The sequence below is a fragment of the Lolium perenne genome, chromosome 2, assembly GCF_019359855.2.
Source record: "Lolium perenne isolate Kyuss_39 chromosome 2, Kyuss_2.0, whole genome shotgun sequence".
Taxonomy (NCBI): Eukaryota; Viridiplantae; Streptophyta; class Magnoliopsida; order Poales; family Poaceae; genus Lolium; species Lolium perenne.
This window is the reverse complement of record NC_067245.2, coordinates 90,622,551-90,694,639: the sequence shown is the minus strand read 5'-3', so window position 1 is coordinate 90,694,639 and position 72,089 is coordinate 90,622,551. Positions and strand designations below refer to the sequence as shown.

General features: G+C 44.4%; 2 protein-coding genes and 2 long non-coding RNA genes across 6 annotated transcripts; 1 reads left to right on the top strand and 3 right to left on the bottom strand.

The window, feature by feature from the left end:
• Positions 1-33,018: 33,018 nt before the first annotated feature.
• On the bottom strand, positions 33,019-35,742 carry LOC127330119 (uncharacterized). The gene is made up of 3 exons (XR_007869130.1): positions 35,602-35,742; positions 34,512-34,847; positions 33,019-33,347 (listed from the first exon to the last, which is right to left on the bottom strand). It is a non-coding gene; the product is annotated as an uncharacterized lncRNA (long non-coding RNA).
• Positions 35,743-47,543: 11,801 nt separating this feature from the next.
• LOC127333227 (cysteine-rich receptor-like protein kinase 6) lies at positions 47,544-51,172 on the bottom strand. Its single transcript, XM_051359568.2, has 7 exons — positions 50,211-51,172; positions 49,352-49,489; positions 49,124-49,263; positions 48,831-49,041; positions 48,481-48,718; positions 48,240-48,390; positions 47,544-48,139 (listed from the first exon to the last, which is right to left on the bottom strand). The coding sequence occupies exons 1-7, from the start codon at positions 51,052-51,054 to the stop codon at positions 47,870-47,872; spliced, it is 1,992 nt and encodes a 663-aa protein (XP_051215528.2). The 5' UTR covers positions 51,055-51,172; the 3' UTR covers positions 47,544-47,869.
• A 185-nt stretch (positions 51,173-51,357) lies between these two features.
• Positions 51,358-54,294, top strand: LOC127333228 (cysteine-rich receptor-like protein kinase 10). 3 transcript variants are annotated; one of them, XM_071826127.1, is made up of 7 exons: positions 51,358-52,301; positions 52,406-52,519; positions 52,600-52,721; positions 52,798-53,008; positions 53,335-53,572; positions 53,657-53,810; positions 53,891-54,294. In XM_071826127.1, the coding sequence occupies exons 1-7, from the start codon at positions 51,461-51,463 to the stop codon at positions 54,227-54,229; spliced, it is 2,019 nt and encodes a 672-aa protein (XP_071682228.1). In that variant the 5' UTR covers positions 51,358-51,460; the 3' UTR covers positions 54,230-54,294. The 3 variants fall into 3 exon arrangements, with proteins under 3 accessions (XP_071682228.1, XP_051215530.1, XP_051215529.1); XM_051359570.2 differs by having other exon boundaries at positions 52,397-52,519; XM_051359569.2 differs by having other exon boundaries at positions 51,359-52,301; positions 52,397-52,519; positions 53,332-53,572.
• On the bottom strand, positions 53,331-55,127 carry LOC127333229 (uncharacterized). The gene is made up of 2 exons (XR_007871021.2): positions 54,879-55,127; positions 53,331-54,672 (listed from the first exon to the last, which is right to left on the bottom strand). It is a non-coding gene; the product is annotated as an uncharacterized lncRNA (long non-coding RNA).
• Between the last annotated feature and the right edge of the window lie 16,962 nt (positions 55,128-72,089).

Here is a 72,089-nt window from a genome sequence, read left to right as displayed (position 1 = left end):
CCTAGCCTCACCTCATTGCCCTGTACCTGCGTGACATGATCCCTGGCCCAGGAGAGGACGATGACGCCCGAAACGCGACGTGGTCACCACGCTCTGGCTCGCCAGCGCGTGCACCAGACATGGCCACGGGCGCCTCAGTACGTCGCCTCGCCCCGTCGCCTCACACCACCACTCGACCTCTCCTTGTACCTGCAGCCTTCCCTCGACATCAGCAACGCAGTGGACACGCCCATTGGCCCTCGCAAGCCCTGTGGACGACGCCATCATCGCCGACCGTTCGCCCCCGTACCGCCAGTACATGACGTTGCTCCAACGCCTCAGACCATCCCCGTCCTCGCCACAACGCGCGCTAGCACCCCAGTGACATCGCCAACCAGACGCACCCCGTACCTTGCCCTTTCGCGACCCCTAGCGCCGTCGCCACCATCACCTGCCCCGCTCCACCACGGCCACCACGCGCCGCTATAAAAGGAGACCCTCCCACTTCGATTTCTTCACACCGCCAGCCTCCTCTCCCTCTTCTCACTCGCCTCACTCACTTCCCTTGCTCGATTAGCCGCCGACGCCATCCAATTGCAGCGTCGGAGCCGCGGAGGTGCTGCGAAGCTTGCCGCCGATTGCGTCCTCCTCAAACTCTCCCTCGACCACCGTTCGGCTCGCCGTCCTCGACAACGTCGAACGCCGCCAACGCCCAGCCTCGCCGGAGCTCAGGTGAGCCGCCCACCCCCGACTAGCGCCGCCAGTAACCCTGCCCCTCGCCGTCGACGACGACGACTGTGGACCGTCGATCCCAACTCTAATCCTACGACTCACCTCGCTGCGTACCGGTTCGGCGTTTTAAACGCGCTGACCGGTGGGGTAGCCCTGTCAGCTGGCCCGCTGAGCGCCAGGCCACAGCTGGGCCGGCCCATTTCTCTTACCGCCCCCTTTTTGAATTCAAATTTCGTTTTAATGTTTTTCAGTTATTTTGCTTACAGATGCTTGTTTCAAAACCAAATATTTCCAAATCTACTGGGCCAAATTTTATGAATTGGGTATTGTTGGAAAGCTTAGAGTTTCCTCTACACAATGGCACTAGTTTGAACCCTAGATGTGTTGTAGAATTAAAGTAGCAAAATAAACAAAGCAGGGACTTTTCTGCCTTAGATTAATTGTTAAAAATCAACCAAAAATGATTTTGAGTTGATTCCAACTCCTATAAATCACATTTCACTTACATTAATTGTTTCTGCAAAAATATGACATGGTTACCTTGGGTGATCATGGCCTAGTTTAATTAGAGGAGTATTTGGCTATTTCTAGTCAAAGATATTGTCCAAAACTATTTATAATTAGTATGAGAGTTTGTCTCTCACTTAAATCTTGTCACAAACATTTCATTATGAGATAGGGAGTATGGTCATTTAGTTCTCATAAGATTTGTTTGATGATATTAAATCATTACTATGTTAGGATTAAATTGTATGAGGTGCTCCACCTCATTTAAATCATTTTCTTAAATGATAAGTATGAAGAGGTTGACTTTGGTCAACCTAGGTCATATCCTTTTTCATGAGAGAAATTAAATCTTAATAATTTAATGAGAGGAATCTATTTCTCTAAAGAAGGAGAAGAAACACCTAAATTTAGTATGAGAGGAAATTATTGTTTCTTAATTAAGAAAAACAAATCCACCAACTTAATAGTAATATGTGAGGCTAGCCTAGCTTGTGTGACTTATGTTGTGCTTATTTTAGTATTTAAGATTAGTGTGGTGATTGTATATCTCGTATTCGATTATAGACGCTAGTACCGGAGACTATCAGGAGGAGGAGGTATTCTACCAAGAAGAAGGAGAAGAAGATCACTTTGATCATTTCCCCAACCAAGGCAAGCTAATACACTTGCAAAGTGCAAAGCTCTCAAGAGCAATGCATCACCCTCTTTTACCTTATGCTTAGTGGTCCTATCCCAAGTTTTACTATGCAAGTTTTACTACTTTTACTTTCAAAGTACTTTTTGATTCATGATTCACTTGGTCTAGAGTAGCATATGAGCACCAAGCTTAAATCTAGAACAAGCAATGCTGAGTTAGCACCCCTCATGATTAGTGCTATTGCTAACAAATAAAACTTGACTACTCTAGATGGGAACTTGGTGAAGTGAACTTGTTTTTGAATGATTTTTGAAAGGTGATATGACTAAGAGAAGATGGTGATTTTTGATTTAAAACTGATATTGGTTTGGATGCGATACCTTTCCAATTTACAAGTACCCCCACAATACCTAATTATGGGTAGGGCTTAACTGGAAGTTTGTGTGTCTTAGTATGGGTTCCCTCTGAACAAGCATCATAGGGGTTATGCCGAGGCTGCCTCCGTTGTTGAGAAATGATGTGAACTGAGGTGAATTGTCCGGCCAAGCCCTGTGCAGTTCCCAGGCTGACTGTCTGTCTTCACTGGGAGGCCAAGCTCATGGGGAGAGGTGCCTATACTAGGATATATAAGTGAAAGGTTAAGGTTGATGATCCGCGTACTGAGTTACGATGATTCGGGGTTATTCCCGACGGATGTAATCAAATGTTGTGGCACAAGTGTGCAACCTCTGCAGAGTGTAAACCTATTCGAATAGCCATGTCCACGGTTACGGACGGTTGGAAAGGCCATACAGTTTCCGGTGTCAGAATTTCTTGAAAAGGGTTGAATGGTGAAGGGTGACTTGACTTGAATCACAACAAGTTGTGGGAATGACACTAATGTTCCCACTTGAGTAAGTTAGGAAAATGAAGAGGTTTTGTTTACTAAAGTGTCGAGGTTTTGACCACGGCAGATGCTACGGGGTAGCACATGAGAGGTGTAGAGCAAGGCGGCGTTGGAGATTCCGGGAACGAGATTGGCACACGATGTACCCAGGTTCACGTCCCCTCGGTGGAGGATCGCTACGTCCTGCTATAAATCACTATGATTATAGTGTCGCCAGCGTTAGGCGACTTGCTTTGTGGTAGCCGCCGGAGGCGGGGGAGGGAGATTGTATCTAATCTGAGATTACATGTATGATGAGATGCCCCTGGTGGCTTTATATAGGCAGCCACCTAGGGTTTACATGTATAAGGCTATTTGGGCCGCTACGCTTCATGGGCCTTCTGCCGATCCAGTCGCTCCGGGCTTCAGTCGCTAGAGCGCATGGCCCAGTCGCCGGCCGACTGGAACCGCCTTCGGCTCTCTTCATCTGGCGAGTGAGCTTGGTGACGGGCCCCCTAGGGCGTATCCCCATCAGTAGTCCCCGAGCGCGTCGTGGATTTGGCGCGGGCTTGAGGCAGGGCGCGAAGAGGCTTGGCGATGGGTCGAGGTGAATCGGCGACGGGCTCCTGAAACAGAGGAAACAATCGTGAAACAAGAGCCAGTCGAAACGAGCCAGTCGGTGTAAACCAGTCGACGTGAACCAGTCGGCGAGAGCCAGTCGGTGAGAGAGCCAGTCGGCGAGAGCCAGTCGGCGAGGGTCAGTCGGCGAGAGTCGGTCGGCGAGTGGCGCTGTCGGAAGCGCGTCGAGTCCCCGAGCATGGCGAATGGCGAGGCCGGGCGACTGGCGCTGTCTGAAGCGTGCTGAGTCCCGAGCGTGGCGAGTGGCGAGGTCAGGCAACTGGCGCTGTCTGAAGTGTGCCGAGTCACTCAATAAGAGCAACGACAGGCGAGCCACCAAATGTGGTGAGTTGGAGTAGAAGCTCTCAGGTTGTTGGAGAAGAAGCCGCCATGTAGCGAACTCAGCGGCTGCCAAGTCGAAGTAGAGGCTGCCGAGCCGCGAATGTGTAGACCAGCGAGTCGCGGGCGCGCAGGTCAGCAAGTGGCGGTCGAAGAGGCTGCGAGTACATGTCATGGCGGTCGCCTGGGTGCCGATCAACTAGACGCCGCGACACAGCCACGAACGAGAGCAAAGTTGTTGTCGAGCCCCCGATCGTCAGTGTCGTACCATTGTCATGGTCGAGGCGGCAGCCCAGCTGAGCCATGTTGACGAAGAGGCACCAGCTGAGGAAAACGTATTTGGTGAAGATGCACCAATCGGGGCACACGACGGCATTCGTGGATGTACGCTGGACTCGGCAAGAGCAGCAGTCAGCGACACAAGCCAACTCCAGTAAGGTTTATAGCTGGAAGAAATAATAGAGCGCTAGCTTCACGTAAGGAGCTTTCTCATTGGGACTTGATCAATATGCAGTTAGCCCTTGTGCTGAACTTCTACCGACCGACATGTTTGATTCGGCTGTTGTACGCGAATGTATTGATGTAGCCGTTGACGCATCTGAGAGCTTCAGAATAAAGTGTTGATCACTTCAATCTGTACTGATGAATATGATATGGCGCCAGAATATGCCTAGTAGCAGTCCCCGAGGCTCGAGTCGTCTTGTAGAGGCGGCTTGAGGCTCCATAGCCGCATGTTCGAATGGTGCGCCATGAAATCGGCAAACATGGAGGTCGAATGGCTGAAGCGGGGGCTGCCGCCACAACTGACAGCCAACGCTGTTTGGAGAGCGCCGAGCCTGATGCGTGCCAGTGGCGAGTCGCGGAGAATGGCGATGGAGAGTTCATAAGCGTCACGAGCGGCGAGCCGCGGAACCTGGCGACCGGAGAGTCTTTGGGCGTCGCGAGTGGCGCTGTCTGGAGCGCGTCGAGTCCCCGAGCGCGGCGAGGGGCGAGGTCAAGCGACCGGCAAGAGGCGCTGTCTGGAGCGCGCCGAGTCCCCGAGCGCGGCGAGGACGAATCCCGGAGACCGGCGTCCGGCCAGTCCCCGAGCGTGGCGAAGATGAATCCTGGAGACCAGCGTCTGGCCAGTCCCCGAGCGTGGCGAAGGTGCAGGCGATGCTGATGGCAAGGATGGCGAGTAGGTCGCCACTGCTGGTGCTGTTCCTGCGGCAGGAAAATAAAATAATTGTTTTGTATGGGCCAGTGTTGGGGCCTTCAATTTGTAAAAATTGTAATGAGCAATGTCGCTGTGGCGACTAAGTAATTTTATGCATGTCGATGTGTTTCCCAGTCGCTTAGGCGATCCCGATGAAGGCTACCGCTTGACTGTTTTCCTTGCTGAGCTGGGCGTCCCCAGTCGTAGTACGTAGTCATATAGCGCGAGTAGCAGCCTCATGGGTGGCGTTTATTTGACGCTGTTTTTTATAGCGTGCCTCTCGTCGTGGCCCGTGGGGCCAGTCGCGTGGCGACTCCAAAGGGGTTCTTGATTTGGCGTGTTTTCCTTGGCGAGCCGCGGGTCCGTTTTGCGGGGTCCCTAGTCGAAGTACTTAGCCGTTCAAGTCACCTGCCTAAGGTAGAGGAGGGCGATTTGTTTGCCTGATGATTGCGGAGGCGAGTCGCATCTCATGGCCCGGGAGGCCAGTCGCTTAGCGACCCCAAGGAGGGCTCCGTACTCGGCGTTTTTCCTGGACGCGTTGGGACGCTGTGGCGACCTCGCTAGCGCAGTACTTAGCTTTTCAGGTCGCTCTGTCCAAGGTAGAGAAGGACATGGGTGCCCGGAGGCAGAGCCGAGCCGGTCATCTTGGCCCGTAAGGCCAGTCGAGCGTGCGACTCCAATGGAGGCCCTTCCCCTGGCGTCGCAGTGGTCGAGCCGGAGCTCGCACTACTTAGCCAGTTCGGGCTTCTCTGCCAAAGGTTGATGACGGCAATTGAAATTTCATCCCGAAGGAAGAGGACACCCAGTGGTGAGGTGCGCAGCATGACGCAGAGCTCTCTTTGGCGACTCGGAGTTGGCGAGGTCGACGCGGCGGACATGGTCTACGCGGCGGACTGGGGCGCGCTGTGGCGCGGTCGGCATAGCGGACACGGGGTCGACGCTGTGGAAGCGGTCGCTCTGGGCGAAGTCGGCGCGGCGGAGTCATGCTCAACGCGGCGGACTGAGGCGCGCTGTGGCGCAGTCGACGCAGCGGACACAGGGTCGACGCTGTGGACAAAGTTGTGTTGTGGCGAGCGGCGAGGTCGGGCGACTGGCGAGTAGCGCTATCTGTAGCGCGCCGAGTCCCCGAGCGTGGCAAGGGGCGAGCTTGGGCGATCAGCGACTGGCGCTGTTTGGAGCGCGTCGAGTCCCCGAGCGCGGCGGATGGCGAGCTCGGGCGATCAGCGACTGGCGCTGTCTGGAGCGCGACGAGTCCCCGAGCGTGGCGGATGGCGAGCTCGGGCGACCGGCGAGCGGCGCTGTCTGGAGCGCGCCGAGTCCCCGAGCGTTGCGGATGGCGAGCTCGGGCGTCCGGCGAGCGGCGCTGTCTAGAGCGCGCCGAGTCCCCGAGCGTGGTGGATGGCGAGCTCGGGCGACCGGCGAGCGGCGCTGTCTAGAGCGCGCCGAGTCCCCGAGCGTGGTGGATGGCGAGCTCGGGCGATCGGCGAGTGGCGCTGTCTGGAGCGCGCCGAGTCCCCGAGCATGGTGGATGGCGAGCTCGGGCGATCGGCGAGTGGCGCTATCTGGAGCGCGCCGAGTCCCCGAGCATGGTGGATGGCGAGCTCGGGCGATCGGCGAGTGGCGCTATCTGGAGCGCGCCGAGTCCCCGAGCATGGTGGATGGCGAGCTCGGGCGATCGGCGAGTGCCGCTATCTGGAGCGCGCCGAGTCCCCGAGCGTTGCAGATGGCGAGCTCGGGCGTCCGGCGAGCGGCGCTGTCTGGAGCGCGCCGAGTCCCCGAGCATGGTGGATGGCGAGCTCGGGCGATCGGCGAGTGGCGCTATCTGGAGCGCGCCGAGTCCCCGAGCGTGGAGAGTGGCGAGGAAGACACCAGACCGTTTAGCTGAGAAGGAGGAACAAGTACAACTGCAATAAGGTGTATTTATGAAATATAATAAACACTTGTAAAGACATGCGATATGTAGATAAAACGTGCATTGTTAAATGGATCAGTTAGCAGCATGAAAGGTTTATGCGTATCTTTTTATGAGTAGGCAGACCTCCAGCATCAAACGCTTGCCGGGTAACAGGGACGCGATGCCAGCCGTTGAACCCGGAGACAAGGTCGGCCTTTTGGTACCCAGCCTCACTACTTCGACGGACGCGAATAAACATCAGACAAAACCGAAACTGATCCCAATTATGGTTATGTCCCCGTGAGGGTTTTATGCGACTGCGTGGTCGGCTTTGGAGATTGAACCGTCAGGCGGATATGTTTTAAACTTGTACATCATATACGAATATGTAAATGAACTTAGCTGTGGAACGCTGGTAGAGTCGGCGTGGCGGGCGAGTCGGCGACAGGCGTGTCAAGTCCGCGATGGACGAGTTGGTGACAGGAGAGTCGGCGTCGGAGGGCGCTAGGCGAGTCGGTGGCAGACGAGTGTGCGACAGCAGGTCCGCGCCGACGAGTCTGCGCTGGCCAGTCGTCGACGAGCCGCCCTGCGTCACGGCATGTATACGAACGGCCGAGTTGTATCTTCACGACGCGAGTGGATGATAGATCGATCGACCTGGCTCCAGCGCCACGCATGTGACTCGTGTATCCTCCATGTACATGCGTGAAACATCAACCATGATTTAGGCACAAGATGGTTAGCAGGTTAAATAAAATAATCGGAAATAGGCCATAGTGGAAAAAGATCTCGGGTATGGTGCTCCGATTCATGCGCGCGGTTAGCACTCCGGCCAGAGAAACCACACGCGTTGGCGCTTCTTCGCATCATGGAGAATTCTCCTAGCTGGAGCCGATCTAATCTCATCTTCTTTCTTCTTCGGCCGATGGATGTGGTCAGGCTTGCCGTGATGCACGTGTGTGCGGCGCGCCGATCGGTTTAGCCTTCCGGCGCTCCAAACAATGGATCACGATCGATCATGCATTAATTGCAGCAAGGATTAGTATCAATGGTACAGTATTCAATCGATGGGAACAAATACAGAGACGAGTGCCTCTTTTATAGCTGAATAAAATAATGAGAGGCTCATTACCGATCTGGCTTCTGATTCGTAAATGTAATTGATAACTTACGTACGAAGCTAATGTCCACGCATGGTGTCAGGACACCGCGCGCGCGATCATGACGTGCTGGCCGATGGCCCAGGGCGTGGAGGTTCCATCCGTGGGACTCCAGTATCTTGGCATCCCAGCGGGCCAGGTACGACGGCGGTCGCTGCTCGATGGAGATCGGGATACAGCGGATGGTTCTCCAGATGCAATCTGGCGATTGAAGACGATGGGTCTCGCCCGGATCACCACTCCAAGCGCCGCATGCCCCACGGTGGGCGCCACTGTCGAGGTTTTGACCACGGCAGATGCTACGGGGTAGCACATGAGAGGTGTAGAGCAAGGCGGCGTTGGAGATTCCGGGAACGAGATTGGCACACGATGTACCCAGGTTCACGTCCCCTCGGTGGAGGATCGCTACGTCCTGCTATAAATCACTATGATTATAGTGTCGCCAGCGTTAGGCGACTTGCTTTGTGGTAGCCGCCGGAGGCGGGGGAGGGAGATTGTATCTAATCTGAGATTACATGTATGATGAGATGCCCCTGGTGGCTTTATATAGGCAGCCACCTAGGGTTTACATGTATAAGGCTATTTGGGCCGCTACGCTTCATGGGCCTTCTGCCGATCCAGTCGCTCCGGGCTTCAGTCGCTAGAGCGCATGGCCCAGTCGCCGGCCGACTGGAACCGCCTTCGGCTCTCTTCATCTGGCGAGTGAGCTTGGTGACGGGCCCCCTAGGGCGTATCCCCATCATAAAGTGCTTATGAAATAAAACTGGCTTTATGCAAATGAAACTAGAGCTTAGAACCCCTTATTATAGTTGATACTACTTACATTAGTATTAGTTTGCGAGTACTTTAAAGTACTCACGGCTGTGTCCCTGGCTATTCAAATGGCCAGACTATGAAGAAGAGTACCGGAACCCGGAAGAAGGACAGCAGGACATCTACGACAACTAGGATCACTCCTGACGTCAACAGTTGCCTGTGGAATAGATGGACTACTACTACGCTACTTCGCTTCCGCTATGTGTTTTGTAATTGATCAATAGATCAACTAGTATTGTAATGAGACTGGATCATGTGATCCCTTGTTGTAAGACAATTATGCGTTGTAATGAATGATGTGTTGTGATATTAATCTATTATGTCTCGCAAAAACAATATTCCTGGGATTGCGATGAATGGCATAATAGGCATCTGGACTGAAAAATCCGGGTGTTGACAAGAATTCTCTTAAGGAGAAAGGTATTAAATCTGAAGATGTGAAGAACTTACCTCCCATAGAAGATTTATGCAAGATAAATCCCCCTTCATCCATGATTGAGGTAAATTCTCTTCAACGCTTTACTAAGGAAGATATTCCGTATTCAAAACCTCCTACTCAATGCTTAGATGAGTTAGATAATTATATTGTTAAGCAAGAAAATTTTAATATGAGAGTAGAGAATCATTTAATGGAAAATTCTCAAGCTATTAGTAATTTGCATGATATTGTGGAGAGAACCTCCAATGATGTTAAGATGCTTGTTAAACATTTTCATATGATTCAAACTCAAATTGATCAACACACTAAAGTGCAAAATGACTTGTTAAAAAATAGTTCTAAAGAAAAACATGCTTATGAAGTAAAAACTAGAGGCGGTGTTTCCACTCAGGATCCTCTATATCCTGAGGGGCATCCCAAAAGAGTTGAACAAGATTCTCAACGAATTGAACCTAGTGCTCCTTCTAAGAAAAAGAAGAAGAAACATAAAAATGTTGTAGAATCCTCTGAGCCTGTTAATGATCCTAATAGTATTTCTATTTCTGATGCTGAAACTGAAAGTGGTAATGAACATGATAAGGATAATGATAAGAATGATGCTTCTGATAAAGAAGAGGTTGAAGATGAACCTGAAAAGCATGCTAAAAATAAAAAGTATACTAAAGAAGATTTTATTGCTAAGAAACATGGTAATGAAAGAGAACCGTGGGTTCAAAAGCAAATGCCTTTTCCTGCTAAGAAACTAAAATCAAAGGAAGAAGAACACTATAATAAATTTTGCGATTGGATGAAACCTTTATTCTTGCAAATCCCTTTGACTGATGCTATTAAATTGCCTCCTTATTCAAAGTATATGAAAGATATTGTCTCTAACAAAAGGAAAATTCCTAATGAGGAGATTTCTACTATGCTTGCTAATTACTCTTTCAATGGCAAAGTTCCAAAGAAGCTGGGCGACCCAGGTATACCGACTATTCCTTGTTCTATCAAGAATAATTATGTTAGAACTGCTCTATGTGATTTGGGAGCAGGTGTTAGTGTTATGCCTTTTTCTCTTTATAAGAGACTTTATTTAGATAAGTTGATACCGACTGATATATCTTTGCAAATGGCTGATAAATCTACTGCTATTCCTGTTGGTATATGTGAGGATGTTCCTGTTCAAGTTACTAATAACTGCTTGATATTAACTGATTTTGTTGTGTTGGAAATGCCTGAAGATGATAATATGTCTATTATTCTTGGGAGACCTTTTCTTAACACCGCAGGGGCTGTTATTGATTGCAATAAAGGAAAAGTTACTTTCAATGTTGATGACAAGGAGCATACCATTTATTTCCCCAAGAGGATTGATAAAGTGTGTGGAGTTAACACAATTTCTAATGTGAGAACTATCAAAGTGGGAGTTATTGATTGTCCTATATATGAGCCTAAAGAAGGTTATCAAAGTATTATGATTGGATCCATATCAATACAATTCAAGGTAACATGATTGATTTGAGGTTTATTTCATCTTATGCCATGTAAAATTTATTTGGTGGCAAGACTTGATCAACCTTGTTAACAAATACATTTTATATGCATAGAGGAGCTAAACAACATTTCTTTCTTCCTCCACTTGTTCTACTTGCTGTAGCACTACTTGATTTGCAAGGTTCTTTAGTTGTTTAGAAATTTCAAAATCTTTTTCTGCCCAGTAATAATAAATTTAATACCCAGAAATGTGCATTTTTCAAAGTTTTCAAAAATTTACAAAAATTATACCGTTGGTCTTATTTTTCGAAGAGGCATCTGGGAGCACCTGGGGATGATCAGTGGGGCACCCCAGGGTGGCACCCCACCAGCCGGCGCGGCCAAGGAGGGGGGCGCGCCACCCTGTTGTGTGGGCCCCTCCTTGCCCCACTACTTCATCTCTTCCTCCCATCTCACTCTCTCTCCCGAAAAAACTTGTACTAGCTTTCTCTCAATCGCGTTTCTGCTCAAGAGCTCGGGATTTCTCAATCTCTTTGCTCGGCCCAGATTTCTGTCTGAAATTTGGCACACTTGCTCTCCGGTATGTGACTTCTTCGATTATCCAAGTAGAATTTTGTTTGGTTGAGTATATCTTGAATATTTTGTTGCTGTAGGTAACATGTTTAGTGAGCTTGCATGCTTGTTCTAAGTTGTAAGAATTAGTTTTGATGCATTTTTAGTACTCTAGCAAGTTCCTATAGTAGTTTCCCCCAATTATATGTCACCAAATCAAATTTTATAATGTTTGTTGAAAAATTTCAGAAAAGGAAGATGGATAATTATAACTTTGGAGAAGTGTTTGAAAGAGAGATGACAAGCACGGGGAGGCCCTCAAGGACCGCCACTCGATTCAGACGATCCTATAATGAGGATGTCCTCGCACCGAGCTTCGAAGCCGAAGAAGATAATGGAGTCCCTAACGCTTCATCTTTTCCATGTTATAACTTTTTGAGTAATGCAGGGCTGTTGGATGATTTCTTGGTCCTCGTCGGTAATGTGGGCTTAACCACCTATATGGAAGATGAGAGGGATCAATACTACATGCTAACTAAAATCTTTGTTGAGAGCTTTCAGTTCAACAACAAGCACTATCAACCATCAGTTGCATTCAGGATTTATGGTAATCCTATTACTATGAAGTTGAAGGATTTTTGTACTGCATTGGATATTGCCCCTGTAGGTACAGCAAAGAAGATCGAGAATAATCCCAAGGCTTTGCTGGAGCTCTATCGAGATATTACCAATGATGATAGCCGCACCATTCAGCGCGGCAAGATAAGAAACATTCAACTCCCTGCCATTAGATATTTCGCTTACTATCTTGCTACTAGCATTCTTGGTAGGGAGAACACTAGCAATATTTCTAGTTATCATCTTGCTTTCTTAGTTGCTGCACTTACTGGAGAGACACCTTATCATCTTGGTGCTCTTGTTGCTCGCCGTTTGTCTAACAAGAGGCCTATTTTTGGAGGAATTGTTGCATCACGCATTTTGGCATATCTAAATCTTCCTCTTGACCCTACTGATGTGAAATTAACTCCTATAAGGCTTGATATTGCTGCTATGAAGAGTCACCAATTTGTTACAACTGACTCTAGTTTAGATAATATTGTCTATAGAATGTTTTTTACTGACGGGGATGAGAGGGAAATCCCTTTGCCGTAGCCAGATTTGTTCAGTATTCACAGGAAACCGTGGTCACGCTCTAAGGAGGAGGTGGATGAGCAGCTGAAGATACATGGCTTCCACCAGCAGCATGACTCCGAGGACGCCGAGCCCTCCCACGGCTACACCGTTGATGTCTACGCCCCCTCCTTTTCCTGTAGACAGTGTTGGGCCTCCAAGAGCAGAGGTTTGTAGAATAGCAGCAAGTTTTCCCTTAAGTGGATCACCCAAGGTTTATCGAACTCAGGGAGGAAGAGGTCAAAGATATCCCTCTCATGCAACCCTGCAACCACAAAGCAAGAAGTCTCTTGTGTCCCCAACACACCTAATAGGTGCACTAGTTCGGCAAAGAGATAGTGAAATACAGGTGGTATGAATAAGCAGCAACGGCACCAGAAAAGTGCTTTGCCCAGGACAGTAAACAAGCTGTAGTAACGCAGTAAAACAGTAAACAAGCAGCGATAGCAGTATTTAGGAACAAGGCCTAGGGATCATACTTTCACTAGTGGACACTCTCAACATTGATCACATAACAGAATAGATAAATGCATACTCTACACCCTTTTGTTGGATGATGAACACCATTGCGTAGGATTACACGAACCCTCAATGCCGGAGTTAACAAGCTCCACAATTCAATGTTCATATTTAAATAACCTTAGAGTGCATGAAAGATCAACACGACTAAACCAAGTACTAACATAGCATGCACACTGTCACCTTCACACTATGTAGGAGGCATAGATCACATCAATTCTTATCATAGCAATAGTTAACTTCATAATCTACAAGAGATCATAATCATAGCCTACGCCAAGTACTAACACGGATGCACACACTGTCACCATTACACCGTGCAGGAGGAATAAAACTACTTTAATAACATCACTAGAGTAGCACATAGAATAGTAGTGATACAAAACTCATATGAATCTCAATCATGTAAAGCAGCTCATGAGATTATTGTATTGAGGTACATGGGAGAGAGATGAACCACATAGCTACAGCGGAGCCCTCAGCCTCGATGGAGAACTACTCCCTCCTCATGGGAGACAGCAGCGTTGATGGAGATGGCGGTGGTGTCGATGGAGGAGCCTTCCGGGGGCACTTCCCCGTCCCGGCGGCGTGCAGGAACAGAGACTCCTGTCCCCCAGATCTTGGCTTCGCGATGGCGGCGGCTCTGGATGGTTTCTCGTACCGTGGCTTTTCCGTATCGAGGTTTTAGGTCGAGGACCCTTAAATAGGCAAAGAGGCGGCGTCAGAAGGTCGAAGGGGCGACGACACCATAAGGCGGCGCGGCCAGGGCCTGGGCCGCGCCGGCCTATGGTCTGGTGGGCCTGTGCCCCCCCTCTGGTGACTCTCGGGTGTTCTGGATGCTTCCGGGGATTCTAAGATCTTCGGCGTTGATTTCGTCCGATTCCGAGAATATTTCTTTACTAGGATTTCTGAAACCAAAAACAGCAGAAAACAGGAACTGGCACTTCGGCATCTCGTCAATAGGTTAGTTCTGGAAAACACATAAAATCATCATAAAGTGTGCATAAAACATGTAGATATCATCAATAATGTGGCATGGAACATAAGAAATTATCGATACGTCGGAGACATATCAGCATCCCCAAGCTTAGTTTCTGCTCGTCCCGAGCAGGTAAACGATAAACAAAGATAATTTCTGGAGTGACATGCCATCATAACCTTGATTATACTATTGTAACCATATGAGATGAATGCAGCGATCAAAACAATGGTAATGACATGAGTAAACAACTGAATCATAAAGCAAAGACTTTTCATGAATAGTACTTCAAGACAAGCATCAATAAGTCTTGCATAAGAGTTAACTCATAAAGCAATAAATCAAAGTAAAGGTATTGAAGCAACACAAAGGAAGATTAAGTTTCAGCGGTTGCTTTCAACTTATAACATGTATATCTCATGGATATTGTCAATGTAAAGTAATATAACAAGTGCAATATGCAAATATGTAGGAATCAATGCACAGTTCACACAAGTGTTTGCTTCTAAGATGGAAAGAAGTAGGTAAACTGACTCAACAATAAAAGGTAAAAGAATGGCCCTTCGCAGAGGGAAGCATTGATTGCTATATTTGTGCTAGAGCTTTGGTTTTGAAAACATAAAGAGAGCATAAAAGTAAAATTTTGAGAGGTGTTTGTTGTTGTCAACGAATGGTAGTGGGCACTCTAACCCCCTTGCCAGACAAACCTTCAAAGAGCGGCTCCCATGAATTATTTTTATTTTTGGGTGGCACTCATTCCAACCTTTCTTTCACAAACCATGGCTAACCGAATCCTCGGGTGCCTGCCAACAATCTCATACCATGAAGGAGTGCCTTTTATTTTAGTTTTATTATGATGACACTCCTCCCCACCTTTGCTTTCTCAAGCCATGGCCAACCGAATCCTTCGGGTGCCGTCCAACAATCACATACCATGGAGGAGTGTCTATTTAGTTTGATTAATTTGGGACTGGGAATCCCATTGCCAGCTCTTTTTGCAAAGTTATTGGATAAGCGGATGAAGCCACTAGTCCATTGGTGAAAGTTTCCCAACAAGATTGAAAGATAAACACCACATACTTCCTCATGAGCTATAAAACATTGACACAAATCAGAGGTGATAAATTCTGAATTGTTTAAAGGTAGCACTCAAGCAATTTACTTTGGAATGGCGAAGAAATACCATGTAGTAGGTAGGTATGGTGGACACAAATGGCATAGTGGTTGGCTCAAGTATTTTGGATGCATGAGAAGTATTCCCTCTCGATACAAGGTTTAGGCTAGCAAGGCTATTTGAAACAAACACAAGGATGAACCGGTGCAGCAAAACTTACATAAAAGACACATTGTAAACATTATAAGACTCTACACCGTATTCCTTGTTGTTCAAACTCAATACTAGAAATTATCTAGACCTTAGAGAGACCAATTATGCAAACCAAATTTTAGCATGCTCTATGTATTTCTTCATTAATAGGTGCAAAGCATATGATGCAAGAGCTTAAACATGAGCACAACAATTGCCAAGTATCACATTATTCAAGACATTCTACCAATTACTACATGTAGCATTTTCCAATTCCAACCATATAACAATTTAACAAAGAAGAAACTTCGCCATGAATACTATGAGTAGAGCCTAAGGACATACTTGTCCATATGCTACAGCGGAGCGTGTCTCTCTCCCACACAGTGAATGCTAGGATCCATTTTATTCAAACAAAACAAAAACAAAAACAAACCGACGCTCCAAGCAAAATACATAAGCTGTGATGGAATAAAAATATAGTTTCAGGGGAGGAACCTGATAATGTTGTCGATGAAGAAGGGGATGCCTTGGGCATCCCCAAGCTTAGACGCTTGAGTCTTCTTGATATATGCAGGGGTGAACCACCGGGGCATCCCCAAGCTTAGAGCTTTCACTCTCCTTGATCATGTTGTATCATCTCCCTCTCTTGATCCTTGAAAACTTCCTCCACACCAAACTTAGAACAACTCATTAGAGGGTTAGTGCACAATCAAAATATACATGTTCAGAGGTGACATAATCTTTCTTAACACTTCTGGACATTGCACAAAGCTACTGAAAGTCAATGGAATCGAAATATCCATCGAACATAACAAAACTGGCAATACGAAATAAAAGGCAGAATCTGTCAAAAACAGAACAGTTTGTATTGACGAATTTTATCGAGGCAGCAGACTTGCTCAAATGAAAATGCTCAAATTGAATGAAAGTTGCATACATATCTGAGGATCACTCACGTAAATTGGCATAATTTTCTGAGTTACCTACAGAGAATTTAGCCCAGATTCGTGACAGCAAAGAAATTTGTTTCTGCGCAGTAATCCAAATCTAGTATGAACTTTACTATCAACGACTTTACTTGGCACAACAAAACACAAAACTAAGATAAGGAGAGGTTTCTACAGTAGTAAAAAACTTCCAAGACACAAATATAAAACAAAGTACTGTAGCAAAATAACACATGGGTTATCTCCCAAGAAGTTCTTTCTTTTTAGCCATTAAGATGGGCTCAGCAGTTTTAATGATGCACTCGCAAGAAATAGTATTTGAAGCAAAAGAGAGCATCAAGAGGCAAATTCAAAACACATTTAAGCCTAACATGCTTCCTATGAAAAGGAATCTTGTAAATAAACAAGTTCATGAAGAGCAAAGTAACAAGCATAGGAAGATAGAACAAGTGTAGTTTCAAAAATTTCAGCATATAGAGAGGCATTTTAGTAACATGAAAATTTCTACAACCATATTTTCCTCTCTCATAATAACTTTCAGTAGTATCATGAGCAAACTCAACAATATAACTATCACATAAAGCATTCTTATCATGAGTCTCATGCATAAAATTATTACTCTCCACATAAGCATAGTCAATTTTATTAGTTGTAGTGGGAGCAAATTCAACAAAGTGGCTATCATTATTATTCTCATCATCAAATATAGGAGGTATGTTGTAATCATAATCAAATTTATCCTCCATAACAGGCGGCAACAAAAGACTACTATCATTATAATCATCATAAATAGGAGGCAAAGTATCATCAAAGTAAATTTTCTCCTCAATGCTTGGGGGACTAAAAAGATCATGCTCATCAAAACCAGGTTCCCCAAGCTTAGAATTTTCCATAGCATTAGCAACAATAGTGTTCAAAGTGTTCATATTAATAACATTCCCATTAGCATGCATATAAAGTTCCATGGGTTTTTTAATTCTCTCTTCAAACACATCATGTCCTAATTCAAGATAAAGTTCATAAAGATCTCTCATATTTTTGTTGTTTTCCATTATGCCTAACTAGTGTAAACAAGAAACAAAAAGATGCAATTGCAGGATCTAAAGGAAATAGCTTCGAGTACTTACAATGCGCCGGAAAATAGCTTAGTAGCCGAGATCCGGAGTGTGAGTACCTTTTACCATTCCTCCCCGGCAACGGCGCCAGAAAATAGCTTGATGTCTACGCCCCCTCCTTTTCCTGTAGACAGTGTTGGGCCTCCAAGAGCAGAGGTTTGTAGAACAGCAGCAAGTTTTCCCTTAAGTGGATCACCCAAGGTTTATTGAACTCAGGGAGGAAGAGGTCAAAGATATCCCTCTCATGCAACCCTGCAACCACAAAGCAAGAAGTCTCTTGTGTCCCCAACACACCTAATAGGTGCACTAGTTCGGCGAAGAGATAGTGAAATACAGGTGGTATGAATAAGCAGCAACGGCACCAGAAAAGTGCTTTGCCCAGGATAGTAAACAAGCAGTAGTAACGCAGCAGTAGTAACGCAGTAAAACAGTAAACAAGCAGCGATAGCAGTATTTAGGAACAAGGCCTAGGGATCATACTTTCACTAGTGGACACTCTCAACATTGATCACATAACGGAATAGATAAATGCATACTCTACACCCTTTTGTTGGATGATGAACACCATTGCGTAGGATTACACGAACCCTCAATGCCGGAGTTAACAAGCTCCACAATTCAATGTTCATATTTAAATAACCTTAGAGTGCATGAAAGATCAACACGACTAAACCAAGTACTAACATAGCATGCACACTATCACCTTCACACTATGTAGGAGGCATAGATCACATCAATTCTTATCATAGCAATAGTTAACTTCATAATCTACAAGAGATCATAATCATAGCCTACGCCAAGTACTAACACGGATGCACACACTGTCACCATTACACCGTGCAGGAGGAATAAAACTACTTTAATAACATCACTAGAGTAGCACATAGAATAGTAGTGATACAAAACTCATATGAATCTCAATCATGTAAAGCAGCTCATGAGATTATTGTATTGAGGTACATGGGAGAGAGATGAACCACATAGCTACAGCGGAGCCCTCAGCCTCGATGGAGAACTACTCCCTCCTCATGGGAGACAGCAGTGTTGATGGAGATGGCGGTGGTGTCGATGGAGGAGCCTTCCGGGGGCACTTCCCCGTCCCGGCGGCGTGCAGGAACAGAGACTCCTGTCCCCCAGATCTTGGCTTCGCGATGGCGGCGGCTCTGGATGGTTTCTCGTACCGTGGCTTTTCCGTATCGAGGTTTTAGGTCGAGGACCCTTAAATAGGCGAAGAGGCGGCGTCAGAAGGTCGAAGGGGCGACGACACCATAAGGCGGCGCGGCCAGGGCCTGGGCCGCGCCGGCCTATGGTCTGGTGGGCCTGTGCCCCCCCTCTGGCGACTCTCGGGTGTTCTGGATGCTTCCGGGGATTCTAAGATCTTCGGCGTTGATTTCGTCCGATTCCGAGAATATTTCTTTACTAGGATTTCTGAAACCAAAAACAGCAGAAAATAGGAACTGGCACTTCGGCATCTCGTCAATAGGTTAGTTCCGGAAAACACATAAAATCATCATAAAGTGTGCATAAAACATGTAGATATCATCAATAATGTGGCATGGAACATAAGAAATTATCGATACGTCGGAGACGTATCAACCGTCACGTATCCTGGTGCTTCTTCCAGCACATACCCGGAACAGGACCCATCTTCGTCATACTACGGAGGTGCTACTTCATGGGCACCATGGGATTGAACTCCACTTAGGCCAAAAGCCTAAGCTTGGGGGGGAGGTATACCGGCATCACTCATTCATTGCATATTATAGTTGCTGGATACTTGTACATACTTGTTTAGCTTCTTAAAGTGGATTTCTAATAAGAGGGAGATGATATTTGGGGAAGTGCTGATTGAAAACAGATTCTGGACTGACACCAAAAAAATTCTCAAAAACATTCAGAACTTTATTTTGCGAAGCCAATTTTTGTGAATGTTCTCCAGGTTGTTATCTAACTTTCATTAGTTGAACACTTTTCGAGCTGAGCAGCGGAAGAATTTCTTAAAAATCGATTACTGTACTGCTGTCAAGTTTGACGAATTCCTGCTGCTTTGTGTTTATGTGACTCTTCTAGTTTTCATTTTCTTGTTTTTGCTTTGTTTCTTTCCTAAAACACAAAAATACCACAAATATTTCTATTGTTTCTCTTCACCATTTGCTTATTTTGGTTTCTTGCTTTTATTTTGCTTTGTTTGCTATCGTTGGTTTGCTATAAGAAAATCCAAAAAGATTTTGCTTTGTTTGCTTGTTTTCTTTTGTTCTTGTTTCAATTCGAAAACACCAAAAATATTTGTTGTTCTTCTTTGGTTTTGTAAAGTTCATTATGGAGTTCAATGGTCTTCGGTGGCTGGAGTGTGGTTTTCATTCCATATTATTCAAGCTACACAAGTGAAAGGCAATAATGACGATCTACGACAATTCGACTGTGGTGAGGGGCTAGTATGAACTCTATTTGTTTTCATTTTTGTACATATACTCATCCATGTGAGCATGCTTAGTTGGTTCATGTGAGGTATATGTCATTTAAGAAAGTCTAGTAGTTCATGATCTCTCATGTTTAGCTCCAGTTTATTAATATGAGTAGCATGTCATAGATGTTTGCTTGCATTGTTTTATTCATAAATAGGTATGACATTGTGGTATCCTCCTCTGAATAATTCACTTGAATCGAGTTGGCACATGCTCACGCATGCATATGACTGAACAAAAGTCAATTAAGCCTCGATGATTTACTTTGCCTCAGAGTTCTTGTATCACTTTTATGCCTCCGTTAATTTATTTTTCCGCAAGCATGATTATGACAGTTACTGCTCTCTTGATTGTCGCTCCCCAGTCTATTGCTAGCCTTCACTTGTACTGAGCGGGAACGCTGCTCGTGCTTCCAAACCCCTAAAAACCAAGTTATTCCAAAGTGTCCACCATAAATACCTATGCATGGCATTTCAAACCATTCCAAGTAAATTCTCATGCGCTACCTTTAAACCTTCAAAATGCTTCTCAATTTGTGTCAATGTTTTATAGCTCATGAGGAAGTATGTGGTGTTTATCTTTCAACCTTATCATTTACTTTTGACAGACTTTCATAATGGACTAGTGGCACATCCGCTTATCCAATAATTTTGCAAAAAGAGCAGGCAACGGGGTTCCCAGCCCCAATTAATCAAACTTCATTAATAATTCTCTTCACATGTTTTGCCTTGATTCATCAGTAAGCAACTTAATTTTGCAAATAGACACTCCTACATGGTATGAGAATGCTGGGAGGCACCCGAGGATTCGGTTAGCCATGGCTTGTGTAAGCAAAGGTTGGGGGGAGTGTCATCCATCATAAAACTAAAATACGTGTGTAAACAAAAGAGAAGAAGGATGATCTACCTTGCTGGTAGAGATAACGTCCTTCATGGGAGCCGCTCTTGAAAGTCTAGTTGACGAGGTAGTTGTAGTACCCATTACCATTCGTTGATAACAACAAACACCTCTCAAAATAATTTTACTCCTGATTTAAAAATGAAAAGCTCTAGCGCATGTTAATCCTTGCTTCCCTCTGTGAAGGGTCAATCTTTTACTTTTATGTTGAGTCACCATCCTTTCTTTGAGCAATTTCTTGAGAGCACAACTGTCATTCTTAGTATAATATGCTTGTCCCAAAATGTGATTAACTGTGGTATAACTTTGATGCTTTTATCTTTGACAATCTCTACTTCTAGTCTTTCCATGAACTTCAAAGGTGCCCGAGCATTTATGTTTTGCTGTACAAATACGGGCAAGCAAGATACCTTATCATATCCTTTTATGAACATTGCAATCCTGCTGATAGACATGATTCATGATGCTTATTATTAATTTGTTGGTACCTTTTCCATGATTGACATAGCTACTAGATGACTTTATTTGCATGTATCTTATTATGAATTGCCTAAGTACTTGTCCATATCATGAAAATATTTACATCATATGAACAAATGTGTTCGTGAAATTTCTTTTATCGCACTCAGTTGTTAACTGAATTGCTTGAGGACAAGCAATAAGCTAAGCTTGGGGGGAGTTGATACGTCCAAAACGTATCTACTTTCCCGAAGACTTTTGCTATTGTTTTGCCTCAAATTTGTGTATTTTGGATACAACTAACACGGACTAACGCTGTTTTCAGCAGAATTGCCCTGGTGTCTCGTTTTTGTGCAGAAATTCAACTTTCAGGAAAATCCCCGGAATTAATGTCAAAGGGCCTATTTTCCCAGAAGATTCACGGAGCCAGAAGGGCAGGCTAGGGGGAGGCCCACGGCCTCCACACCATGGGCCGGCGTGGCCTAGGAGGGGGGTGCGCCGCCCTGTGGTGTGGCCGCCTCGGCCAGCCTCTGACGCCCCCCTCTGGACTACTTAAGGTCTTCGACCTAAAAACGCGATACGAGAAGTTGAAATCGCCAGAAGCCATTGATACGTCTCCGACGTATCGATAATTTCTTATGTTCCATGCCACATTATTGATGATATCTACATGTTTTATGCATACTTTATGTCATATTTATGCATTTTCTGGAACTAACCTATTAACAAGATGCCGAAGAGCCAGTTGTTGTTTTCTGCTATTTTTGGTTTCAGAAATCCTAGTAAGGAAATATTCTCGGAATTGGATGAACTCAACGCCCAGGGGCCTATTTTCACACGAAGCTTCCAGAAGACCGAAGAGTCAACGAAGTGGGGCCACGAGGTGGCCAGGAGGTAGGGCGGCGCGGCCCAGGTCTTGGCCGCGCCGGCCTGTCTCCTGGGCCCCTCGTGACGCCCCCTGACCTGCCCTTCCGCCTACAAATAGCCTTCGTCGCGAAACCCCCAGTACCGAGAGCCACGATACGGAAAACCTTCCAGAGACGCCGCCGCCGCCAATCCCATCTCGGGGGATTCAGGAGATCGCCTCCGGCACCCTGCCGGAGAGGGGAATCATCTTCCGGAGGACTCTACGCCGCCATGGTCGCCTCCGGAGTGATGAGTGAGTAGTCTACCCCTGGACTATGGGTCCATAGCAGTAGCTAGATGGTTGTCTTCTCCCCATTGTGCTTAATTGTCGGATCTTGTGAGCTGCCTAACATGATCAAGATCATCTATCTATAATTCTATATGTTGTGTTTGTTGGGATCCGATGAATAGAGAATACCATGTTATGTTGATTATCAATTTATATCTATGTGTTGTTTATGATCTTGCATGCTCTCCGTTACTAGTAGATGCTCTGGCCAAGTTGATGATTGTAACTCCAAGAGGGGGTATTTATGCTCGATAGTGGGTTCATGTCTCCGTGAATCTGGAGGAGTGACAAGAACCTCTAAGGTTATGGATGTGTTGTTGCCACTAGGGATAAAACATTGATGCTATGTCAGAGGATGTAGTTATTGATTACATTACGTGCAATACTTAATGCAATTGTCTGTTGTTAGCAACTTAATACTGGAAGGGGTTCGGATGATAACCTGAAGGTGGACTTTTTAGGCATAGATGCATGCTGGATAGCGGTCTATGTACTTTGTCGTAATGCCCAATTAAATCTCACTATACTCATCATAATATGTATGTGCATGGTCATGCCCTCTCTATTTGTCAATTGCCCAACTGTGATTTGTTCACCCAACATGCTGTTTATCTTATGGGAGAGACACCTCTAGTGAACTGTGGACCCCGGTCCAATTCTCTATACTGAAATACAATCTATTGCAATTGTTCTACTGTTTTCTGCAAACAATCATCTTCCACACTATACATCTAATCCTTTGTTACAGCAAGCCGGTGAGATTGACAACCTCGCTGTTTCGTTGGGGCAAAGTACTTGGTTTGTGTTGTGCAGGTTCCACGTTGGCGCCGGAATCCCTGGTGTTGCGCCGCACTACATCTCGCCGCCATCAACCTTCAACGTGCTTCTTGGCTCCTACTGGTTCGATAAATCTTGGTTTCATACTGAGGGAAAACTTGCCGCTGTACGCATCACACCTTCCTCTTGGGGTTCCCAACGGACGCGTGCTGTACGCGTATCAGCCATCCAGAACACCGCCGCCATCGCGAAACTCCATCTCGGGACCAGAAACTCCGTTCTGGCACTCCGCCGGGACGGGGAATTGGAGGAGATCATCGCCATCATCACCACCGACGCCTCTCCATCGACCAGCCATGTTTCCCCCATCCATGTGTGAGTAATTCCCCCGCTGTAGGCTGAAGGGGATGGTAGGGATTGGATGAGATTGGTCATGTAATAGCATAAGATTGTTATGGCATAGTGCCTAGTGTCCGTAATTGGTACTTTGATGATATTGTTGCAACTTGTTATGCTTAATGCTTGTCACTAGGGCCCGAGTGCCATGATCTCAGATCTGAACATGTTATTGTTTCATGATGATATTCATTGTTTTATGATCTTACCTGCAAGTTGTGTACACATGTCGCTGTCCGGAACCCGAGGCCCCAAAGTGACAGAAGTTGGGACAACCGGAGGGGAAGGCGGTGATGTGAGGATCACATGTGTTCACAGAGTGTTAATGCTTTGCTCCGGTGCTCTATTAAAAGGAGTACCTTAATTTCCAGTAGATTCCCTAGAGGCCCGGCTGCCACCGGCTGGTAGGACAAAAGATGTTGTGCAAGTTTCTCATTGCGAGCACGTACGACTAAATATGGAACACATGCCTATGGATTGTTTAGTACTTGGATACTGTTTTATTACTATCTGCAAATGCCCTACTTTGATTGTTACATGAGTTTCTCTCATCCATGCAACGCCCGTTCATCCATCCCTGTGCCTACAGTATTTTAATCCTGCTGTTTACTATAATCACTACTGCTGTCTTTGTTACACTGCTGCTGATATTCCACTACTGCTACTGCTATAAAACTGTTACTACTGATAAACTCTTGCGAGCAAGTCTGTTTCCAAGTGCAGCTGAATTGACAAATCCGCTGTTAAGGCTTTCAAGTATTCTTTGGCTCCCCTTGTGTCGAATCAATAAATTTGGTTTTACTTCCCGCGAAGACTATTGCGATCCCCTATACTTGTGGGTCATCAAGACATCAGGCTCCAGAAGAGGATGACTATGACAGTGATGGTGTAGATGCTTTTCTGTCCGAAGCTTGCACTATTGTTGTGTCACAGTGTGCTCTTAATGTGCAGCCAAGTGCATCTACTCAGCGCTGCAATTTGTTCCAAACAAAGGCACTAGTTGGGCCTGATAAAGCTTGCAAGGTCATTATTGATAGCGGGAGTTGTCGCAATCTGGCAAGCAAGGAGTTATGTGCCAAGCTGAAGTTGAAGTATCTACTGCACCCGCATCCATATTATATTCAGTGGTTGAGTGACAATGGTGAGATGAAGGTAAACCACATGGTGTGTGTTGATTTTAAGATTGGACCGTATAAGGATTTCATTGATTTTGATGTGGTTCCTATGACGGTGTGTCACCTACTATTGGGTCGGCCATGGCTCTATGACCATTCTGTGCAACACAATGGCCGTGCCAATACATATCACTTGGAATTCAAGGGAAAGAAAATTAACTTGCAGCCTATGTCACCACAACAAATTGTCAATGAATCTCATCAGAAGACTGAAGTACACTTGGAGGATGCACCTATAGATAGGCGAGAGAATTGTAATACCGTGAGTGATATAACGAAAAGTGAGAGAGTGAATTCCTTAGTTATATCAGCCACCAAAGAGGATATGAGAGAATTTAGTGGGGATCCTACAGCCATGCCTCTTGTGCTCATGTACAAGGGTGAGGTTTTGGTTTCTAACAACATGACCCCTATTTCTCTTGGTGTTTCACATGTTTTGCAGGAATTCAGCGATGTGTTTGCGGAGGAGGTCCCCGCAGGATTGCCACCATTGCGTGGTATTGAGCATCAAATTGACTTGATCCCCGGCGCCTCGTTGCCCAATAGGGCGCCATATAGGACGAACCCTGAAGAAACGAAGGAGATACAGAATCAAGTACAAGCACTACTCGACAAAGGTTATATCCGCGTAAGCCTTAGTCCTTGCGTTGTTCCTATTATTTTAGTTCCTAAGAAAGATGGTACTGGGTGCATGTGTGTAGATTGTAGAGCGATAAACAACATTACTATTCGATATCGTCATCCTATTCCCCGCTGAGAGGATATGCTAGATGAATTGAGTGGTGCTGCTGTTTTCACTAAAATTGATTTGCGTAGTGGTTATCATCAAATTAGGATAAAAGAGGGGGATGAATGGGAAACAACCTTTAAAACAAAATTTGGTATGAGTGGTTAGTGATGCCTTTTGGTTTAATTAATGCACCTAGTACTTTCATGAGACTGATGAGCCATGTTTTGCGTGATTTTATTGGCAAGTTTGTGGTTTTGTACTTTGATGACATATTAATCTACAGCCGCAATGAATCTGATCATACTATGCATATTCGACATGTTTTGCAAGTGTTGCGTGATAATAAAGTCTATGGTAATCTTGAGAAGTGCACATTTTGCAAAGATAAGGTCATATTTCTGGGTTATGTTGTCTCTAAGCATGGAGTAGAGGTAGATTCATCTAAAATTGAAGCAATTCCTACTCCCATGAATCTGAGTCAAGTGAGAAGTTTTCATGGTCTTTCTGGGTTTTATAGACGTTTTGTGCCCAGTTTTAGTACTATTTCTGCACCTTTGAATGAATTGACTAAAAAGGGTGTTGTTTTTTAGTGGAGCGTAGCCCAAGATCATACATTTGATGAGCTGAAATGTATGTTAACTTCTGCACCGTTGCTTGCACTTCCTGATTTCAATAAGCAATTTGAGATTTAATGTGATGCTAGTGGTATTGGAATTGGTGGTGTGTTGATGCAAGAGGGTCGCCTAATTGCATATTTTTCTAACAAACTTTTTGGTGCTAAGTTGAACTATCCTATCTATGATAAAGAATTGCATGCTTTAAATAGAGTTCTTGAGGTTTGGCAACATTATTTGTGGCCAAAAGAATTTATCATACATTCTGATCATGAAGCTTTGAAATATCTGAAAGCTCAATCTACCTTGCATAGACGTCTTGCTAAGTCGGTTGAGTTCATTGAGTCTTTTCCATACATTATTAAGCATAAGAAGGGAAAAGATAACATTGTTGCTGATGCTCTATCTAGGGTGAAGACGCTACTCATGCTCACTGATCACTATTATTGGCCAAAGATGAGGCAGGATGTGGACAGGTATGTGAAGAGGTGCATTACTTGCAACAAGTCCAAGTCCAAGCTGAAGCCTCACGGTTTGTATACTCCTTTACTGGCAACTACACCATGGGAAGATATAAGTATGGATTTTGTGTTGGGTTTGCCGCGTACTAAGAGAGGCCATGATTCTATATTTGTGGTAGTGGATAGATTTTCTAAGATGTCACACTTATTGCCTGCCACAAGAGCGACGATGCGTCGCATATTGCTAACCTATTTTTCAGGGAAATTGTACGTTTACATGGAGTCCCAAAGACTATTGTTTCTGATCGTGATGTAAAGTTTATGAGCTACTTCTGGAAGACACTTTGGGGAAAGCTAGGGACGAAACTACTTTTCAGCACTACTTGTCATCCCCAAACTGATGGTCAAACTGAGGTGGTGAATAGAACATTGTCACAACTATTGATACCATGATCAAGAAGAACTTGAAGGAGTGGGAGGATTGTTTGCCGCTTGGGTTTGCTTACAACAAGGCGGTACATTCTACCATAGAGTTGTGTACGTTTGAGGTGGTATATGGTTTCAAACCTATTACTCCACTTGACTTGTTGCCTCTACCCATACATGAGAGAGTCAATATGGAGGCATCCAAGAGGGCAGATTTTGTACGGAAGATACATGTGAAGAGTAAAGATTTGATAGAGAAGAAAGTCAAGAACAATGCTGCAAGGGTGAACAAGAAGCGCAAGGAGATGTTGTTCAAGCCCAGTGATATGGTCTAGGCACATTTTTGCAAGGATAGGTTCCCAAAGCTACGGAAGTCCAAGTTGCTTCCTCGTGGTGATGGTCCTTACAAAGTGTTTGCCAAGATCAATGATAATGCATACTCTATAGATCTTCCAACTGATAAGTTTGGTGTCAATAATTCTTTCAATGTGGCTGATTTGACACCATATGATGGAGAAGACCTTGGAGCATCGAGGTCGACGCCTTTTGAAGGGGGGGGGGGTGATGACGACATCCCTACCGAACCACTACCTCCGTCATTGCAAGATGAAGAAGATGTTGTTGTGAAGCTCAAGTCCAATTAAGTCAGAATTGGACCTATGACAAGATCTCGTGCGAAGCTACTAAAACAACATGTGAACTTGTTCTTAAATGATACTTTGATTGATGAGAATTTTATACTACCTAAATCCTTTGACTTGTATATCATGAGGTACGAGGATAAAGGAAGCATCACACGAGGAGGAGGAGAACAGCTGGACATGGTCTTGGACATGAAGACACCTCATGGACGCGCGAGGGAGGAGAGGGAGGCATGCGCGAAGGAGGAAGAGAAGATCCAGGTCGACGCCACGCCCGGCCGAACCGGCCGTCACGCCGGCCGCTCGGCCATACCGACCACCATGCCGGATGAGTCCGGTGCCAACCGGGTCCTGCGTCGGTGCCAACTAGGCACAGCCCAAGGGCCCTGGCAACCCCGCCCGGTTCCAGCCTGGTCCAACCCGGCTAGCCCGGTCCCTGGCCCGGTCGACCGGCCCCCAGGCCGGCCGTGTCCGAGTCAGTCTCGACCAGATCCCGATCTGGGTTGGTTATTATTGTTGTTTTTTGACTTCTGGTCGTCCTGAACCCCTATATAAGTGCCCAGGATGCCCCCATAATAGTTTTAGACCACATTTAAGATAAACCCTAGTTCATAGTTGATTGCTTTGCAACTCTATTGAATCTGTACACCAATTCGCATCGATCTGGTGTTTTGCTACTGAAAGTCTTGTGTGATCTGTTGTTCCATTGGGAATTAGATGGTTACAATTTACCGCTTTGTGGTCGGCGGCTACGTGCACAAGTGTTTGGAGTTGCGAATAGCTTGTTGGGTTGAGAGATGTTGCATTGGCGACAGGGACCAATTGAGAGACTTCGTCGATGTCATACAAGTTATCATCCACTTATCCTCATGTTCATTCGCTGTGGTCATCGAGTGTTCATCACCACCCCCGTCGCTTATTGAGAAGATCCGAAATGGGATCCATGTATGATAACCAAGTATGGACTTTGGTAGACTTACCTGATAGCCGTAGGGCTGTCGAGAATAATTGGATCTTCAAAAGAAAAACATATTCTGATGGTAATATTACTGTCTATAAAGCTCGACTTGTCAGAAAAGGGTTCCGAAAAATTCAAGGAGTTTACTACGATGAGACTTTCTCACCTGTAGCGAAGCTAAAGTCTATGAGGATATTGTTAGCAATCGCTGCATTTTTCGATTATGAAATTTGGCAGATGGATGTCAAAACGGCATTCCTTAATGGTGACATTGAGGAAGAGTTGTATATGGTACAACCTAAAGGTTTTGTCAATCCTAAAAATGCTGACAAGGTCTGCAAACTTCAGCGTTCCATTTATGGATTGAAGCAAGCATGCTAGAGTTGGAACCGACGCTTTGATAAAGTGATCAAAGACTTTGAATTTATACAAACTTTTGGAGAAGCTTGTATTTACAAGAAAGTGAGTGAGAACTCTGTAGCATTCATGATATTATATGTGGATGACATATTGTTGATTGGAAATGATATAGAACTTTTTAGTAGTGTCAAAGGCTATTTGAATAAGTTTTTTTTCAATGAAGGACCTTGGAGAAGCAGCATACATTTTAGGCATCAAGATTTATAGAGATAGATCAAGACGTCTGATAGGGCTTTCATAGAGTACATACCTGGATAACATTCTAAATAAATTTAGAATGAATGAGAGCAAGAAAGGGTTCTTTCCCATGTTACCAGGTAAGCCCTTGAGTAAAACTCAAAGTCCAGCTACAGCAGAAGAAAGAGAAAATATGAACAAAATCCCCTATGCCTCGGCCATAGGCTCTATCATGTATGCCATGTTGTGTACAAGACCGGATATCGCACATGTTGTTAGTTTGACCAGCAGATATCAAAGTGATCCAGGAATGGAACACTGGACAACGGTCAAGAATATCCTGAAGTACTTAAAAAGAACTAAAGATATGTTTCTTTGTATGGAGGTGACCAAGAGCTTGCTGTAACCAGTTACACCGATGCTAGCTGGAACACTGATCAGGATGACTCTAAGTCTCAATCTGGATACGTATTTATTTTGAATGGTGCTTGCAGTAGTAAGCTGGAGGAGTTCTAAGAAGAGCGTTGTGACGAAATCTTCAACTGAATCGGAATACATAGCTGCTTCAGAGGCGTCATCAGAGGCGATGTGGATGAAGTGTTTCATTACTGAGCTTGGTGTGGTTCCTAGTGCGTTGGACCCAAGGACCATCTATTGTGACAAAATGGGTGCCATAGTTAATGCACATGAGCCAAGGTCACACAAGAAGCTGAAGCATATCAAGCTACGTTTTCATTCTATTCGCAAGTATGTCGAAGACAGCGACATAAATATTTGCAAAGTACACATTGATCTGAATGTGACAGATCATTGACTAAAGCTCTCCCTAGAGCAAAACATGACCTACACCAGAACGCCATGGGTGTTAGGTACATTACTATGTAATCTAGATTATTGACTCTAGTGCAAGTGGGAGACTGTTGGGGATATGCCCAAGAGGCAATAATAAAGTGGTTATTATTATATCTTTGTGCTTATGATAAATGTTCGCATCAATAATTGTATTAACCGAAAACATTAATACATGTGTGTTTTGTAAACATAAAAGAGTCCCTAGTAAGCCTCTTGTTAAACATGCTTGTTGATTAATAGTTGATCATAGTATCATGATCATGAACATTGTATGTTATTAATAACAAGGTCATATCATTGGGTGAATGATGTGATGGACATACACTCATAGTAAGCGTAGCATATGATCAAGTCATTTAGTTCGTTGTGCTTCAAGTTTTAAGATACATAGTAACCTAATCCTTCGACCATGAGATCATTGTTAATCACCTACACTGGATGGATGCTTTGATCACACCAAACACTACTTCATAAATGAGTTGTTATAAAGGTGGCATTAAGTGTTCGGAAAGTATAGGGTTGAGGCACGTGGATCAATAGTGAGATTTGTCCATCCTAATGACGGATAGATATACTCTAGGCCCCCTCGGTGGAATGACATCCAATTAGCTTGCAAGCATGTGACTGGCTTACAAGGGATATCATATCACGGTACGAGTAAAGAGTACTTATCGGTAACGAGGTTGAACTAGGTATGGAGATACCGACGATCAAACTTTGGATAAGTAAAATATCGCGAGACAAAGGGAATTGTTATTTTATGTAAATGGTTCTTTCCATCATGAAGTCATCGTTGAATATGTGGGAGCTATTATGGCTCTCCAGGTCCCGCTATTAGTTATTGATCGGAGAAGAATCTCGATCATATCCGCATAGTTCTCGAACCGTTGGGTGACACACTTAAGTTTTGATGTCGTTTTAAGTAGATATGGAATATGGAATGAAGTTCGAATATTGTTTGGAGTCTCGGATGGGATCCTAGACATCACGAGGAGTTCCAGAATGGTCCAGAGAATAAGATTCATATATAGGAAGTAACTTTCCAAGTTTGGAAATGATCCGGTGCATTTATGGAAGGCACTAGAATGTTCTAGAAGCTTCGGAATAAATCACTATGGAAGGTGGAGTTCCGGATGGACTCCACCAACCCTAGCCGGCCAACCAAGAGGGAAGGTGGAGTCCATGGTGGACTCCACCACCTTGGCCGACCAAGGGATAAGGAAGGGGAGCAATCCCACTCCACCTAGGTTTCCCCTTTATGGCAGTTTTCAGAGTTGGACTTCAAATTGGTTTTGGGGCAACCCTAGGGCGTTCTGCCTACATAAAGAGAGGAAGAGGGGAGAGAGCCGGCCACCCAAGCCAACCGCACCATCCAGGGCTCCCAAGGTTAGCGCCCAAGAGCCCCCCTCTCCCAAACCCTAGCTACTCCCTCCTCCTAATTATCCCGCGGTGCTTACTGCGAAGCGCTGCCGGAGATCTCCACCACCACTGTCACCACGCCGTCGTGTTGGCGGGATTCTGAGGAGGATCTACTACATCCGTTGCCTGCTGGAACGGGGAGAAGGATATCGTCATCAACACCATACTTGTGACCGAGTGCGGAGGTGCTGCCTGACTGTGGCACCGTCAAGATCTTCTACGCGCTTTTGCAAGCGGCAAGTGATCGACTACATCAACCACGAGATCTATCTCGTTAACGCTTAGCGATCTTCAAGGGTATGATGATCTTCACCTCATTTCTATCATCTACTAGATTAGATCTTGGCTTGTTATTTGTTCTTGCAGTAGGAATTTTTTGTTTTCTATGCTACGAATCCCTACAGCTGGCAGATCAGAAGTCTTCGTTGGTAGAGCTAGTTGTTGATTGGAAAAAAGATGTAGATGATTCCTACAAAAAAAATTTTAGGCCGATTGCTAAAAATAAGTTCTCTTACGTTTGACTAATTATAATTTTCTTATGTCAATTTGCACAGATTGAGATGTATTTTAATACTAGTTAAATGCCCGTGCGTTGCTACGGTCGCTTAAATTAATTTTATGGCCGCACCTGTAAACATAATTCACATGAAAATTGTAGTGGCGCGGTACATACTAAGACAATCAACATTTTAACGGCAACACCAACTAATTAAGGAGGACATTATTGTCACTTTGGGTTACTCAAACTTTCACAAAATGCTCTCTTTTTTGAAAAAATTGAATACGGTAGGAAAAGCTCCTACAATGATTTTAAATACTTAATAAAAACTAAACATGCACATGGTAAGAATTTAAACATGATTGACTGAGTTATACATCCACTTTGCTAACCAAATAAGGTAGACACTTTTTTCGGAGCATGGTATCTTCTTCATCACTGCAATCAGAAAGTTATAAAATTTCCTTTTGTAACATTTGATGTTAATTGTTGGTTCCTAAGTGAAGAAAATATAATAAAAAAATATTTTTGATTGTCATGAAATTATATTTTCTCATATTTTATTCTCTTTATTTTGTTAGCATTTTTTGGTAGGTGGGACGATTGGGAACTTTGATATCTATTTTAGTTTAGAGCTTCTGATATTGCTTTCTGATTTTGTTTCGTTGGTTCTTGTATCATTCCTATTTTTATGCGGAAATGAACTTTTGATCCTAGGTGTAGATGCACCCTTTATTCAAAAAACAAATTTTAAAATTTTAGAAAATTGGGGAACAAAATTATACTCATATATGTCCACATTCTAAATGCTCACTTACAATTTCATAACAAATTGACACTTTTCGTGGCCTGTGCAAAAAAAAAAAGACAAACAAATGCCTCTCAAAATACCTTATTTTAGCATCAAATTTTGTCTTTTTTGCACAAGACACATAACAATTCGGTTTTTCATGAAACGACTTTGTAAACACATAATATGTAGAGATGTATGCTCAACATTTTCTTTTGAAATATTTTAACATTATTTAATATGTTTAAAATGCATTTTAAATATAGGGAGCATATGTTCCCACGAGAAAAAACACCATGTACATTTTGTTGTGCACTTAAAATAATTTCAAGGGACCAAAAGCTGCATAAACAATTATATGAAGATAAATTACTCAAATAGTTGACTGCTTTACAACTTTGAATGCCAATCATGACGCACCTATCATTTCCCACTATGTGACCACAAACAAATTCCTCAAATCTCAAGTGACATGTGCTGCTAAGATACATACAGATTTTGATTAAAATGTACCACGTCGTGTATCCTTGTGTCAACGTATGTGTGTTGCTACAAAAGTCTGCACCTCGGTAAGGTATCTTGACATCAAGCCCCCCTGCAAGCCCCCCTGCACGTGGCAAGAAGATGACCAGATTATATGCTTGGCGATGACACATCATCCTTCTCCCGAGCTCCAATGAACCCAATTCCTCTTCATGCAGTGCATTTTCCTCTCATCTCTGGCTGCTTGTACATATAACACTCGACAAAACTGCACATGTAATTGATCTCTATAAGTATAATATCCACCCAAAAACGTGGAGTACATACATCCTTTTAGTGCAAACTAAATGACCATTAAATGAAAATTGTAAGCACATAGCATGTAAACTGACAAATTTAGTTTTTAATATGCAAGTTAAACTTCGTTTCCTCACCAAAACAACTATCCTTTGATGAATTAACTAAGGCAAGGTCTAGTTCTTGTAAGAGGTATAGTTCAAAAAGTTGTACAAAACAAGAAAATTGAGCGTAACACGAGCATTATTTCGTTCCTTTCAATACATCAATAAGGATCAGGAGAAAAAAGACAAGATATATTACGGTGGTACACATAAAAGATTCATGATTCTAGAACAGTTATTATCCACTGCAGAAAATATTGTCAAATTCTAGTTCTGAAAAAATGAGGATTGCTTCTACATTTTTGCCACATGCATACACTTTGGGAAGATGAAATAATCATAAGCATGTTCTCTTAGTCTTGACCACCATCTACTACCATATGTACATCGTATTGCCAATCAAGAAAATTAATTACCCAGGTCGTTCTACAGCTCCAAGTAGTGGTTCATGGTAAAGCACTAAATCAATAAGGCACATACATATATTATAAATTTACATATTTTTAAATGTTATAATTGGTTCTCAGATCTCAATTCCCAGTATATATTCAGGTTCTTATGGCTGAAATTTTAACCCCAACCAGAATTTTCTCCTTTAAGATCTCTTGAGGGCTTATTATGTGACCTCATTCTATGATGATACCAACGAGAAGAAATTGACCCTCATTCAGATTTTTAGTATAAATTAATTGATAATATTCGGGACACAAAAACTATAGGGTGCCATAAAAACACACCTCAGAAGCAAGTACAAGTGTGAGCTTTAACTTAAGGTAGTATTGCTGATCTACCAGCTTTAAATGGCACAACCTCAGCTTTCTTAATGCTTGAATCGTCATCAATTTCTAGCAGCCCAAAAGAGATTAAAAAGTAAAATTGTAAAATTAACCATGCTTCCCAAATGAAGAACTACGTGCATCAAATAATTTGGATTTCATCACCATTCATCTTTATACTTATGCAAAGGAGGATAGCTCCTTCAAGTTTCAGAAAATAATCTCAATTATGTGAACAAGTTTAAATGCGTATACCTCTGATGGAGGCGGTGACACCAGTCGGACAATTTCGTTGCAACAATCCACACAACATGAAAGTTCAGCAGAAGAAACTACGGTTGGAAACCTTTAAGGGTGTGTCAATGAAAGAGTACACCTAAAATAAAGGTTTGTATTGATAACACATGTCAGCGGATAAGCTATACAGTGACAATGACAACGACAATCAAAAATCACACATAAAAGATGGAAATGACCAATGATGTATCATGATGCCTCCATATTCGGTGCCTGACATCTTCTCTCGTTTTATATTTATTTCTAGTCAAGGGCCATGATTTGGTAGAATACTGAAACTCGTTGTAGGCTATTCTGAATGAAGTCAAGAAACAAGATGTTAGCAAATTAAAATTGTGCGGTTAGTGTTAGGTAAAGAAACGTAACTGAAATTGCAGAGATAAAGTCCAACAAAACATGGTTTTGTAGAATACTAAAAACTGTTGCAGGCTATTCTGAATGAATTCAAGAAACAAGAAGATGTTTGTAAATGCAGATTATGTGGTTAGTGTAAGGTAAAGAAACAAAACTGAAGATTGCAGAGATAAAGTCCAACAGAACATGGTCGAGCTTTTAAGAGAATAAAGGCAGCCAAGAATGATGCATATGCCAGTGTAGTTCCATAGCGAGTAATCTTTTTTGCCTGCAGATTTTAAGTATGGTCTGACCCATGAATGCACATATACATGACCGGTGGGAATCCATGACCTATGCTTTCACTTGATCGCATGCAAATGGAAGTAGTAGAATAAGTACAGTCCAATCTTTTAAAAACGACATCTTATACTAAATATGTCTAGGCTATTCATAGGGAAAATCTATAAATAATAGATAATAATATTCTTGATGATAATTGGATGAAAAAAATGAGGCACAGTTCTAGATGACAATACTGAAAATGAATACTGATAGGTGATTACCAGTTTAGAATTCAATCTTTGCAACTGAAATAAAAGTAGTTCTCAGTTGTTCAGCTACAGAAAACTAACCTGAACGTGATATGAATGTATGAAACCATCTCAATAGTTGCAATATTAAACAATCTAAGAATATACATCCCACCTCTCACCTGATGTGCTTGAACGATGTCTGTGGCTAGCACCTCAGTGTCACCGTCGTCCAGATGCAAAGCGATCCTAGTTCCTTTGATTGCTGAAGCCTAGCCAAACACCACCATGATGAAGGGTAGGGTCCTTGCCATACGACAAGATTTCACCTTGTCGGGAGGAAGCTGGAAGCCCAAGAAATTCAGAAAACCATGTAATATGCAATGACAAATTTCAGAAGTAACACTGATAGCTCCAGATTTGGAAACCGAGCAACATGGCAATTGATCAACATCACTTGGATGGAGGTGTTCACTACCTTAAAGAAGTAAAATTACTTATTTTGGCTACATGATGATATTGATTACAATACCCTACGAGATAAATGACCGATGGAGGTGATCCAATCTACATTATGCCAGGTATTGTTGAGGTATCCAGACCTCTACCGACCTGTCCGATTTCGGCGACCGTGGCTCCGTGCCAGATCGAGGTTCCGGGACTGCTGCGCCCAGGAGGAGGAGGTAAGCATTGACGGCAGCTTGATCCTACGTCCCTCCTCATCACTGTCGTACGTCATCCTCGTTGGTCGCCACCCCCGCGTACGGAAAGTTGGAGGTGATCCTGCATCGGTGGCATGTCCAGAATGCATGTTATTACCAGCGTGGAGGTGGCGGAAGATGGAGAGGAAGAGGGGGTTGAGAGAGACGAAGAGCTCCTGGATGGACGGGAAGTTCCCGTCGGGAAGCAGCAGGAGGCGGCGGGGCTATCCACTATTCGGGCCAGCCGTGTGATGATTTGGTGGATTTTTCTGGTGAGATCCGATTTGGTGCTTGATTAGCGTTTACAAGGAAGTACATAGCAGCCCAAGAGAGAATAGCTTTCCATGTTATTGTCGTTATTATTTGTGATTTCTTTCCAAATGATTTGTTGCGATTAATATTCGCGTAATTAATGGTATTCCGTGATTGATGGATAGCTTTCCAAGTGAGAACGGCGTGAGTGGTTGGATGATCGGACGGTTGCGTTTGACTTAACGGTTATGATTTCTCCAATGTTTGATGTTAAAATGCACCATCCCCAACTCCAATATAATAATAAAGATGGTTGATAACCCATGTAGCTGTGCTGAATTATTACAAAGGTATTACTAAGGGTAACGTTCCATCCTTTCTTCAGTGACGTATTTTTCTTACGTAGCATGTAGTTTTCTCACGCCACCCAAATCTTTGGGTACGGGTCGTGGATTTGTGGCCGTGTGGGGCAGTTCAGCCGCTCGGGACACTAGGCTTTGAACGTAATGTGCTTATGTCGATGCAGTTTTCTTACAACAAGCGGGATGGGGTGCGGGACGCGGCTGCATTGGCCGGTGACCGGCTGTTTGGCCCGGGTGCAGAATAATATTCTGCACCCAGGGAGTCAAATAGCGTGACTGTGATGTTGGTAAGATATATCCACGTAGGTAGCATTGGCTAGAGATATTAACATACTCGTAAGCAGTATAGCTGATGTGATTGACTTTTCTAAGCAGTACTTACTTCAACTAATTACCATGAATATAAATTCTTAACCCAAACAAAACCAATGTTACTCCTATGGATCATCATGGATTTACGTGCTATTGTTTTCTTTTGAGCTGTGCATATCTGAGTATCTCTTTCATAGAGAATTAAATGTTGTGTATCTGCATTCTCTGCTTTTAATGCAGAATAATGCAACAGTAACACTATGCCACTAGTTTTACTTTGGACCACTATTCTATGAATTGTTCTAATTTAGTGCTAGTAGATAAAAGTGCATTGTCCTACATGATAATTGTTCTAATTATGTGGACTTGAACCAAACTTCATATTGAAAGTATCATTCAGTAGACTTCAAAAATAAATTGTATAGTGCATGCTTATTATATCTCGTGAAAAGTTGATATGGTTGCTGCTATTAACTCTTGTGTTTATTAATTTGCCTTGAAAGGGATCTTGGAAGTCAAGGATTGAAAGGTTTCATTACTGATGAGATAAGTCACCTGACGGACTTGGTATGCTTGTAAGTATCATTGCACACACTTCAGTCGATTTCAACTTGATCCAGGTCAACATTGGTACTCAGTGTTTCCATGTACCGATGAGCTTGAGTTTCATGCTTGCATTAGCTTTACAGGAACACATGGACACTACTTTGAAATTTAAAATCTTATAGTATTATAGAAAATTGGTTGACCTTCTACTTGGTGTTTCCAGAAAAAGATATCTATTTTCTGAAAAAAAAATACTAGAAAGTAACTAGATGTATTTGTTTACTTGTTATGAAGCAAATGTGTTTGTATTCTGTTCTGAAGCAAATGTGCCTGTCTTTTTTTTGAAGAGAGCTAGATGTTGTGAAATGGTAGAAGAACCCTCCTGCTTAAGCGAAGCCACTGTCATCGAATATTCAATTTTGAGCTTCATAGGTTGAGTCGGTACTACTTGAATTCAGTATGATGTTTTCTTATTTGAATTCAGTATGATGTTTTCTTATTAGAGGCCAGAACAATGTTGAGAATGCAGTTGCAAATCTTTCCAAGTGTTCCAAGTGAATCTTTTGGAACATAAGGTCGTTGGTTTACATATGTAGAAATTACTAATATGGCACCTCATGTTCCCTTCACATGCTTGGTGCGTCATCTGTTTCTGAGGCCTCTGACACTATCATGGCTTACTAATGTGGGCATTTTCGTGATGGTGCTTAACTACTCATGTATTTGTTTCCAAGTAATTTTCATGACGGTGCTTAAATACTCATGCACCGATGCACATGCCTACATCTGTACTGTACACTATCTTGATCATTTCATCTACAGTAGCTTGATCATCCTATTCTATGAACTTTCTCTGAATTTATATACATATTCACTATGGATACTGAGATTCAGAGACGCAGTAGAGATGATTTTATTCCATCAACATTTCCTACTCCTTCATTGAGTACCTCCATTTTTTGGCTTTTTGGTAATATCGACTCAGAGAACATGATTTACTCATTCTAGCAGTATTCTAGAACTTTTCTACTAAATAAATTCAGAGAGAGGAAAGCAAAACAATCTGGAACTTGTCTACTGAATAAATTCAAACTGAAATTCAGAGAAACAAGAGAAGATAAATTCGGATTGTACCTTCATTTTGATCTTCTTCATGTATGATGCCATCAAGTGGACTGAAATTCAGGTCGGGAAGAACCATGAGTCAATGACTGCAAGTTTCATATCCGGAATAATGAGAAAACAGGGAGGCACTGTCGTCGGTGGTGACCCCCGGGCAAGTAGGGTCAAGGGGGGCGGCGACCAGCGAGCTGATGATGGGTGGAGGCCAGCGTGCTACTCTACTGAGGGCCGTCGGCCGGTGATCCTCTGCTTGGTGCAGCGTCGAGCTGCTGCCGGGGAGCAGCTGGGTGAGATATAGGTGACACCAGGAAGAAGGGAATGTACCACAATTGCTATCGTTGTTTTTAATTTATGGAATTCACTGTAATTTCCGACGTACTAGAGCATGTTCTAGATATTGTTTCCGGACAAGGTTCCAAATGTTGGTTCCAACCTGTTGGTTGCAGCACCATGATAACTGCATATATTGATTCTAAATTTAGGATCCTGTAATTTGGGATGCTGCATTTTAATGCATGATCATGTTGGATTGAAATGAGTCATCTTTAAAAAGTGCCAAAAAAAAGATACCACAACATCTTTTAAAAGCGCCGGCAAATTTTTTTTATGGCATTTTAAAAAGTGCCACTAAAAAATTCCCTGGCATCTTCCAAAAATGTCTGCAACAAAATTTCATGGCATCTTTCGAAAGTGCCGGCAAAAAGATTCCGCAACATATTCAAAAGTGCATGAAATAGTGAATGGTGGCATTTCTAGAAGTGCCTTAAAATACATACGACGGCATTTTCTGAAAAAATACCGGCAAAGACCTATCTCGACGGGATCAAATACAACACTTTTTTTTCTGCCTCCAAAAACCATTGCTGGCACTTTTGGTAGAATAAATGCAGGCAATCTGGATACCTGACGTAGTGGCCCCCCCTGCACGACGGCCTGGGAAGGCCCAGGACCCCTAGGCGGAGGAGCCGCCATAGCCGTCGGCGCCCACGCAGCGATCTCGCAAAGGATTGTCGGCGGAGTGGCTGCCACCCACGAAGAAGCGTCGGAGTCGAGGAGGCCGGTGGCGAGGAGACGCGTGGAGAACTTGAGAACGGCGATGATGGTGACGAGACCCACGAGGTCGAAGCCCGGGAAGCAGCAGTCGAGGGCGAGGTCGCTGATGTCGAGGACGGGATCGGAGTTGCGGCGGCTGCTGTCGAGGGCGAACGGATACGATGCGAGCCAACACGTACGCAGGTCCGAGTCCACCCAGAGAAACCGCAACATCGGTTCGAGCCCAGCCCACGTAGGGCATGAATGCAGCCGTGGCCCGCCATCATGCACCAGCTCCTGAAACGCCTCCGCTGATTCCGCCCGATTTGAACCGAAAACTCCTTTTTACACGCGCCGGTAGGTGCAGGAGTCTAATCAACCGTCCGCGTGCTTCTGGATTCGTGCGGCCCTTTGCCTCCATCCCGCCGTACGTACTGTATTCCCTCCGAAGCGTTACGTATCTGCTCCGATAAGTCAAATCAGGCCCACCACTCCTGGTCAAAAGAACATCGAAAGAGCTCTTGTCTCCTTCTCTTCCGATTCCAAGTTTTCAACACGACATCTACGTAGCCTCCCAGAACTGAGATGCCGGAGTCGGGAACCCAATCTCGGTTCAGAAATCCTGAGCGAGTTCCTCATCGGTCCTCCGTCCTCGCGAGTCGCGACAACACCGCAGACACAGTCTTCACCGCCGGCAAACCAAGAACCTCCATCGCAGACTCGAACGGAATCTCCGAGGAGCAAGACTCATCCGAAGAGTCCGTCTCCGCATCCTCAACCAGCACATCAAAGCGAGATCCTCCAGATCCCGAACCGTCGTCGGAGTTCAGCGGAGAGCCCGCGGGCAAACCGCCCGGCGGTAGCGTGAGGCGCCGCCGCCTGCCGATAGCTCCCGCGAGGACTTGTCACTCCTGTATGTGGCCTATGGAAGTTCAGCAGGGACTTTGGTATCTACTGTATAGTTCCGTGTAGAGGACGGGAATGGATCGAGCAGATCCATCCCTTAGAGCATTCCAACAAACGCGCTAAATCGCGGCGCGCTATACCGGCGATTGGGCGTGCTGTATATCGCTGGCGCGCGGCATAGCGAATTTGCCTCCGGCAGAGCTCTATTTTGCAACGCGCGTTGGTGTACGAAAAACGCACCTCCGGCAGAGGCTCTATTTTGCAGCGCGCGCGTCACAAACTGCTAATCCGACCTTTTTTTTTTTTGAAAATTCATCAAACGAACTATGAAAATATGATCGAAAATACGAATATATTTTAAAAGTGCAACGATACAATGCGACATTTAAACGAAAATACTAAAATAAACTACTCCTCCGACTGGTCGTCGGACTCGCAGTCGAAGTCGGAGCTGCTCAGTGTCGTGTTCGACACCGGCGTCGACGTCGTCGTCCACTGGAAGTCGGAGGAGGAGGAGGAGAGGACGATGGTCGACGGCCCTGCGCCATTCTTCTTTTCCTCCTTCCTCCTCGCCGCCGCCTCGGCCCTCGCCTTCTTCCTCGCCGCGGACTCGGCGCGACGCTTCTCGCGGCTCGCCTTTTTCTTCGCTTTCATCGCCACCTTCTCCTCCTTCTGCGCGTAGAAGGCCTCCGTGGCGGCGACGTCCTCGGGGAAGCGGCGCGCCCATTCGAGGCGCAGCGCCTCGTCGCGCTCGGCGATGAGGAGGCGCTGCTCCAGCTCCCGATGTCGGCGCTGCTGTTCGCGCGTGATCATCGGCGGCGGCGGCGCTAGCATCTCCGCTTGCTCCCGCGTGAAGACGTCGTGGAAGTTCATCGTCCGCGAGGAGCGGCCGAGCCGCGACGGCGACGCCCGCGCCGCCTCGTGCGCGGTGTCGAACGTGCCGAGGCGGATCCGCTCTCGCCGGAGCGGATTTCCGCGTCGAACCGGCCGCTCGGCCGCGCCGGACACCGTGGTAGCCGGAGGAGGGCGGCGGCGCGGAGGCATCTCGCGGAGGCGGCGCGGTCGGAGGCGGAGGGGCCGGAGGTGGAGCGGCACGGGAGGGAGAGAGGCGAGGAGGGAGACAGACGCGTGGAGGAAGTGGCAGTTGGACGCGTTCGCGCGTGGCGTGTTTATAGCGCGCGCGGCAAGTTTCCCGCGCGGGATAGCGCGAAAGCGCGCGGGCGGCAAATTTTTTAGCGCGCGCGCCTTTTTCCCGCCTCGGCTGGAGCAGCGCGGCAGCGCCCGCGCGCGGCAAACCGGCGGTTTTTTTGCCGCGCGGGGTTTTTAGCGCCTCTGTTGGAGATGCTCTTAATTACTCTTGCATTTATACAAGGCAAAAAAGATGGGACTTCATTCCTGGTACTTGATTTAGTTTATTCCTTGTTCATCAAGACATCTTTTACAAAAAGAAACTATTATTCGCAAAAAAAAAAACAAAAAAACTATTAGATTACATGTTTTACAGGAAAAATGGGTCTGATTAATGATTTTTGGATTGGCAAAATCAACACTTCCAACGGCATATCCTTGCAACGCATCACCGAGTTTGTTGACCTCTGAACACAGATTAGTGAGTTCAACCTTGTGGAGGGTGCCGCGGATGATATTGTTTGAAAATTCACAACTTCAGAAAAGTACTCAGGGCATCGGCGTACAAGGTACAATTGGAAAGGAAAATGTTTCTTTTTTTTTTTTTTTTTTTTTTTTTTTTGAGACCCCTCGATCTGTGTTACAGCTGTAGCATCTGAATTTATGCACTAACTCAACACCACACTCACACCACACACACGCACACCACTAGTGCACAAGTTAGACTCTAGAACTATATACACAGCACACATAATTTGGGTGTCCCTAGGAGCTAGTAGTTGTGGCACAAAAAGGAAAATGTTTCTAATCAGGCGGAGGCTCCGTGCCTAGCAACCTCCGACTCAACCGCTCGACGCGTGTCCACCAACGTGGGATGCAGCAAAGTGGGACCCACCAGCAATCTTATCTCATCCTCCCGCACAGGACCGCACGTCTTTCTCCTTCCTCTGATTTTTCTGCGTGTTCCCCTTTCTCCTCCTCTGCAATCCAATCCGCACCCAGCCGCGCCCCGCGTCCCATGGCCGGCGGCCATAGCCTTCCTCCGTAGTTGCTACATCGGTGCGGCGAGGCCAGGCCGCCGGTGCTGCGACGACAATTCGGCGTTGCTTCGACCGGCGGCGGTTGGTGCTGCAAGCCTGCAAAGTGGAGGTGATGCTGCTGCGAGTCCGAGCGGCGGCGGAGGAGCTGCATACGCCATGTGACTCCGGCGCTTTAATTCGGCGGCGCGCCATGTGACTCCGGCGCTTTAATTCGCCGCCGGCAAGCCCGCGCCACCTCCACGCGCCGCCGTCTTCCTCTAGCCAGGAGCGAGATGTGAGCGGAGGCTACCTCACGGGAGCATGCTGGTGGTGCTCCCACCTCGACCTCCGCGAGGCGAAGGCCGACTCGCCCGTGCGCCACCGCAATCTGGTGCTGCGTGTGGTGGACGGCGGAGCTGCAAGGACAGCCATCAGTGCTGGCAATTGTGTACACTGGAGCTACGAGGAGAAGGTGGTCCTCCTGCAAGCGACGGTGTACCCCGCCGCCGTTGCTGCAAAGGGCGCGAACTGGAGCTTCAATTCCCCACCGGCGGTGCTGCAAATGCTCGCCGCCCAAGCTGCAAGTCCCCATCGCCCTAGCTGCCCGCCATTGAAGCTGCAAAGGGCGCAAGCCGGAGCTTCAATCCCCTACTGCGTGTGCTGCAAATGCTTGTCGGCCGAGCTGCAAGTCCCGTCGCCGGAGGTACAATGTAGCACCGCCGGTGCTGCAAATCCATTCCGTTGGAGCTGCCATCGGCAGGCGCCGGTGCTACAGCTACCTTCCACCAGAGCTGCCATCGACGGGCGCCGGAGCTGCAATCCGCCACCGCCGCTGCTGCAAGCGCCTTCCGCGGGAGCTGCCATCGGCGGGCGCCGGAGCAGCGAGGCACCAACAGCAGTGCTTCAAGCGCTACTTCTAGATACTGGGGTGGCGCCGGCGACGACCAGTGGTGCTACGACTATCGCCGGCGGCGGCCACTGGTGCTGCGACCGGCGCCGTCGTGGTTCACGGTGCTGCAAGTCGGAGGCCGGGATGCTGCAAGGGAATCCGGCGACGTGATCTTCTCCGGCGACAAGGTCTTCTTCGGCGTCGCCGTCTTCTCCGGCGACGGGGATGGGAGGTGGAGCTCTAAACGGGGGCGGCGTCGATGTCCAGGGTGCGGGGTAGTTGGAGATGGGGGATGAGGACGGGGGATTTTTTTTCTCTGTTTTTTATTTTGGACACGTGTCAAGCAGGGAAGTCGGAGGCTCGAAAGTTCGGAGCCTCCGAAGGATTCTCAGCACCGTCCATAAAGCATGACACGCTCGTATATGCTAGAGGTGGCTTACAAGAATTAGGCTCCCCAAAATGCAAGCTTTTTTTTGCTTGTCTAATCCTACAAGACCGGATGTGGAGGGTCGACCGTCCCCAAAGGCATGGATGGCCAAATTGTGGGCTTTGTAAGCTTTCGAGCCAAGCCGATGAAACCTCGGTCCATCTCTTCTTCTAGTGTCGGTACACGGTGCGGGTGTGGAATATGATCATCACCTTGCTTGGGCTTACCTCAGTGGACACGTCTTCATGGGCAAATTATGTTTCGGTAAAAGAATGGTGGGAATCAGTTATCTACACTAATGGCACTAGAAGAAGTCGTTGGCGTCCCTCATTGCGTAGGGTTAGGGTTTAGGGTCAAGGTTAGGGTTAGGGTACAGTTTAGGGTTAGGGTTTAGGGTTTAAGGTTAGGGTTAGGGTTTAGCGTTTAGGGTTTAGGGTTAGGTTTAGGAATGCTCAACTCATTTTGCAACACTTCCACCATGTCTATGTTGGTTATGGCAAAGATCAAAGTGGAGGTGTCCCTATGGAGCATCGTGGGAGCAAAGAATTTGGGATCACTCATGCTGCGAGAGTAGGCTTTTATCTTTGAGCATCGTTGCAGATCTTGCTTGAACGTTTGCTCTCTTGTAATGTGTCGTTGTAAAACTCTCTCTTAATTAATGAGCGGAGGAAATTTTTTGCCTCCATTTAAAAAATAACTGTGAGAGTTTTTTTTCCAGTTTAGAAAATTCTAGACCAAAGGTTTAAAGCCCTGGTGAGGTCGGCCTAACTCAGCACCGGGGACAAAACCACTTGGCCTGAGGTCGGCTTGCACCGCTGTGTCGAGGAAGAAAGGCCGCAATGAAGGAGGTTGAAGATGCCCAAGCGCATGGGCTGCACCTGCATATGAACTGGCCACCATGTCGAACGACGGAGCGCTCGCCCTTCGACCATTTGGGTCAGCAGCTGGATGGCACCGAGCCGACGAAGATACACTACTGAGAATGAGCTCCTGTTGATCTCCCTGTATGCAGCCACCATATTGCCCCGCTCGCCAGATCCAAACCAGAGGAAAGGTTGGCATCCCCCTCGTTGACCAGCACCTCGACGACCATCAAGGAGAACTACAACCGGTCGACCAAGGTCTAGATCGTGGATGCACTTATTGAAGAGGATCCCATCGGCCCCGCTCCTCCCAACCGACCTCCACCTTGGAGACCCGCCGGAAAGTGAGGCCATCAGCTATCTAGCGCTGCGCATAAGAACCAGAATTGGAAATCCCCAGGGCATAACGCCAATCGCCATAAAGGCAGACTCGGGACAAGCTCTAGACCTAACTCTACACCTACACCTATGGCTATTCATAGGAAGAGGAAGCCGGCACCCATTCCCCCATCCCCTCCGGTCGGCAAGGCCGCCGGAGGAGAGGGAGAGAGGAGCCAGGTGTGAGAAGTCGACTCTCAAGGAGAGCTTGGGAGAGAGAAAGAAGCGGAAGGAAATGAGAGCCACGAGATGTGGTGGGTTTAAAGAAGGTGTTAGAGCTATCTTTCCAGCCCCAGACATTGATAATTCCTTTGTTCATCTTGGTCACCCTTTTATCCTGCCCTCCAAAGATAGATCGGTTGCTTATGCCTTCATTTATGAAAAATTCAAATCCAAGCTCTTCACTTCTGTGGCAAACCGAATCTCACATGCAGCAAGTTTAACACTTATAAAATCAGTATTCTCCTCCATTCCTATCTACTACATGTCCAATATTTTATTTTCAAAAAAATTCCTCGCGAAAATCACGGCGATTATCAGGAGCCTTTGCCTTCGGGCATGGGCTGATATTTGTATCGAGAAAAATATTGATGGACTTGGTATTAGGAATTTGCAGGCAATCAATCAAGGTCTCATCCTTTCGACGGCATGGAGGTTGGCGAAGGAACCACATAGCCATAGCTGAAATACTCAAGGATAAATACCACCATGATACTTCCATTTGGAGAGCTAAAGCAAACAAGCCAAAATCAGCCTTCTGGTCTGCAATACTTAAGGTAAAACCACTCCTCATTTCTATGACTCTTTGTCAAATTGCTGATAGTAATAGTTCTATATAGAGCTTTCCATGGTTTTCTGGTTGGGAAACTATCTATGATAATGTTATATTACAGAAACAATCTTTCATTATTACCCTGCTCAAGTTAAGATCTTTGGCTTCCTGGACAAAAAAAAAATGGAACTCAAATTTAATAAAACTCTCCACTACTGCAAATGAAATCCTTGAACTCCCATTATTAATACAAATGACCACGATACTTTGATTTGGAAACTAACACCTAGAGGGCAATTCTCCTCAAAGAGTGCTTACAAGCACTGTTTTAATAATCTTCATCTTCCTCCAAGAGAAAGACCGAAAGTTGTTGCACCATAGATTATCTCTCTACTTCACAAGGTTTGGAGTGACAAACAAATGGCACCAAGGGTTATAACTTTTGCTTGGATATTACTTCGAAAGGCGCTTCCTACGGGTAAGAAGCAAGTAGGTACTCTAAACATATTAGGGAAAATTGCTCTAGATGCGGTAATCTTGAGGATGAACTGCACTTACTGCTTTTATGCCCCTTTTCCAAAGCGGCTTGGTTCAATTATCTTTGGTTTATCAAAATTGAATTAATTGAAGAGCATCATCGTTCCGCACAAGATCTGATTCATGCTTTGCTAACCTCCCAGCACCCGCAAATAACCCCAACTACCCTCTACACTTTTTTATGGTGTCTTTGGAAAGCTCAGAACAACACTTTGTTTTGCAGAAAAGTGTGCAAGCCATCACAAGTTTCTGCTCCAGCAAATGCAATTATTGCAGGAGCGGATATGGAGACTAAGGAAATGTCGACGAAGCAAGACAACGGCTTGCCAGAAGAAAAGCAGCATCGACTCGTCTCAAAACCAGGAGGCTACCAACGCTGAAGTGATGACCATCTTTTGTGATGCAGCCTGGAATGATCAAGTAGGAGCTGAAAGGAAACCTGCAGGACATGGAGTAACCATCAACATACAGGGTAATAATCAACACCTAAAGCAAATTCATGTAGCTACTCTCGCCTCCAGCATCTTCTCCTCTCTAAGCAGAGACCCTCACTACTACACAGATAGTTTGGTGTTATCTTCAGCGACAAGGGCGTCGTCAGTTTTTGCAGCTCCAGGGCATTGGGAAAACAGGCCTCTACTTGCAGAAATTCAAGCTTCTCGTTCATTTCAATCTAGCAGGATTACCCACATCAGGATTACCCAAAGCAGATCATCTTGCTTGGTTAGCTCATCGAGTTCAAAACAGACCCTTAGTGGTCCGTTGTTTAGGTTCAGTAGAAGGTTCGTGTCCAGCCAAGGGCATTCTCTGTGTTTCTAGCGTGAGCCCCTTCAGGCTTACTTCTGTAAAATGCACTTAAGCTAAATAAATATATGACATGTTCAAAAAAATTAGTAATTTTTCGTCATCCAAGGATCAACCTGACAAATTTTTTGTAATTTTCTATCATCCAAGGACCAACCTAACCAAATTCTCGAAAAACAAGTGACCAGTGTGCCACTACAATGGCGACCAACACCCTACACCTGAACTATTATTTGATCCTAAATGGAGAGCAGGCTCTAAAAGAAACTCATAGGGGCACTCTACAAGAAACTCTAAGGGGCTCACAACAAAACTTTGCAGAGAAATGTTTCTCATCCAAACAGTCCCATCCACAATACAAACCTGCAGCAACGTTGTTCTTAACCTGAGTCAACTGGAGTCAGAGAACCAGAGATTGTAGGACTGACTCTGAGCTGCGGCCGCCGTTTTGCCTACCGTAGAACACCGGCTTGGGTGGGGCTTGTAGAGACACCGTGTCGCTACCCAGCATCATGATCACCGACGACATCACCGGCCTACTCGCCGGGTCACCCTGCGCGCAGAGCAGCCCGATGTGGATGCACCGCAGTGCGTCGCTCCGGGAGAAAGCGTCGCCCATGCCCGGGTCTATCAGCTCGCATATCGATCCGGCCGTCCAGTGCTCCCACACCTGTATCATTGTGTTCCAAGCAATCAGTCAAAAGAACTGTACTGAAATGTGTGCTCCTAGATTTGCAAACAGTGACCAAGAATATATTTACAGCACTCACAAGAGTCAACAGATCTTCGGATTGCTGGGAGAGGTAGGAGTCATTGTTCTTCTTTCCCGTCACGATCTCCAGAACCATGACGCCGAAGCTGAACACATCTGATTTGACGGAGTAGTTCCCGCGCAACGCGTACTCCGGTGCCATGTACCCACTGATGACAATAAGAAAAAGTTGTCCTTGGAGTTTGGTTGCTTATTATACTATGGGAAGATTTAAGTAAAGCATGCAATCTATGACTCACTATGTTCCGACGACACGGCTCGTGACGCCCTGCGTCTGGTCGCTCCCGAAGAGCTTCGCCAGACCAAAGTCCGAAATCTTGGGGTTCATGTTGGTGTCAAGCAAGACGTTGCTGGCCTTGAGGTCACGGTGGATTACTTTGAGCTGGGAGTCTTCGTGGAGGTACTGCAGGCCTCGTGCGATTCCGTTTATGATCTTGTACCTCTTTCCCCAGTCGAGTTGTTCTCGTTTCTCGGCGTCTACACGTCGTTGATAAGTTCAGAAAGCCAGTGTGGTCAGTGTATGCAAAGGTAACAAACATTGCATAGAAAATGGAGGTCATCGTTGAGATAAATATGATTCAGTTAGTACCGAATAGAATCTGGTCAAGGCTCCGGTTGGGGACGAACTCGTAGACCAGCAGCCTCTCATCCTGCTCTAAGCAGACGCCAACCAGCCTGACGAGGTTCTTGTGCTGAAGCTTTGCTACCAAAGCAAGCTCATTCATAAGCTCCCCAATCCCTTGCGTCGAACTCTTGGAGAGCCTCTTCACCGCTATTTGATAGCCATCCGGTAGAGTTCCCTATGGAGATCAAACCGATGGCAGGCTTAAATATTTTTAGATAATCTCTCGCAAAAAAAACTATTCCTATGGCCATCAGTACCTTGTACACTGAACCAAACCCTCCTTCGCCTAGCTTGTTGCTTTCCGCAAAACTCCCAGTCGCGGCTCGCAGCGTAGAAATGTCGATGAGCATCGACTCTACAGTTTCAATGTTCTCCGGTTCAGCAGAGTTTATGGAATCTGTTGAAGCTTGTAATGTTAGTGCAAGAGAATGAGGTTGCTCTTTCAACATGTGAATTCTGAGAACGTTGAAGGCAGGGGGGCATACGTGGCTGAATTGCTCCAACTTGGTTCCTCCTCATCTTCCTCCAGATACAGAGCCAAACAAGGAGATTGATTACCAACAAAGTCGCGATAGTAGGGAGCACAATCACAAGGACCGTGCCAGTAACAATGAACTTCCTCTCTGTAAATTGACCAATGCAGTAAGACACATATCAGGTCAAATGTGTGCCCCAAAGCTAGTAACCATTATATTAGTGAGGGAGTAGCTAGCACCACGAATTTCACTCGAACTTAATCTCCCTTACGTGTTCTTACCATGAAGTATATCTAGGGAAATGATGAAAAAATATACTCCTCCGTCTAAAAATAGGTGTCTCAACTTTTGTAGATATGGATATATCTATAACTAAAGTGTGTTGTATGTAGACAAAACTAAGACCCCTATTTTTAGACGGAGATAGTATTGTTTTCTGAAGACTTCTAGATTGTTTTTTTACATACTGCAAGTCTAACACTGCGTGTGAACAAATTACAGGTCCTGTCCACTTGAAAGACTAGGAAGACAGGATTCTGACCGTTCCATATGCCTTTAAAAAACTGGCAAAGTGACAAGAGCACTAGAAAACCTCACGAAATGGGTCGTCGTTGTCTCCCTCACCTGCTCAAGTTGATGGACGGAAGTTCGGCACATTGCATCTGGCGTACGTCAGATTGTTTATTTGTAGATCTAAGCCAAGTTGTCAGGGACAGGATGGGAGATGACACTTCCTAGCATTGCTTTCCTAGCTAGGGAATGGTTGCTAACTGCCGCTTTATACCAGAGTGACGTGAGTGAGCAAGTGTGCTAATAACAATCTTCCATTGAACCTTTACCGGTTTCATGACTTTGTTTAAAGACTCACCTCTTCCGGCGGCCGCCGCTGAATTTGAACCCGTGGGCACAACGGCCGGCGCAGGCGCTTCCGAGCTCGGTGGCGCAGCCAGCCGCACCATCACCGGGCTATTGAGAAAGGGGTTAATCTCGTACCGGTAGCTGCACCTGACCCCAAGCGTCCTCCCTCCGATGCGGTCAGTGAACCGCCTCGGCAATTTCGAAATGATGTCGGCGAGGCAACCTCGGCACTGCGCTGGCGTCAGGTCCGGCGTGCACTGCGCCCAGCTGTACACTCTGGGAAACTCGCCGGCGCCAAGGTCGGCCTCCCCAGCCGCGTACCGCCGCGTGGAGTTGTACGCGGCGTAGTCGGCGGTGGCGTTCACCAGCGCGGCCACCTGGCGGTTGAAGCTAGCATGGTCCGACGTGACGTTCTGGTTGTTGACGCGGCTCGTCGTCGACGTGACGCTGTCGACGGAGGAGGAAAGGAAGCTGACGTTGGAGGAGTAGTAGAGGGCGCAGGGGTCGTAATAGATGGCGGCGTCCTTGTCGTAGGCACACATGTTCTGGACATCCTGGAATGCCGTGGCGAGGCAGCTGGAGCAGGCCGTGGCGTTGGCGTCGCCGCGGCAGAGCGCGAGCGCCGAGACTTGATCCGGGGCGGAGCCGACAACGGCGGTGGCGAAGAGGTCCGGGGACGACGAGATGTTCTTGGGCAGCGCCGCGGCGAGGACGCCGAGGTTGGCCTGGTACGTGCTGTTGGCCGTGAAGTTGGCTGTCGTGCCGCACACTTGCCACGGGTACGCCGTGGCGCGCGGCGCCAACAGCACTACGGCGAGGGATACCAGGACGAAACAGCGGTGAGTCCCAGCCATTGTTGGTAGGTGGGTGGTGGCAGGTGATCGGATTGGGTTAAAGTAACGGTAGGCTGGAGACCGAGAGGTGGACTTGACCAGTGAGCGGCGGTCGCCCACACATTGCAATGCGAGTTGCCAATATGCCATACCTTGTTAAGTCCATAAGCCCCTAACCCGACGGCAACGATTGTGAATTGTCCTGACGCGGAAAAACCTTGTGCGCCCATTGTCCTGACGCGGACAAGATGCGTTTCTCGACTACGGAGTACTCCGTATAATGATTGGTCAAAAGAAGCCACTTGCGTTGTTACTGTTATTCTTCATTTCTGAAGTTGCAGGGCAATGGTATGTTGGCTGTTTCTAGATTGTCTAGCCAACTCGCGACTGACGGGAAGCCTTTCATCGCTTGCTGCCACAAACAACCATGCTCGGCTGTTACCTCGCTCTCGCCGCCGCGGCGGTCATCATGCTGCTGCCGCTGGCCGCGGCACAGCCGACGCCGTGGCAGGCATCGACATGCGGCAGCGGCATCTACGCGGCCAACAGCACTTACCAAGCGAACCTCGGCCTCCTCGCCGCGGCACTCCCCGCGAATGTCTCGGCCACGCCTGCTGGCTTCGCAACGGCCACCGTGGGCGTGGTGCCAGACCTGATCTCTGCGTTGGCGCTCTGCCGCGGCGACGCAAACGCCTCGACCTGCCGCGCCTGCGTCGCGGCAGGGTTTCCCGGAGCGCAGCGCGAGTGCCCCAACAGCAAGGACGTGACCATCTACCAGGACGACTGCGTCCTCCGCTTCTCCGACCAGCGCTTCCTCGACTTTGTCGGCGTTAACTCGCCGGTTAGAGTGACAACCGTGGACCCGGAGAACCTCACGGTCTCGGCAGCCTGGTTTACCGCAGCCACCGTCGCGCTCATGAACGCGACCGTCGACCACGCCGTCACCGCGCGCGGCAACTCCACCAAGAAGTACTTCGCCACGGGCGAGGAGAACTTCGACGCGACGCACTACCCCATGATTTACGGGCTGGCTCAGTGCGTGCCAGAGATGACGGCGGCGCAGTGCCGGAGCTGCCTCAGTGACTTCATCGGAGCCATGCCGTGGTGGTTGAAGGGGATGCCCAGGGGGAGAGTTCTTGGGATTTGGTGCAACCTGAGGTACAGCGTGAACCCATTCTACACAGGCAGCGCAATGGTGAAGGTTTCAGCGCCGCCGGCACCAGCACCGGCGACCGTGCCTTCAATTGCTCCTGCAGAAGCAGGAACAGGTCGGGTTTGCTTCTCAGATTTCCTGTCTCGCGCATATTTCACATCATTTACAACTTGAATTCTGCGTTTAACGTATCCAATGATTCCAATCCAGGGAGGAAAGGGAGAGTTGCAGGGATCTCTGCAGGTGTCGCTTGTTTTGCAGTGATGATATTGATTCTTACAGTTTGTACTGTCATTCGCTTGAAGAGAAGAAAGGCCAACAAGCGTGATAATGGTGAGCAAGTGACTGATTACTCAAAGTCTTGGACATTGAAATTTGTAATTTATGGATATCTCTCTTTTCTGTACAACCAGCATTTAACAGAATGGCAAGAGGGAAGTGCACTATCTACGAATTTCCCACACTAAAAGAGGCAACTGGAAACTTCTCGGAGAAGAATAAGCTTGGAGAAGGTGGTTTTGGAACAGTATATAAGGTATAAATAAACAAGAATGTAGTTGAAACTTATCCACGGCAGCCTGTGTTCCTACTGACACAATAATCTTCTTCAGGGAAACCTCCCAGATGGGCAAGAAATAGCAGTGAAGAAACTTATAGATAGTACTGGACAGGGACTAGATCAGATACGCAATGAAATGCTGGTTCTGGCGCAGCTCCAGCACAAGAACCTTGTAAGGTTACAGGGATTTTGCCTGCATCAGAATGAGATGCTACTTGTCTATGAATACATCAAGAATGGGAGCCTCGACAACTTTCTTTTTGGTATCTCCCTGCTCCATTCACTTCTCCATGTCCTAAAAACTCATACTTTCTCTGAGTTACACTTTCTAATTCATGTTCATAAGATGGTTATATTTTGAAATCTATATTAGGTGGTAGGTCTCATAGAAAACTTAAACCTATGATTGAGATAAAAATTATCCATCAGAGCATGCCAAGAATAGATACATTATGAAGTGACAATTATTTTACCTGTGTACATTGTTTAATCCAGCCATAGTTTAGATAAGTACATATTGGTAGTGCGAGGAATTGTTGCAGTTTCTTTTATCTAGTTCATAAGATGGTCTGTTATTATCTCGCAGTAGATGCTAGCAGAAGAAATACACTAAATTGGGATCAAGAGTACAACATAATTCTCGGGATTGCAAAGGGAATAATGTATCTTCACGAGGACTCAAGCGTAAGGATCATCCACCGGGACCTGAAGGCTAACAACATTCTGCTCGACGATGCCATGGATCCCAAGATTGCAGACTTCGGTTTAGCTAGGCTGCAAGAAGGAGGCCATACTCAAACCAGGACAACTAGAGTTGTTGGGACATAGTAAGCTCATGCATACAAGAGGGTTTTATTTTAGTGGAGAAATCAAAATGTGTGGTTCTATGCCTAACTGGTAATCTTCTGCAGCGGGTATATGGCGCCAGAGTATGCTATACATGGAAATGTGTCTCCAAAGATTGATATTTTCAGTTTTGGTGTATTGGCACTTGAAATTGTAACCAAGAGGAGGAACTGCGGCTCTGATGATTCCGACACGGACACGGTGAATCTCCTAAGTGATGTAAGTGGATCTGTATATCACAGCAACCATATTATCATGTCTGGAAGTAAATTATCAAGTAACAAAGTGATGGTGAACAGGTATGGACTTGCTGGACAAAAGGGATGATATCAGAAATGATTGATCAATCACTTGAAGGACATTCCCGAATCCAGGCGCTAAGATGTATCCACATTGGGTTGCTGTGTGTCCAATCAGACCCCGACGACAGGCCTGACATTCCATCCATCATTTTCATGTTGAACAGGGACGACATGGCGCTTCAGCCACCAGAACAACCTGCTTTCTTCTTCGGAGAAAACTCAAACTCAGCTTCTCCGCCATGCCAGCAAGGCGTCTACATGTACAACCGGTCGGAGGTGATCTTTGAAGACATATCGAAGAACGGGCTCACAATTACTTACCCATATCCTAGATAAGGTTTTTTTTGTGTACTGTATATATCCCATATATGTGGAAGACAAACAAGAGTGGTGCGGGAAAATCACCAAGGCTCAATTCTCAAAGACCAAGGATTTAACCACACATAAATCCAAACTGCAAAACGAAGTGGTATACTAGCCACCAAAATGCAAATAGCCCAATGAGAGAACACACAAATGGAGCCAGGGAGGTACTAGCTTATGGCATATTCCTACAATAGCTTATGGAGTGCTAAAAGTCTGAGTAGATTGGAACTAAAACTTTAGCATTGAAAAAAAGGTACATTTGGTCAAAGGAACAGAACAAATGGAAATACAGAGAGCTAAACAAAATACCCCAATCGAGGGAGATTTGATGCAGCAAACCATAGTGATAGTGGCATGTCTCCACTCCAGCAGCATCATAGCCATCTACTTAAAATTGAAACCATTATAGCAACCTGCACATATGCAGAGTAGTATGTATGAGTCGTAAATCAAAATCGCCAACGATGTCTGAGGTAAATTCACGAACAATAGTTTTTTTCTGAGAATCACCACCCGAACAGCACAATCAGCGAGACGAATCGAAGGTGCACAAGGCACTCAACCAACAGAATAACTGCATGTACTGAGATTATGACCGAATAAAGCGTAGGGAGGGTACCATCGCCCATCGGCAGCGCTAGCAGCCGCGCGGGTCGCGCCCGCACCATTGCCATGACCAACACCAGTAGCGGGGCAAAGACCCTGCCCCGCCGCGCGCCAGAGCTCGTCGGGAGATGCACTGTCGGCCGGCTAATGGATCAATTGAGCGGCAGCGGCGGCCACGGAGGCGTGATGGCGATGAGCTAATGCGGCCGTCTCAGTAAAAAAAGAAAAAGGGGGTTTCACCCGAGGAAAAAAACGAAACAGGAAAAAGTTGAAAGATGCGCATTCTTTTGCTGAAAGTTATTTTGGCTCCTAAAAGTAGCTAATAATATATCCCACTAACGTTTAGATCTTAATTTCATTGTTTTATATTCTAAGCTACATAAAAATGACAAAGTTTGTTTGTTTAGAGATTTGAAATCACTATCCTTAGATCTATACTTTTGCTATTTTTGTGTACCCTAAAGTGCATATTTTTTTTCAATTGAAAATTTGCACGGTTACATCATGAATCATTTTTTTCAGAATTTTTCGAAACTTAGAAATATAATTTTTGAATCTTTTAAACAGTTTATTGTCGTTGTGACTTTTGTTTCAGGATGTTTCAAATTTATTTCATGAGTTCACTAGAAGTACAAAGCATCCTAAACATAACAAAAATTATATCGAGGTTCCTGGACCACCAAACGACCACTGTTGCGGCCAAAGCAAGCGCGCCAATGTCGTCGCCCCTTTACTGGAGCCGGTCTGACGTTGTTGATAACAGTAAGAAATCTTCGTGCATGTGCCCCTAATGACGAGCGCCCCAGAGCTAAAGTCATTACCATTGAACCCTTGAATTGATCTGAAACTTATAACATGATGACTGCAAGTGCATAGACGAATTGTAGCTAGTTCAAAGTAAGACAAACTAGGAGAGCTATTGGTAAGGTTTTTATGCCCCTCACTATCTAGAGAATACTTGCAAGTTATTATAATTCCAAGTTATAGGATATAAAGGTTGTTGGGGAATGATGTTTTGGCACATGAGAGCATATAAATCGACTTGTCATGTGGCGTGTGTAAACTAAAATAAAATAAATGGTAAAAATAAGGCTTCCAGAAGATAATTTTTCTCTGTTTTTTTACATAGACCACAAAAAAATATTGGTTCCTCGCGAAACTTGACGAACACACATATTGTATGGAGATGTACATGTAGAACTTTTTGTCAAAAAATGTCAATATTTCGAAACATAATTTTTTGGTAGAGGGAGCATATACACCCGGGAGGCAAATCGAATTTCCGAGGTTGTTTGGTGTTTGAGAGAAAAGTAAACAAGTACAAAGAAATGAGCTAATGTACCCAGAGAAACGAGTATGGTTGCAGGAAATGACAATATGGTTAAAGTGTTCTCGAGGAGCGTAGGATACACCACTAGTGTTGCTATTAAGTATGGGCAAGATAATATATGTCTTTGGTTATGTTATGTATGGGGAGAGCTCGGTATTAAGATTTACTAGTACATCTCCGAATAACCACTGCAATGATCTTTAGAAAATCACCTGCTAATCCATCACAATTAAGGGTTTCTCCATGGTTATCGACACAAGGATAATGAGTCCCTCCTTATCCCCCTCATCCATATGATAGTGTGCTAACCACGGTATATCACTTTACGTCGTACATAGTATCATACTTCAAAGGGTAGCTCTCTCTCTCCCTCTCTCTCTCTTCCCGGAGGCTACTTCATATCATAATATAGCTAGGGTTTATGCATCTGTCCCCAAGAACAAAGGGACTACTCACACATGAAAGGAATAAACATAATCTCAAATATATGAATGGAATACGATAGTACAATTGAATACAAGATGAGATCCATGATACGTCTCTAATGTATCGATAATTTCTTATGTTCCATGCCACTTTATTGATGATACCTACATGTTTTATGCATACTTTATGTCATATTTATGCATTTTCCGGCACTAACCTATTAACGAGATGCCGAAGAGCCAGTTGCTGTTTTCTGTTGTTTTTTGTTTCAGAAATACTAGTAAGGAAATATTCTCGGAATTGGACGAAATCAACGCCCAGGATCTTATTTTTTCACAAAGCTTCCAGAAGTCCGGGGAGGAAACGAAGTGGGGCGACGAGGCGCCCACACGCTAGGGCGGCGCGGACCAAGCCCTGGCCGCGCCGGCCTGTTGTGTGGGGCCCTCGTGGCGCCCCCTGACCTATCTCCTCCGCCTACTTAAGCCTTCGTCGATAATAACTCCAGTACCGAGAGCCACGATACGGAAAACCTTCCAGAGACGCCGCCGCCGCCAATCCCATCTCGGGGGATTCAGGAGATCGCCTCCGGCACCCTGCCGGAGAGGGGAATCATCTCCCGGAGGACTCTTCACCGCCATGGTCGCCTCCGGAGTGATGTGTGAGTAGTTCACCCCTGGACTATGGGTCCATAGCAGTAGCTAGATGGTCGTCTTCTCCTAATTGTGCTTCATTGTTGGATCTTGTGAGCTGCCTAACATGATCAAGATCATCTATCTGTAATGCTACATGTTGTGTTTGTTGGGATCCGATGAATAGTGAATGCTATGTTATGTTGATTATCAATCTATTATCTATGTGTTGTTTATGATCTTGCATGCTCTCCGTTGCTAGTAGAGGCTCTGGCCAAGTTTTTGCTTGTAACTCCAAGAGGGAGTATTTATGCTCGATAGTGGGTTCATGCCTCCATTAAATCTGGGACAGTGACAGAAAGTTCTAAGGTTGTGGATGTGCTGTTGCCACTAGGGATAAAACATCGATGTTATGTCTAAGGATGTACGTGTTGATTACATTACGCACCATACTTAATGCAATTGTCTGTTGTTTACAACTTAATACTGGAGGGGGTTCGGATGATAAGCTGAAGGTGGACTTTTTAGGCATAGATGCATGCTGGATAGCGGTCTATGTACTTTGTCATAATGCCCAATTAAATCTCACAATACTCATCATAACATGTATGTGCATGGTCATGCCCTCTTTATTTGTCAATTGCCCAACTGTAATTTGTTCACCCAACATGCTTATTCTTATGGGAGAGACACCACTAGTGAACTGTGGACCCCGATCCATTCTTTTACATCAAATACAATCTACTGCAATACTCGTTCTACTGTTTTCTGCAAACAATCATCATTCACACTATACATCTAATCCTTTGCTACAGCAAGCCGGTGAGATTGACAACCTCACTGTCACGTTGGGGCAAAGTAATTTGGTTGTGTTGTGCAGGTTCCACGTTGGCTCCGGAATCCCTGGTGTTGCGCCGCACTACACTTCCCCGCCATCAACCTTCAACGTGCTTCTTGACTCCTACTGGTTCGATAAACCTTGGTTTCTTACTGAGGGAAACTTACTGCTGTACGCATCACACCTTCCACTTGGGGTTCCCAACGGTCGTGTGATGTACGCGTGTCAAGCTAAATTTCTGGCGCCGTTGCCGGGGAGATCAAGACACGCTGCAAGGGGAGTCTCCACTTCCAATCTCTTTACTTTGTTTTTGTCTTGCTTTATTTTATTTACTACTTTGTTTGCTGTATTATATCAAAACACAAAAAAATTAGTTGCTAGCTTTACTTTATTTGCTATCTTGTTTGCTATATTAAAAACACAAAAAAAAATTAGTTACTTGCATTTACTTTATCTAGTTTGCTTTATTTACTATTGCTAAAATGGGTACTCCTGAAAATACTAAGTTGTGTGACTTCACAACCACAAATAATAATGATTTCTTATGCACACCTATTGCTCCACCTGCTACTACAGCAGAATTCTTTGAAATTAAACCTGCTTTACTGAATCTTGTTATGAGAGAGCAATTTTCTGGTGATAGTTCTGATGATGCTGCTGCACATCTAAATAATTTTGTTGAACTATGTGAAATGCAAAAGTATAAGGATGTAGATGGTGACATTATAAAATTAAAATTGTTTTCTTTCTCATTAAGAGGAAGAGCTAAAGATTGGTTGCTATCTCTGCCTAAGAATAGTATTGATTCATGAACTAAATGCAAGGATGCTTTTATTGGTAGATATTATCCCCCTGCTAAAATTATATCTTTGAGAAGTAGCATAATGAATTTTAAAAAATTGGATAATGAGCATGTTGCCCAAGCATGGGAAAGAATGAAATCTTTGGTTAAAAATTGCCCAATCCATGGACTGACTACTTGGATGATCATCCAAACCTTTTATGCAGGACTGAATTTTTCTTCGCGAAACCTATTGGATTCAGCTGCTGGAGGTACCTTTATGTCCATCACTCTAGGCGACGCAACAAAGCTTCTTGATAATATGATGATTAATTACTCTGAATGGCATACGGAAAGAGCTCCACAAGGTAAGAAGGTAAATTCTGTCGAAAAAACCTCTTCCTTGAGTGATAAGATTGATGCTATTATGTCTATGCTTGTGAATGGTAGGACTAATGTTGATCCTAATAATGTTCCGTTAGCTTCATTGGTTGCTCAAGAAGAACATGTTGATGTGAACTTCATTAAAAATAATAATTTCAATAACAATGCTTACCGGAACAATTCTAGTAACAACTATAGGCCATAACCTTATAATAATGGTAACGGTTATGGTAATTCTTATGGAAATTCTTACAACAATAATAGGAACACACCCCCTGGACTTGAAGCCATGCTTAAAGAATTTATTAGTACACAAACTGCTTTTAACAAATCTGTTGAAGAAAAGCTTGGGAAAATTGATATACTTGCTTCTAAAGTCGATAGTCTTGCTGCTGATGTTGATCTTTTGAAATCGAAAGTTATGCCTAATGAAAATAATAATTATAAAATTGTTACTACAGCAAATGCCATCCAAGTTAGAATTAATGAGAATATAAGATTGATGGCCGAATTGCGTGCTAGGTGGGAGAAAGAAGAAAATGCTAAAGAAGATAATATAGCTAAAGTTTGGACTATTACCACCACTAGCAATGCTAATGCTTCACATGTTGCTGCACCTCCTACTATTAATGGTAAAATAATTGGTGTTGGCAATGTTTCCACTTCTAATGCAAAGCGTGAAAAACAGCCTGAAACTGCTAAAACTGTTTGAAATCGCTGTGATAAAACTGCTGAAATTTTTTCCAACATTGGGGACAATGATCCCATTGCTTTAGATTATAATGGTTTAGATTTTGATGATTGCCACATCTCTGAAGTTATAAAGTTCTTACAAAAACTTGCTAAGAGTCCTAATGCTAGTGCTATAAATTTGGCTTTCAAAAAACATATTACAAATGCTCTCATAAAAGCTAGAGAAGAGAAATTAAATCGTGAAACTTCTATTCCTAGGAAGTTAGAGGATGGTTGGGAGCCCATCATTAAGATGAAGGTCAATGACTTTGATTGTAATGCTTTATGTGATCTTGGTGCAAGTATTTCCGTTATGCCTAGAAAAATCTATAATATGCTTGACTTGCCACCATTGAAAAATTGTTATTTGGATGTTAATCTTGATGATAATTCTACAAAGAAATCTTTGGGGAGAGTTGATAATGTTCGCATTACCGTTAACAATAACCTAGTCCCCGTTGATTTTGTTGTCTTGGATATTGAATGCAATGCATCTTGTCCCAATATATTGGGAAGACCTTTTCTTCGAACTGTTGGTGCTATCATTGATATGAAGGAAGGTAATATTAAATATCAATTTCCTCTCAAGAAAGGTATGGAACACTTCCCTAGAAAGAGAATGAAGTTACCTTTTGATTCTATCATTAGAACAAATTATGATGTTGATGCTTCATCTCTTGATAATACATGATACACACTTTCTGCGCCTAGCTGAAAGGCGTTAAAGAAAAGCGCTTATGGGAGACAACCCATGATTTTACTACTGCACTTTTATTTTATATTTGAGTCTTGGAAGTTGTTACTACTGTAGCATCCTCTCCTTATCTTAATTTTGTTGCATTGTTGTGCCAAGTAAAGTCTTTGATAGTAAGGTTCATACTAGATTTGGATTACTGCGCAGAAACAGATTTCTTTGCTGTCACGAATTTGGGCCTAATTCTCTGTACGTAACTCAGAAAATTATGCAAATTTACGTGAGTGATCCTCAGATATGTACGCAACTTTCATTCAATTTGAGAATTTTCATTTGAGCAAGTCTGGTGCCTCTTAGAAATTCATCTTTACGAACTGTTCTGTTTTGACAGATTCTGCCTTTTATTTCGCATTGCCTGTTTTGCTATGCTTGATGGATTTTTCTATTCCATTAACTTTCAGTAGCTTTGTGCAATGTCCAGAAGTGTAAAGAATGATTATGTCACCTCTGAACATGTGAATTTTGATTATGCACTAACCCTCTAATGAGTTATTTTGAGTTTGGTGTGGAGGAAGTTTTCAAGGATCAAGAGAGGAGGATGATACAATATGATCAAGGAGAGTGAAAGCTCTAAGCTTGGGGATGCCCCGGTGGTTCACCCCTGCATATTTCAAGAAAACTCAAGCGTCTAAGCTTGGGGATGCCTGATGACCCACAAGTATAGGGGGTGTATCGTAGTATCTTCGATAAGTAAGAATGTCGATCCCAACGAGGAGCAGAAGGTGTTGACAAGCAGTTTCGATGAAGGATTCACTGTAAATGCTCACAGACAAGTATTCAGGGGGTTTTGATGTAACAGTTGAATAAAGTACGAGTAAGTAAAGTGCGAGAGTAACAATTGCAGCGAGTGGCCCAATCCTTTTTAGCACAAAGGACAAGCCGGTTTGTTTACTTATGATGACCAAACGTTCTCGAGGACACACGGGATTTTAGTCTAGTGCTTTCGCTACATACGGCTAAATAATCTTCATTGTTATGATAAGTGTTGTGTGGGTGAACCTATGCTAATGTACCGCCCTTCCTAGGACTAATACATACTTGTGATTATACCCCTTGCAAACATCCGCAACTACAAGAAAGTAATTAAGAATAAATCTAACCACAGCCTTAAACTCTGAGATCCTGCGATCCCTCCTGCATCGATATACCAACGGGGGTTTAGGTTTCTGTCACTCCGGCAACCCCGCAATTAGCAAACGAATACAAGATGCATTCCCCTAGGCCCATAAATGGTGAAGTGTCATGTAGTCGACGTTCACATGACACCACTAGAAGAATAACACCACAACTTAAATATCACACCATTGAATATTACTCAATCATAGTTCACTACTAACATTTAGACTTCACCCATGTCCTCAAGAACTAAACGAACTACTCACGAGACATCATATGGAACATGATCAGAGGTGATATGATGATGAATAACAATCTGAACATAAACTTGGTTCAATGGTTTCACTCAATAGCATCAACAACAAGTAGAGATCGATACCGGGAGAGTTTCCCCTATCAAACAATCAAGATCAAACCCAAATTTCTACGGCGGTGACGGTGTCCAGCGGTGATGACGGCGATGATGATGGTGGAGATGATGATGATGGTGATGACGATGATGTCCAGCTCGATGACGGTGACGATGGCGTCGATTTCCCCCTCCCGGAGGGAATTTCCCCGGTGGATTCCTGCCCGCCGGAGAGCTCTTTTCTCTCTGGTGTTCTCCGCCCGCAGGCGGCTGTAACTCTTCGCGAGGTACCCTCCGTGGCTTAGGTTTTCGGACGAAGGATTTCGCGAAGAAAAGGAGGCGAAAGGGGTCGTGGGCCCCAGCACCACATGGCGGCGCGGCCAGGGGCATGGGCCGCGCCGCCCTAGGGTGTGGGCCCACCCTGGGTCCTCCTGGCCCCTCCTTCTGGCTTCCTTCGTCATCTTGAAAAATAGGATTTTTGGTATAATTTCCTCCCACAGTTGATCTTCCGAAATATTGCGTTCTGACGGTGCTTTTTCCAAACAGAATCCACGGCTCCGATGCTTGATCCTCCAATAATGATGAAACATGCAAAATAGATGAAATAACATAAGTATTGTGTCCCAATATGAAATATATCAATGAATAACAGCAAATTATGATATAAAATAGTGATGCAAATTGGACGTATCAACTCCCCCCAAGCTTAGACTTCGCTTGTCCCCAAGCGAAACTGAGCTCGATAGGCAGGACCACATGTTTATGGAGTGAAGAGTCGATAAATAAAATACGGACAAGAAGCATCATATTCATTCACACAGGACATTATAGTAAACAACCTCTTACAACTCATCTTGAAACAAGTATAAGGTAATCACAAGTAAAGGTGCATAAGAAATCATAATTGGTGATGGCAAACTTCGTTCTTGGTCAGAGAACAATTAACAGATTATATTTATCTCATTGAGCAGCGCTCTCATGTTAAAGTTTATAAGGCACAACTTGCATACTCAATCATAATGGTCTTCTCATGATCATTGATAACTTGCAAAGCTATATTCATTCAGATAAAACTTGTACTGAACAAGGAAGAATAAAAGACATGATGTAGCAAATCACAATATAATGGTTTGATCACAACTACTCAAATGCTTGCTTGAGATGGAGGGAAATAGGTTTACTGACTCAACATAAAGTAAAAGACAGGCCCTTCGCAGAGGGAAGCAGGGATTAAATCATGTGCTAGAGCTTTTTCAGTTTTGCAATCATATAGAGATAATAAAAGTAACATTTTGAGGGGTGTTTGTTGTTGTCAACGACTGGTAGCGGGTACTCTAACCCCCTTGCCAGACAACCTCCTAAGAGCGGCTCCCATATTATTTTCATTTTGTGTGGCACTCCTTCCAACCTTTCTTTCACAAACCATGGCTAACCGAATCCTCGGGTGCCTGCCAACAATCTCATACCATGAAGGAGTGCCCTTTTATTTTAGTTTTATTATGATGATGACACTCCCCCCAACCTTTGCTTACACAAGCCATGGCTAACCGAATCCTTCGGGTGCCGTCCATCAATCACATACCATGGAGGAGTGTCTATTTAGTTTAATTAATTTGGGACTGGGAATCCCATTGCCAGCTCTTTTTGCAAAATTATTGGATAAGCAGATGAAGCCACTAGTCCATTGGTGGAAGTTGCCCAACAAGATTGAAAGATAAAACACCACCTACTTCCTCATGAGCTATGAAACATTAACACAAATAAGAGATACTAAGTTTTGAATTGTTTAAAGGTAGCACATGAAGTATTTACTTGGAATGGCAGAAAATACCACGTAGTAGGTAGGTATGGTGGACACAAATGGCATAGGTTTGGGTTAAGGTTTGGATGCATGAGAAGTATTCCCTCTCAGTACAGGTCTTTGGCTAGCAAGGTTAATTAGCAAGCATAAGAGTCGAGGGAAACAAACAAATATACATATGATAGAAACAATCATGCATCTTCCTTGTAAGCACAAACAATCTTAACTTCAGAATAATAAGCTATGAGCTAACAAGAAAGACAATGAAACATCTACATGTATTTCTCTTTTCTACTTATCCTCAAAGTGTTGTTGCTATTGACCAATGCTAAGTTTGCCAAAACCAAATAGATTTATTCAATGCTCCCAAAGTGATACCAATACTAACAACAAGGTAAATCATATAGTAGAAATTGCAAACTAAAATAAGATGTGCAATATGTAAATGATAAGACTTCTCATTAATATTCCATAACGGTAACTCACACCAAGGGATACATAGATAACCAACTAAAGGAGAGATACTTCCAACTGCAACCCATCTTATATGATAACTTCCCTACTCATGATATGACACTACTTGACAATAAAAGTAAAAGGTAGTGATAATGTGATACCGCGGCACTCCCCCAAGCTTGGAACAAACCAAGGGGATGCCAATTCCGATGATGAATTACTCCTTTGGTGATGGTGGTGATGAATTCCTGACAAGCTTCTCAATAAGCTCCTGAAGCTCGTCAATACTGTATATGAGATTGCGAATCATCTCTGAATTGTGCTCGACGCGGTTAAAGAGTCTGTCTGACGGCGAGTCCCAGCTCTTGGAGTTATTTCCCCACTCTTCAGCCTCAGGCTCCTTCTCTCCTGCAGTGTTAGAGCGATCTATATCCCACTGGCTAGGCAATGCTGCCTTGGGAGTCCCTTCAATTTGATTATTGAAAATTAGATTGTGGAAGGGGTGATGAGTGCCTGATGGAGATGTTTTCGGAGCTAGGTAATGACGTGGAACCCCTCCTCCAGTGCGAATTCTTGCGCTCTTGTTTGCACTAAAAGGGTTGTCCACCACCTTGATGCTTGCGATAGTAGCACGCGGGTGTGCGCGCGAGTCTTCCTCCACCTCTTCTTCATCCTCTTCCTTGACGTCCTTGTCTTCCTCTTTCCACCCAAGATCTCGATCATCTTCATCCGGAAACTCCTTGCCCTTGTTCTTGGAAACCATGGTGCTTCTAAACTGAAAACAGATCCTGGCAGAAACAGCTCGAAACAAAACACGTCGAGAACACGATATACGGACCTCCAGGGGTCCGGGGGATTATATAGCAAAATTTTTCACAACAAACGGAAAGTACCAGATCGAACCAGAGTCGGAAAGGGGCGACGAGGCGGCCAGACCATAGGTCGGCGCGGGCCCAGGCTTGGCCGCGCCGGCCTATGGTGGTGCCCCCTCGTGCGTCCTTTCCACTCCGTTTCGAACTCGTAATTTTTCATATTTCCCAAAAACAGCGAAAATATTGTTCAGAAAGTAAATTGCGTACTTTTCATTACCAGTACTGTTACCTATTCAAAGTCGAGTTACGCGGATCGTCAATTTGCCCTTTGATGAAAACTTCCGGTGTTTCCACTTGAATAATATCAACATCAACATTATAGGAATCACCTGAGATATAATGCTTGAGTCTTTGTCCATTCACCACTTGCGTAGCATTGCCTTGGAGAGAGCTAATTTTGATTGCTCCTGAACGATACACCTCCTCGACAACATATGGTCCTTCCCATTTCGAGAGTAATTTCCCTGCAAAGAATCTGAGACGAGACCGATACAATAGGACTTTATCCCCAATATTAAATTCTCTTTTGATAATCCTCCTATCATGCCATTTTTTAACTTTCTCTTTAAAGAGTTTAGCATTTTCATAAGCTTCACTTCTCCATTCATCTAGAGAACTCAATTGCAACAACCTCTTATCACCGGCAAGTTTAGGATCTTTATTTAATTCTCTAACAGCCCAATAAGCTTTGTGCTCTAGTTCTAAAGGTAAATGACAAGCTTTCCCATAAACCATTTTATAAGGTGACATTCCCATGGGATTTTTATAAGCAGTTCTATAAGCCCAAAGTGCATCCTTCAATTTACTAGCCCAATTCTTTCTAGTTTTATTAACAGTCTTTTGCAAGATAGATTTAATCTCTCTATTTGATAATTCTACTTGACCACTAGTTTGAGGATGATAAGCGGAAGCAATTCTATGATTAATACCATACTTAGCAAGAGTTTTTCTAAAACCTCCATGAATGAAATGAGAACCTCCATCAGTCATAATATATCTAGGTACTCCAAATCTAGGAAAAATAATATCTAAAAGCATTCTTAAAGAGGTCTCACCATCAGCACTTTTTGTAGGTATAGCTTCCACCCATTTAGTAACATAATCAACAGCAACAAGTATATGAGTGTTACCTTCCGAAGACGGAAAAGGTCCCATGAAGTCAAATCCCCAACAATCAAACGGTTCAATAACAAGAGTATAATTCATTGGCATTTCATTACGTGCGGAGATATTACCAACCCTTTGGCATTCATCACAAGATAAAATAAACTTTCTCGCATCCTTGAAGAGAGTTGGCCAATAAAAACCTGATTGTAGAACCTTTTGCGCGGTTCTTTCTCCGGCGTGATGTCCTCCATAAGCACTACCATGACATTTACTCAATATCTCCTGTTGTTCATACTCGGGAACACATCTTCGCATAATACCATCCACTCCTTCTTTATATAAGTGTGGGTCATCCCAGAAATAATGCCTCAAGTCATAAAAGAATTTCCTCCTTTGCTGAGCTGAAAAGGTTGGAGGCAAGTACTTGGAAACAATAAAGTTAGCATAATCAGCATACCAAGGACTGTCTCGCGAGCTCACCTTTATTACAGCCAATTGTTCATTTGGAAAACTATCATTAACAGGAGCAGGATCATAAGCAATAATTTCCAATCTAGACAAATTATCAAGAACAGGATTATCAGCACCTTTCCTATCTACAATATGTAAATCAAATTCTTGCAAAAGAAGTACCCATCTAATAAGCCTCGGCTTAGCATCTTTCTTTGTCATAAGGTATCTAATTGCAGCATGATCAGTATGAATAGTAACTTTTGAATCAACAATATAAGATCTAAATTTATCGCAAGCAAAGACTACAGCTAATAATTCTTTTTCAGTTGTAGCATAATTTCTTTGAGCAGCATCAAGAGTTTTACTAGCATAATGAATAACATTCAGTTTTTTATCTACTCGCTGTCCAAGAACAGGCGCCTACAAAGAAAATCACTAGCATCACACATAATTTCAAAGGGTAAGTTCCAATCAGGAGGTTCAACTATAGGAGCAGTTGTTAAGGCTTTCTTAAGAGTTTCAAAAGCTTCCTTACAATCATCATCAAAAACAAATGGCACATCTTTTTGAAGAAGATTAGTAAGAGGCTTTGAAATCTTGGAGAAATCTTTAATAAATCTCCTATAAAACCCAAAGATGACCAAGAACACTACGAATACCTTTAACATCCCTCGGATAGGGCATCTTCTCAATTGCTTCAACTTTAGCTCTATCAACTTCAATACCTCTCTCAGAAATTTTATGTCCCAATACAATTCCTTCATTAACCATAAAGTGGCATTTCTCCTAATTAAGAACAAGGTTAGTTTCTTCACATCTCTGCAAAACTTTATCAAGGTTTCGCAAGCAACTATCAAAAGAATTCCCATAGACGGAAAAATCATCCATGAATACCTCTACAATACTTTCACAAAAACCATGAAAAATAGCAGACATGCATCTTTGAAAAGTAGCAGGAGCATTACATAAACCAAAAGGCATGCGTCTATAAGCATAAGTTCCATAGGGACAGGTAAAGGTGGTTTTCTCTTGATCTTTAGCTTTAACAGCAATTTGTGAAAACCCAGAATAACCATCAAGAAAGCAAAAATGAGTATTTTTAGACAATCTTTCTAGCATTTGATCAATAAATGGTAAAGGGTAATGATCTTTCTTAGTAACTTTGTTAACTTTTCGAAAATCAATGCACATTCTATACCCTACAACTACTCTTTGAGGGATGAGCTCATCATTATCATTAGGCACAATGTCATTCCTCCTTTCTTGGGAACGCAATGCACAGGACTAACCCATCTACTATCAGCAATAGGATATATAATACCAGCTTCAAGAAGTCGTAATACCTCATTTCTTACCACTTCCTTCATCTTCGGAATTAGACGACACTGATGTTCAACAACAGGCTTTGCATCATCTTCCATATTAATAGCATGTTGGCAAATAGAAGGAGAAATCCCTTTCAAATCATCAAGAGTGTAGCCAATAGCGCCTCGGTGCTTCTTCAATATTTCCAATAACCTTTCTTCCTCAATCCCTGAAAGCTTAGAACTAATAATAACAGGATATATTTTCTTATCATCAATATGAGCATATTTAAGATTATCAGGTAAAGGCTTTAAATCAAAAACAGGATCTTCCTTTGGTGGCGGTGTTGTACCCAAATCTTCCACCGGTAAATCATGCTTGAGAATAGGTTGGCGAAGAAAAATTTCCTCAAGCTCATCTCTTTCTTTCCTAAAAACTTCACTCTCGCTATCCTCCAAATGTTGCTGCAAAGGATTATTAGGAACAAGAACAATAGATGCACACTGCTCCATTTTAAAATCATTACTAGGCAAATCAGCTTTATAAGGAGTTTTAGTAAATTTAGAGAAGTTAAACTCATAAGATTCACCAGCAAATTTAGTCAAAATTTTCTCTTTCTTGCAATCTATAATAGCTCCACAAGTATTTAGAAAAGGTCTACCAAAAATAATAGGACAATAATCACTAGTAGCAGAACCAAGTACCAAAAAGTCAGCAGGATATTTAATCTTACCGCATAAAACTTCCACATCTCGAACAATACCAATTGGAGAAATAGTTTCTCTATTAGCCAGCTGAATAACCACATCAATATCTTCAAGTTCACAAGAATCAATTTCGTGCATAATCTCCGTGTAAAGCTCATATGGAATAGCACTAACGCTTGCACCAATATCACATAATCCATAATAGCAATGATCACCAATTCTAACAGATAGCATAGGAACACTAGCTTGTTTGGGTTTATTAGGATGTGAAACAATATTAGAAGCATCTTCACAGAAAATAATATGACCATCCTCCACATTTTCGATCACAAGATCTTTAACTATTGCAACAAAGAGGTTCAACTTTTATTTGTTCTTCGGGTTCTACAGGTTTCTTTTCACTTTTATGAACCGCACTATTTATAACAGAGTACTCCTTCATTTTAGCAGGGAAAGGAGTTTTTTCAATATAAGCTTCAGGAATAACATGATCAGCAGTTTCAACTACAACGCATTTATTAATAGATGAATCAATTTTATCTTTATACGGTTCATGATACTTATCAAAATTCTTCTTAGGCAATTCATAATGAGAGGCAAAAGCTTTATAAAGATTTACAGCAACTTGAGAATCAAGACCATATGTAGCACTCATATTACGAAATTTATCAGTATCCATAAAAGCTTCAATGCATTTATAATCATAAATTATACCTGATTCTCTATCCTTGTCATTCTCCCAACCTTCAGTATTTTCTTGGATCCGATCAAGAAGGTCCCTTTTAAACTCTTCTTTGTTGCGTGTAAATGATCCAGAACAAGAAGTATCCAGCAAGGTCTTGTCTTGAAAAGAAAGTCTTGCATAGAAATTATCAATAATAACATTACCAGGAAGCTCATGAATGGGGCATTTGAGCATTAAAGACTTCAATCTCCCCCAAGCTTGGGCAATACTCTCTCCATCATGAGGCCAAAAATTATATATGCGATTCCGATCCTTATGAATTTCACTTGGAGGATAGAACTTAGAATAAAACCGGGGCACAATATCATTCCATTCAAGAGAATCCCCATTATCCAGTAATTTATACCAATGCGCCGCCTTACCAGACAGCGATAAAGAGAATAGTTTCTTCCTCACTTCATCCATAGCAATACCTGCACATTTGAATAACCCGCATAATTCATGCAAAAATAGTAAATGATCACCGGGATGGACAGTTCCATCCCCTTCATAGCGGTTATCCATAACACGTTTAATAATTTTCATAGGTATTTTATATGGTATCACTTCCTCACCTGGCGCCTCATCCACTACCGTTGCAGTAGTAGTAGATTTCCCAAATAAAAATTGAAGAGAAGATCTCTCCATAATGACTTATAGCAACAGGCAGAAATAAAATCAGCACAACAGTAAAGGTTTTCCTTACCAATTCCACTTACCAATAGCGCTTCACTCCCCGGCAACAGCACCAGAAAATAGTCTTGATGACCCACAAGTATAGGGGGTGTATCGTAGTATCTTCGATAAGTAAGAATGTCGATCCCAACGAGGAGCAGAAGGTGTTGACAAGCAGTTTCGATGAAGGATTCACTGTAAATGCTCACAGACAAGTATTCAGGGGGTTTTGATGTAACAGTTGAATAAAGTACGAGTAAGTAAAGTGCGAGAGTAACAATTGCAGCGAGTGGCCCAATCCTTTTTAGCACAAAGGATAAGCCGGTTTGTTTACTTATGATGACCAAACGTTCTCGAGGACACACGGGATTTTAGTCTAGTGCTTTCGCTACATACGGCTAAATAATCTTCATTGTTATGATAAGTGTTGTGTGGGTGAACCTATGCTAATGTACCGCCCTTCATAGGACTAATACATACTTGTGATTATACCCCTTGCAAACATCCGCAACTACAAGAAAGTAATTAAAAATAAATCTAACCACAGCCTTAAACTCTGAGATCCTGCGATCCCTCCTGCATCGATATACCAACGGGGGTTTAGGTTTCTGTCACTCCGGCAACCCCGCAATTAGCAAACGAATACAAGATGCATTCCCCTAGGCCCATAAATGGTGAAGTGTCATGTAGTCGACGTTCACATGACACCACTGGAAGAATAACACCACAACTTAAATATCACACCATTGAATATTACTCAACCATAGTTCACTACTAACATTTAGACTTCACCCATGTCCTCAAGAACTAAACGAACTACTCACGAGACATCATATGGAACATGATCAGAGGTGATATGATGATGAATAACAATCTGAACATAAACTTGGTTCAATGGTTTCACTCAATAGCATCAACAACAAGTAGAGATCGATACCGGGAGAGTTTCCCCTATCAAACAATCAAGATCAAACCCAAATTGCTACGGCGGTGACGGTGTCCAGCGGTGATGTCGGCGATGATGATGGTGGAGATGATGATGATGGTGATGGCGATGATGTCCAGCTCGATGACGGTGACGATGGCGTCGATTTCCCCCTCCCGGAGGGAATTTCCCCGGCAGATTCCTGCCCGCCGGAGAGCTCTTTTCTCTCTGGTGTTCTCCGCCCCGCAGAGGCGGCTGTAACTCTTCGCGAGGTACCCTCTGTGGCTTAGGTTTTCGGGACGAAGGATTTCGCGAAGAAAAGGAGGCGAAAGGGGTCGTGGGCCCCCCAGACCACATGGCGGCGCGACCAGGGCATGGGCCACGCCGCCCTAGGGTGTGGGCCCACCCTGGGTCCTCCTGGCCCCTCCTTCTGGCTTCCTTCGTCATCTTGAAAAATAGGATTTTTGGTATAATTTCCTCCCACAGTTGATCTTCCGAAATATTGCGTTCTGACGGTGCTTTTTCCAGCAGAATCCTGGCTCCGATGCTTGATCCTCCAATAATGATGAAACATGCAAAATAGATGAAATAACATAAGTATTGTGTCCCAATATGAAATATATCAATGAATAACAGCAAATTATGATATAAAATAGTGATGCAAATTGGACGTATCAATGCCCAAGGCATCCCCTTCTTCATCGACAACATTATCAGGTTCCTCTAGTGAAACTATATTTTTATTCCATCACATCTTATGCACTTTGCTTGGAGCGTCTATTTGTTTTTGTTTTTGTTTTGTTTGAATAAAGTTGGATTCTAGCATTCATTGTGTGGGAGAGAGACACGCTCCGCTGTTG

What these genes read in the sequence shown, in the direction of transcription:
- LOC127333227 (XM_051359568.2), bottom strand. Translation starts at nt 51,054, where the DNA reads ATGGCTGGGACTCACCGCTGTTTCGTCCTGGTATCCCTCGCCGTAGTG. An exon ending in CCTTGACCAGATTCTATTCG is followed by an intron (nt 48,719 to 48,830) that starts GTACTAACTGAA and finishes AACGACGTGTAG; the next exon opens with ACGCCGAGAAACGAGAACAA. An exon ending in AGCCGTGTCGTCGGAACATA is followed by an intron (nt 48,391 to 48,480) that starts GTGAGTCATAGA and finishes TATTGTCATCAG; the next exon opens with TGGGTACATGGCACCGGAGT.
- LOC127333228 (XM_051359569.2), top strand. Translation starts at nt 51,461, where the DNA reads ATGCTCGGCTGTTACCTCGCTCTCGCCGCCGCGGCGGTCATCATGCTG. An exon ending in GGCCAACAAGCGTGATAATG is followed by an intron (nt 52,520 to 52,599) that starts GTGAGCAAGTGA and finishes CTGTACAACCAG; the next exon opens with CATTTAACAGAATGGCAAGA. An exon ending in CCTCGACAACTTTCTTTTTG is followed by an intron (nt 53,009 to 53,331) that starts GTATCTCCCTGC and finishes ATTATCTCGCAG; the next exon opens with TAGATGCTAGCAGAAGAAAT.